At 44.4% G+C, this 53,004-nt stretch overlaps 1 protein-coding gene across 11 annotated transcripts; it reads right to left on the reverse strand.

The window, feature by feature from the left end:
* Positions 1-30,874: 30,874 nt before the first annotated feature.
* On the reverse strand, positions 30,875-51,502 carry CCDC127 (coiled-coil domain containing 127). 11 transcript variants are annotated; one of them, XM_088442319.1, is made up of 6 exons: positions 51,189-51,255; positions 48,260-48,488; positions 45,522-45,722; positions 45,290-45,374; positions 39,333-39,457; positions 30,875-32,335 (listed from the first exon to the last, which is right to left on the reverse strand). In XM_088442319.1, the coding sequence occupies exons 5-6, from the start codon at positions 39,445-39,447 to the stop codon at positions 31,665-31,667; spliced, it is 786 nt and encodes a 261-aa protein (XP_088298445.1). In that variant the 5' UTR covers positions 39,448-39,457; positions 45,290-45,374; positions 45,522-45,722; positions 48,260-48,488; positions 51,189-51,255; the 3' UTR covers positions 30,875-31,664. The 11 variants fall into 11 exon arrangements, with proteins under 11 accessions (XP_088298445.1, XP_088298453.1, XP_088298451.1 ...); XM_088442327.1 differs by lacking the exon at positions 51,189-51,255 and adding an exon at positions 51,430-51,502 and having other exon boundaries at positions 45,290-45,722; XM_088442325.1 differs by lacking the exon at positions 51,189-51,255 and adding an exon at positions 51,406-51,493 and having other exon boundaries at positions 45,290-45,722.
* Positions 51,503-53,004: the final 1,502 nt, after the last annotated feature.

The raw sequence follows: 53,004 nt of genomic DNA on the forward strand, positions 1-53,004 counted from the left end.
AGACACAAACCTAAGATAACACTCTAGTCTTTGAAGTTATTTCATTGCAGGAAGCTTGCTAATGTAAGGTGTTTATTCTAGCCGGGCCACCTGGAGTGAGAGCAGACGTTATCCAGGAAGCTTATCTACACAAGCTAGTTGTCACTTGGCCATTTGCTCTGTTCAACTAATGCAATCCAATTTTGGCATACTGTAAAGCCATTTCTGAAATATATATCCTTTATAATACGTAAAGTAATGAAATGGGCTTTTGGTGAATCGCCGTAACCTATGGCAATGGTCACGGATGCATTCGCATGAAGCTAATAGTATTATCGCCACATGTACTAAAGTGTGAGTTTATCTAAAATGGCGCTTAGGCGGCCATTTCGCAAAATGGCGTCTTGCGGCCAGTCGCAAGATGGTGTTGCTGCGATTCAATTTTAAACTGATCTTGTCTCAGCCAATAATCCAGTTTCGAAAGTCCACCGTTTGATAGCGAACAACATGCTATCATAATCTGCTATTAGGATTTTATTTAGGCTTACAGTTACATATTATTTAGTGTTATTATGGATGGCACAAGGTGGTTCTTAATCCATCAATAATGTGTCTCTGAGTGGGGACATAAAACTACTATTATACGCACACCGTGGATCTTGGAAGATCATGTGAAAGGTGTGGGGATGCACCAGTCTTATAAAAGCAGTCTTGAAGGGGAATTTAGACTTTACATTATCTGAGGTGTTTTAAAAATAACATTTCAATAATACATTCTATGCATGTCTAAATATAATACATTAAATGATGGTATTTCCTAGCTCAGGGTTGTAATGCAGTTCTATATTTACCTCGGTATTCATATTGACCACCATCATAATTTCGTTCTTTCGTTTTACTCTATTTTTTTCATTTTCCACACTTCAACACAATAGGAACACACTGGACGCATATGCCAATTATTATGATGACAATTAGTATAAGGATCAAGAATTTGCCTATGCTGGCGATCACTTCCTGGACCCATTCCCCTAGACCAGAGAACCATTTCACTGGGTTCAGCCATAAAACCCATCCTTCTATCTTTTCCCCTACTTCAGCCACTGAAGCATTATGGTTCTTACGAAACTCCCATTTTAGCTGCAGAATTTCATCCATCCTCCAGTCTATCACCTCCTTAGGGTTGCTGGTATCATTGGTGACATAGGTGCAACATTTTACTCCAAATTGGGTGGCTAACGTTACGCAATACCCTCCAGTAACAGCAGTTAAATAATTTAACACTAGCCTGTGTTGCACCAGTTCTTTCTTGTACGCTTGCAATTCTCTCCCTGTATATCGTACATCTCGGTGATATTATCTATCAATTTAGCAAGTTCCTGAATATATCTAAAATTTAATGTACCCCGAGCAATTCTGGTGGGATCCAGTGCGACTAAAACTTGAAAGCCAGTTGTCTCACTAATTAACTGAGTGGCTTTATGCACGTCACCAGGTATCATATTTCTTTTGCCTCTATGTTCATATTGCGTGTGAAGATATGGTGATGGTATGTTTTTATGTATACTAAGCATTTCAACATGTGTGAGGGTCAAAACTTCTGGAAGTATTCTTCCCAAATAACATAACAATTACAATTCTAAGATTGGTCAGACACTCCCCTGATTGGCATTGCACTCCTCCTGACTCCACTCCATCAGCACTGCCATCAGCTCCCATTTCCTCAATCGGTCCTCCATCACAGACACTCAGTATCCCCAAACAGATCATCACGACAAAAACTCTGGAAAGAAAAGGAACTAGGATGACCACAGCAGACCACTCCATTGCTGGAAGCACTGATCTACACATTTCTTTAGCTCAGATATCTCACCGTCACCTTTTTAATCCTTCCGGCACAAGCTCGCAATCGACAGGTCCACGTTATCGGCCTTGTCTCCACCTTGGATCTCCACCGGTTGGTTAACCTCCCTATAGTGAGTGGGATGGACCCACGTACCTTCCTCGGCCACCCTTTGAGGATGTGGTATCATCAGATACGGACCTTTCCACTGATCAGTCAAACAACCTGAGCTAAAAAATTTTTGGATCATAACAAATTCTCCAGGTTTGACATTATGACAGTTTGCATTAGACATGTTAGTTAATAATGCTTTCAATTTCGGTTATTCTCATTCATCTTCGTGAGACCCTGCACAGTAACCTCATTATCATATTTTCACATGAGGCTGCCTGTTTGAACAGTATCTCAAAGGGGGGCAAATAAAGGAAAAGACCGTCTGGGATAATCTTAGTGTTGTTACCCATCACCTTACACATGTTCTTGGAAACGTCACCTGTAAAATAAGTCCCCCTATCATTTTTAATAATTCTAGGGATATAGTATTTGCATTCAGGGTCATGCAATTAAATCTTGTTATTAATAGCTACTGCTCTAAATAATGCCTGGGCCACTGGGTTGGATAGTATTCCGAGTAGTTGACCTCAGCCTGGCATGGCTGCCGTTTATCCTTAGCAACCTTGTGTCCTATGAGTGGGAGATAAAGCACAACAGTTTAATATCATTTAAACATGACCTAAAATACAACAATAAATCGTCCACATTTTACATTAGAACAGATACATTGGCAGATTGAAAAGATTGTAAACAGTCATATAAGGCCTGGGAGAAGATACTGGGGTTGCCTATGAAACCAATGGAAACCCGTGTTCATGTGTGATATTCTTCACTTTGCAGTACTTACTTATGTGTCCCGCTTGGTTGCAGTTAAAACATGTTTTTGAGCGGGGTGGATGAAAAGATTGTTGTGGGATTTGAGCAAGAGGGAAAGGTGGTGGGTATGGGTAAGGATATGGAGGATAAGGGTATGGTGGGAGGTATGAAGTTTGTGGGTAGTATGAGGCCTGTGGTTCTGTATGATATGTGGGGTAAGGATGTGTTTGCTGTGGTGTGGGATTGGTGAGGACGTGTAATTGTTCAGGTGTAAGTGTGTGTATAGGTGCAGGTGTGTCGGTTGGCTGTGATGTTATTGTCATTCCTTCCAGAGCTTGGATACTGACAGCCATTAGTTTTTCGCTCTGGGTCTCTCTCTTCTTTGTGATATTTTTATCATGTTCTATGGCAGACTCTGAGGTTATCTATTGTGACTCCCCTCCAGCCAGGTTGTGAGGTCTGAACCCGAGTCTTTAAGTCGTTTTTCAGACCGTCCATGAGTAACATGACTATCATTCCCCTGTGGTGAGTGCTATATTTAATATCTTCTATCCCAGTGTACTGGGTGATAGCCTGCAGAGCCCGATCACAATAATCCTCTGCAGATTCACTCTCCTTTTGCTTAATGGTGAAAATTTTGTTCAAGTTGACTACTACTGGAAAATATATACCCAATTGAGTTACAATGCGGGAAATGTTACCTTGGTTTATTGGTCTGTTAAGGGAACGTCGCCATCCAATACACAATCCATGATAAATTTTGCCACGTCGGTATTGCGTGGCAGACAGGCCCTTAACACCACACTCCAATCTTTATTAGTTGGCTCATGAGAACTACCCAAATTTCTCAAAAATCTTTGACATTTGGCTAGTTCCTTTTTTGGATCGGGGAAATCATTTATGATGGAATTTAGTTCTGCTCTTGTCCAGGGACAATGCATTACTACTTCCCTCGTGGGCACTACACCGTTTGCGTCTCCATTTCCATTCGGAACAGTTATCGTCCGAATGGGATGCAGACCGGCAGCGCTGCTACCTTTGACCTGGTTACCCGGCTGGTGGTTTAATCTGCTGCTGCTACGTATGGTATGAACAACTTCCTCTACGGGTGCAGAGGGTGTTAACACTTCCCTTGCTGTTACCGATGGAGATGGCGGCACCACCCGTGATTGTGGTGATGCAGCATCTATCATTTGCACAGCATGGGAAATGGCAGACATTACAATAGGCTCATCATCCACATCATAAACATTTTCTTTATGGTTGCTTAAGAGAGGGTACAAATTGCTTGTTACATTTTTATGGGTATTTTTGGTAACTGTACTTGCACCTCCATCCACATAAGGTGGGGGAGGTGAGCGTGAACTGCTGGCAATACTTTCCACAATGCTACCTTGCCGCACGTGCGCGCCAATTTGTGGATCGCCCGTATTGCAATTTAGCGTCGCGGATGTATTTTCTGGCAATGCGCTCGCGACGCTAGTTTGTGTCGCTTGCACATTTTTAAGCCACGCATCCCCTTCATGCTGCCACAATTTTAAACATTCACAATATTTGACCTTTTTCTCTTGGGAGCGCATCAAACTGATGTGATCCCGGATATTATCTAATACATCCTTATCAAAACTACCAATTCTGGGAAATGGTCTAACACTCTTCATCGTCATTTTAAACCATACATCACAATACCTTATTGCATAAGTACCGTACTTAGTATGCATAATACGACGGGCCGATCCAATCGGAGTTTTCATTAGCAGCACATCATTATCTAACATCTCTACTGTTTGCGCAGCTCCCATTCTGAGACAAAATCCTATGCTTTTCAATAAAGATTTAAACTGGTGAAAGACAATCTAGATACTCTCACCTACGGAAGAAATTTCTAGATGCCCCCGCTCACCTATGGAAGAATTTCTAGATGCCCCCGCTCACCTACAGAAGAAATTTCTAGATACCCCCGCTCCCCTACGGAAGAAATTTCTAGATGCCCCCGCTCACCTATGGAAGAATTTCTAGATGCCCCCGCTCACCTACAGAAGAAATTTCTAGATACCCCCGCTCCCCTACGGAAGAAATTTCTAGATGCCCCCGCTCACCTATTATCTCTCAGCTCACAATCACACCTAGTGCGGCTCAACTACAATGCTCAAATAACCCAACCTTATTATTGAACACTGCAGTCACACTGAGAGCCAGTCCCTAACAAAAATAACAAACCATACACCTGCTCTGTGTACTGAATGGTAAGCTGCTTACCGAGCGGCTAGACTAACCCTTGCACCTAGCCTTTAAGGATCATACGATACCCTTAACTGTCCAACACATACTCACTGTTACACACTTTTTCCTGCGCAGATAAATAAACGTTAACCCAGATATTGCTAACAATTGAAAAATGTAAACCTCAACGGCTTTGTTTAAACACCATGGCAGCACAGCCGGAAGTACGTATAAGCTGTTGTGCGACCAGACACATACAAAATAATGCGACTACCACACAACCGTATAATGACTTTTTAGCGGTGTACGCAAAAGTGCATCTTTTACTGTGCGCAAAACTGTGACTCAGCCGCGTACTCAATACTGCGGCACCCCTTTAAACGTTAGGTTCTATCAACAAAGGAAAACAAACTTTTTCCTCTCTTGTCCCTGGATTCTAGTCAGCTTCCTTTGCTCACACAAAAACGGATAACGATTTTTCAGCACAAAGCAGTTGCAGGAAAACCCTGCATGTGGCCACTCCACCCTTTGCTGAGATATCGATAGCCATATGTGCCGTGTGAGTAGGTAAGTGACTTCACTCGATGAGCCCCCATCTGATGATACTGGATCAGAACCTCTATATACCCCTACCTGTACCTTCTAAAATCCTACCTATAAACCTCTAAGGATGACGCCAATTTGCGTACGCACTCATACAGTAAATAAAAGACTCCAGACTTGGAACGTGTGGTTCCGAAGCACAAAGTATTATTCAAGTAAAAAGTACAGTCAGTTACACGCTATTGATCCAGACACAATTAGACGCAAAGGAATTATACAGACCCCAAGTACAGTATACATATTCCGCGCTTTCTGGTCCAGATGTTAGGCATCAGCAAGAAACCCCGTCGTCATTCAGCATTCAGCAAGAAGACTAAGAACCCAGTGTTTGAGCACACATATTTATACCCCCCCCAGAATAGACAGGACAATAGAGAAGTTTCTTGCTTTTGCCATTGGTTCCCAGGGGGGAAGCATCTGTTACAGAGCGTTTAACAGGCTGGTTCAAATAGACTCATCCCAGCCTCTAACAACTGGGGGTCTCTGCCCTCCCACCCCATGCAATCATCCTAACAGTTGTTCATATAATATACATTTTGTTGCTTGAAGTCTCTGCGGTCCATAAGTTGAGAATGCATGATGCGATCTCCACACCAATAATACCGGAATTCTGTTGAAAGAGTACGCATCAATACGAAACCAAACACGGCTTTCTTAGCATGTATAAAACCTTAGTTATCAAATATCTTTATATCACAGCATTTATACTAACTGAACAAACTTAAATCTTATACCTTAAAGCTTATTAAACCTTTTATGTGGATATGTAATGTGTGAGTATGCGGGGTTTGATATAAAGATGCTAGTTAACTTGGGACAGATGCGTGCGTATTAATGTGTGTATGAGAAATGGTGCACTTAACACTTACTAAGTGAACACCTAGCAGTGTGGATTGCTGAGCATGATAGTTCCACATGCCCCCTGTCTCAGCAGCCCCCACCTTTCCCGTGTTCAAAGGAAAATCTCTATTATTCTCCCAGACTCTTGTGTGGATGCAAATTAAGCCAGCTACAAGACACAAACCTAAGATAACACTCTAGTCTTTGAAGTTATTTCATTGCAGGAAGCTTGCTAATGTAAGGTGTTTATTCTAGCCGGGCCACCTGGCGTGAGAGCAGATGTTATCCAGGAAGCTTATCTACAAAAGCTAGTTGTCACTTGGCCATTTGCTCTGTTCAACTAATGCAATCCAATTTTGGCATACTGTAAAGCCATTTCTGAAATATATATCCTTTATAATACGTAAAGTAATGAAATGGGCTTTTGGTGAATCGCCGTAACCTATGGCGATGGTCACGGATGCATTTGCGTGATGCTAATAGTATTATCGCCACATGTACTAAAGTGTGAGTTTATCTAAAATGGCGCTTAGGCGGCCATTTAGCAAAATGGCGTCTTGCGGCCAGTCGCAAGATGGTGTTGCTGCGATTCAATTTTAAACTGATCTTGTCTCAGACAATAATCCAGTTTCGACATTGTATTCAGGTCAGTGGTAATGACATACAAACGTTGTTGTACACAAAACCCACTGACCAAAATACATTGTTGAGGCATGACAGCTTTCATCCCAGACCGACAGTAAAGGGAATGCCTTACTCCCAATTCCTTAGGCTGTGTAGAGTTAATAGCAACATGGGGGCAAGGGTGTCTTTAGAGAGGAGAACTGTGTGCATCCCCTGACATGGGCCCCCTCCTCTCACTCCGGTGGCTGGCCACCACAGAATCAATAAACTCTGAGCACTAGAGTGTGCCCAGGGTCTATTGTGAGTGCGTAGATCGCTCGGGAAATGGTGCGGCCGCAATTTCCCCAGCAATTTCCTCACAGCACATGCACAAAACGCTGGAAAAATGGCCACGGCGGGCATTTTCCTGCGTTTGAACAGCACTGGGAGACCCGACGCGGGACTTCGGAGAGGTAAGTAATACAAAGTATGGGAGCAGGGTGTGAAGTGCGTGCCCCCCTGGACCCGGGGACCCTTGTGCACCACACACCCTGCACCCATTATAGATACAACCCTGCATGGAGGATACAGAAAAACAGTTAAATACCATGATGGAGAAATTCATCCAGAGAGGATATCCTTTAAAGGAGCTCAAATTAGCAAGAGCCAAGGCTTTGGCTCACAATAGGGATGAAATTTTACAACCCGTTAAGAAAAAGGACAGGGAGAAGGTGAGACCCTTAGTAAATCAATATAATACAATAAGCAGTCATATCAACAAAAAAACAAACAATTGTGGCCTCTTATTTCCACCGACCCTGAGCTACCATTGCTGCTGAATTCGAGACTAATGACGAGTTATACTCGCAGTCGTAGCATAAGGGATTGGTTGGTTAAAACCGACATTACATGTTTTAAGTCTAGCAGTACTAATCCTTTTTTTTGTCCTACATTGTAAGAAAGGGTGCTTTCAGTGCCTAGAGTCTACCACCTGTAATTACCGTATATACTCGAGTATAAGCCGAGTTTTTCAGCACATTTTTTGTGCTGAAAAAGCCCCCCCTCGGCATACTCGAGTGATGCTCCAGGACCAGGGCCGGTTCTCCCGTTACGCTGCTGAGTAGGGCGCCACATATTGGAGGGCGCCTCACTCAGCTGCGTACCATGCGGGCCGCGGTGCAGACTGTGTCTCTGTGACACAGCTGCACCGCGTGTGTAGCGCTGACCGGACGGAGTTCGGTCAGCAGTACATAGTTCCAAACACACAGCCGCCGGCAATGGCAGCTGTGTGTTTGTTGTAATTAGCAGCCGATGAGAGTCTGTCAGACTCTCATCGGCTGCTGCTGCTCCCACCGCGGGAGCCATCTTCCGGCTCCCGCAGTGGGTAATGGGAGAGACGTCATGACATCCATGATGTCATGATGTATCTCCCATAATGCAAAGCGGCCGGAGGAGCCGGTAGCAGTGTCGGGACCAGGAGTGGGGTTTCAGGTAAGTATTTTTTTATTTTTTTATTACCGGTACGTGTCTCTCTACTGGGGGGGGCTACCACTGGGGGCAGTACCAGGGGGGGATTACTACTGGGGGCACTACCAGGGGGAGAGATTACTACTGGGGGCACTACTAGGGGGGATATTACTACTGGGGGCACTACCAGGGGGAGGTTACTACTGGGGGCACTACCAGGGGGGGATATTACTACTGGGGGCACTACCAGGGGGGGTTACTACTTGGGGCACTACCAGGGGGGGATTACTACTGGGGGCACTACCAGGGGGATTACTACTGGGGGCACTACCAGGGGGAGGTTACTACTGGGGGCACTACCAGGGGGGGATATTACAACAGGGGGCACTATCAGGGGGGGTTACTACTTGGGGCACTACCAGGGGGGGATTACTACTGGGGGCACTACCAGGGGGATTACTACTGGGGGCAGTACCAGGGGGGGATTACTACCAGTAGCTGCTGCATTTCCCACCCTAGGCTTAAACTCGAGTCAATAAGTTTTCCCAGTTTTTTGTGGTAAAATTAGGTACCTCGGCTTATATTCGGGTCGACTTATACTCGAGTATATATGGTATATGGTGTGTCGAAGCTGAATAATTGGCTGAGACAAGTTCAGGTTAAAATGTAATCACAGCGACGCCATCTTGCGACTGGCCGCAAGACGCCATCTTGAAAATGAGATCGCAAGACACCATTTTGCGAAAGGCCGCATAAGCGCCATTTTAGATAAAATCACATTTTAGTACATGTGGCGATAATACTAATAGCACCATGCATTTGCATCTTTCACCATTTCTCATACACACAATAATACACACAATTGCGCTGTTAACTAGTCGCATATTAGCGAATGCATAGGACTTTGTATGAAACCGCTGTTTTATTAGCTTTATGCGCACGCATCTGCCCCAAGTTAACTAGCGTCCTCATTTCAAACCCTGAATACCCACACATTACATATTCACACATAAGGTTCAATAAGATCTAAAGTATATGATTTAAGTTGGTTCAGTTAGTTTAAATGCTGAGAAATAAAGATATTTGATAACTAAGGTATTATACATGCTAAACAAGTCATGTTTGGAGTTGTACTGATGCGTATCCTTTTTACAGTATTCCGGTGTTATCGGTGGGGAGATCGCATCGTGCATTCCCGAGTTATGGATCGTAGAGCCTACAAGCAACAAAATGTATATTTTAGAAACAACTGTTAGGATGCTATGAGAGGCGTGAAGAGGAAGACCCCCAGCTGTTAGAGGCAGGGAGAGTCTGTTTGAACCAGCCTGTTAAATGTGCTGTAACAGATGCTTCACCCCTGAGAACCAATGATATCAGCAACAGACTTCCCTATTGTCCTTTACATTCTGGGGGTGGTATAAATATGAGTGCACGAATGCTGGTTCTGAGTCTTCATGCTGAATGCTGAATGATGAGGGGTCTCTTGCTGATGCCTATCTCTGGGTCTGGAAGCGCCTGCGTATGTATACTGTACTTGCGGTCTGTATAATTTCCTTTTGCGCCTAAATTGTGTCTTGATCAATTGTGTGTAACTGTCTGAACTTTTACCTGAATATCACTTGTGCTTTGGAACCACAGATTCCACATCTAAGTCTTTATTTATGGTATGACTGCGTACGCAAATTAGCATCATCCTTAGAAGGTATAGGTAGGACATTAGAAGGTATAGGAAGGTGTGTATAGAGGTTCTGATCCAGTATCGTTAGTTGGGGGCTCGTAGTGAAGTCACTTACCTGCTCACACGGTACATACGGTCATCGATATTTCAGCAAAGGGTGGAGTGGCCACATGCAGGGTTTGCCTGCAACTGCTTTGTGCTGAAAGGTTTTCATTTTTTTTCTATTACCAATATCTGGGTTAACGTGTATTTTTCTGCGCAGGAAAAAAGTGTGTAACAGTGAATACTTGTTGAACAAAGTTGAGGGTATCGTATGATCCTTAAGGGCTAGGTGCAAGGGTTAGCCTAGCCGCTCGGTAAGCAGCTTTACCGTTCTATACACAGTAGCAGGTGTACATGTTGTCTTCATTGTAGAGAGGTGCGTGAGAGTAGCCGACATATAAACTCTCATAGGTGTGGAAGTTGCCTTACTAAATCTTATCCGGGTGTGGAAGTTGCCTTTTCAAATCTTATCCAGGTGTGGAAGTTGCCTTACTAAATCTTATCCAGGTGTGTGGGCGCCGCCGACTTAAATCGTCCACAGGTAAGTGAAAGTGTCTTGATTGTATTTCACCGGCTTAAATCTTTATTGAAAAGCGTAGGAGTTGTCTCAGAATAGGAGCCACGCAAACAGTAGAGATGTTAGGCAATGATGTGCTGCTAATGGAAGTGCCAATCGGAGCGGCACGTCGTATCATGCATACCAAGTACGGTACTTATGCAATAAGGTATTGTGATTTATGGTTTAATATGACGAGGAAGAGTGTTAGACCGTTTCCCAGAATTGGTAGATAAAAATGTGTTAGACAATGCCCGGGATCACATCAGTTTGATGCGCTCCCGAGAGAAAAAGGTTAAATATTTTGAATGTTTGAAACTGTGGCAGCATGAAGGGGATGCATGGCTTAACAATGTGCAAACGACGCAAACTAGCGTCGTGAGCACATTGTCAGAAAATACATCCGCGACACTAAATTGCAATACGGGCGAGCTGCAAAATGGTGCGCACGTGCAACAAGGTAGTGTCATGGAGAGTATTGCCAGCAGTTCACACTCACCTCCCCCACCTTATGTGGATGGAGGTGCAAGTACAGTTACCAAAAATACCCATAAAAATGTAACAAGCAATTTGTACCCTCTCTTAAGCAATTATAAAGAAAATGTTCATGATGCGGATGATGAGCCTATTGTAATGTCTGCCATTTCCCATGCTGTGTAGATGATAGATGCTGCATCACCACAATCACGAGTGGTGCCGCCATCTCCATCGGTAACAGCAAGGGAAGTGTTAATGCCCTCTGCACCCGTAGAGGAAGTTGTTCATACCACACATAGCAGCAGCAGACTAAACCCCCAGCCAGGTAATCAGGTCAAAGGTAGCAGCGCTACCGGTCTGCATCCCATTCGGACAATGACTGTTCCAAATGGAAATGCAGACGTGAACGGTATAGTGCCCACGAGGGAAGTAGTAATGCATTGTCCTTGGACAAGAGCAGAACTAAATTCCATCATAAATGATTTCCCCGATCCCAAAAAGGAATTAGCCAAATGTCAAAAATATTTGAGGAATTTGGGTAGTTCACATGAACCCACTAATAAAGATTGGCGTGTGGTGTTAAGGGCCTGTCTGCCATGCAATACCGACGTGACAAAATTTATCACGGATTGTGTATTGGATGGTGACGTTCCCCTAACAGACCAAGTAAACCAAGGTAACATTTCCCGCATTGTAACTCAATTGGGTATATATTTTCCAGTAGTAGTTAAGTGGAACAAAATTTTCACCATTAAACAAAAAGAGAGTGAGACTGCAGAAGATTACTGTGATCGGGCTCTGCAGGCTATCACCCAGTACACTGGGATAGAAGATATTAAAGATAGCACTCATCACAGGGGAATGATAGTCATGGTACTTGTGGACGGTCTGAAAGAGAGTTTAAAGACTCGGGTTCAGACCTCACAGCCTGGCTGGTGGGGACTTACAATAGATACCCTCATAGAAACCGCTATTGAACTTGATAAAAACATCTCCAAAAAGAGAGAAGCCGAGAGTGAAAAACTAATGGCTGTCAGTATACAAGCTCTGGAGGGAATGACGGTAACACCACAGGCAACAGACACACTTGCACTTGCACACACACTCACTTCTGAACAAGTATGTGCTCTCACTAACCCCACTCAACAACAAACACAACTCTATCCCACTAGCCCGATGCAACCACAGGTCCCAGGCTATCCACCAACCTCTTATCCCCCACAATACCCTTACCCTCCCTATCCTTACCCATATCCACCACCTCTACCCTCTGCTCAAACCTCACAACACCACATGTCTTCACCCGAAACACGAACCTGTTTTAACTGTAAACAAACAGGACACTTAAGTAGAAACTGTACAGTAAAAGGAGTAGGGATCCCACATCAGGGAAGACCTAGATATCCCCATAAGGGATATGCACAGAGGCCAGCAAATGTTCAGCAGGCACCAGCTCCAATTGTAGCCGTAAATGCTTTATTGGAGAATGGTAGCCAACGCTAGGGGTCAGGTCATACCTGTAGTCTACAGATGGTCAGGTTAACAGGGAGTACTAGGGAAGAACCGGTCATGATGGTTGATGTAGCTGGTACTGAATATCCTTTTCTTGAAGACACAGGGGTGACCAGGTCGGTGATAAAATCTCCCGTTAATTTGCAGGTGACCTACAAGACAGTACCAACAATGGGTGTAACAGGTAAAGTGGAACATTATCCTTTAACAAAGTCCACAGAGGTTACTATTGGGCCGTTGCATACCAGGCATTCTTTTCTCCTGGCTGCTGCGGCTCCTACTAACCTACTGGGCAGAGACTTGTTATGTAAGATGGGATGTGTTATATATTGCACCCCTGATGGTGTATTTTTAGATATCCCAGAGAGAATGGTATACGAGGTGCAGGATATGCTAGACACTCCACAAAGGATAATGTATCACTCTACCGTTTAAAATGAAACTCCATCACAGGTAGATGAAATGTTGTCCCTAATTCCAGATTCCCTTTGGACTAAAGATGGACAGGACACTGGATTAATGGCAAATGTAAGCCTTGTAATGGTAAATTTAAAAAGCGGAAGGCAAGCTCCAAAAATTCCCCAGTACCCACTAAAACAGGAATTAAAATTAGGGGTTTTTCTAATAATTGAGCAATTATTGCAACAGGGAATTTTAGTTCGTACAGCTAGTGTAGCCAACAGTCCCATCTTTCCAGTGAAGAAGAGTGGTGGGAGGGGTTATAGGCTGGTACAAGACCTTAGAGGTGTCAATAAGGTAGTAGAGAGCCAATTCCCCATAGTGCCGAATCCAGCTGTCATTTTGATGCAAATCTCACCAAATGCAACCCATTTCACTGTCATTGACCTCTGTTCAGCTTTCTTCTCTGTGCCTCTCCATCCTGACTATCAGTATCTATTCGCATTTACATACAGAGGTTTACAATACACATGGACACGATTACCCCAGGGTTTCATAGACAGCCCCAGTATCTTCTCCCAGGCATTGCATGACTGTTTACAATCTTTTCAACCTGCCAATGGATCTGTTCTAATTCAATATGTGGACGATTTATTGCTATGTTCTGACTCGTTTATGTCATGTTTGAATGATTCTAAACTTTTGTTACTTCATCTCTCACAAACAGGACACAAGGTGGCTAAGGACAAACTACAGCCGTGCCAATCCAGAGTAAAATATTTGAGACACTGCCTTACCCAGGGGTTACGACACCTTACAACAGATAGAATCCAGGCCATACAAAACATGACACTGCCGCAGAATCAACAGCAAATTCATACCTTCTTGGGAATGTGTGGATACTGTAGAATGTGGATACCAGGTTTTTCTATTTTGGCCTTACCTTTACAGGAATTAGTCTCTTCCTCAAAACCCGATCGTGTCATACACACAGATGAATCAGAACAGGCTTTCCTTAATCTTAAGGATAGTCTGACAAGAGCTCCTGCATTGGGAAATACCTGATTATGAAAAATCTTTTGATTTGTATTGTACGGAAGCCGATGGTTGTGCTGCAGGTGTCCTTACACAAAAACATTGTGATGCCAGTAGGCTCGTAGCATACTACAGTGCCCAATTGGACACGGTAGCAAGATCACTCCCCACCTGTTTGAGAAGTGTAGCAGCTACCACTTTATTGGTGAGTAAAAGTGAGGACGTAGTATTGCGCCATGATATGATTGTCTACACTCCCCATGCTGTATCTGCTCTGTTGAACTCAGCTCAAACCAGACACGTCACCTCGGCTAGGTTCACCAAATGGGAACTAGCTCTAATCGCTCCTGCAAATATTACTGATAAACGTTGCAGTACGCTGAATCCAGCAACATACCTACCATATGTACAACATGATGTACAAAGGGTGGAAGGAGAGGAGTTGCTGGCGGGAGGTGAGTTCGGCAGACATAATGACACGCACGATTGTATGACACATCTGAATCAGACCTTTACTGCTAGACCTGACATACATGACACACCTTTAGAGAATGTGGATGTAACTTTTTATACGGATGGGAGTTGTCATAGACAAACAGACACAGGTGAATTATGTACAGGTTATGCTGTCGTAAATGACACAGACATCATAGAAGCTAAACCTCTCGGTCCTCCTCACTCAGCCCAGTTGGCAGAGTTAGTAGCACTGACTAGAGCATGTGAAATGGCAGCAGGCAAATCTGCTAACATTTACACTGACTCGAGGTACGCGTTCGGGGTGGTGCACGATTTTGGGGCTCTATGGCGTCTGAGAAATTTTATGACAGCAGCAGGCACACCAGTTGCACATTCCCGACACATAAAACATCTTCTAGAAGCAATCCAACTGCCCAAAGCAGTGGCAGTAATTAAATGCAAAGCCCACACATGTGAGGATGACCCGGTGTCACTGGGCAACAACAGAGCTGATGAAGCTGCAAAATGGGTAGCAGGGTTAAAAATGTTTCCTCCAACTGAAACAATTATGTCATTTCAAACTATTGACATGCTGAAATTAATTGAGATGCAAAATTTGTGTTCAATTCAGGAAAAATCCATTTGGAAGTCCAAGGGGTGTGGGCAAGAGTCCTCTGGGCTCTGGAGGGACGGACATGGTAAGCCAGTAGCCCCCAAGGCATATTACCCCATCCTGGCTGACTCATCTGGGTAAGCAGGGTATGTGCAAGTTGGTGAGGGCATACTGGTGCGCACCAGGTTTTTCTTCACAAGCAGAGAAGTTAGCAATGTCCTGTCTGACCTGCTTGAGAAAGAACATAGGGAAAGCGATCCCTACCGAACCGTCCCACATTCCACCGACTGATGGACCTTTCCAGGTGATACAAATTGATTTTATCCAATTACCACCCTGCAGGAACCTTAAGTATGTATTAGTATGCACAGACGTATTTTCTAACTGGGTTGAGGCTTACCTAGCGGCCACTAATACTGCTGCGTTTACTGCTAAGAAAATAGTTCAGGAATTTGTATGCAGGTACGGTATCCCTAAAATCATCGAGAGTGATAGGAGTACCCATTTCACAGGTGATGTTTTTCAAAATATGTGTAAGCTGATGGGTATTAATAGCCAACTTCACACCCCCTACCGACCGCAAGCCAGTGCCAAGGTAGAGAGGATGAATGGGACTATTAAAAATAAGCTAAGTAAAATCATGGCAGAGACTGGACTAGGATGGCCAGAAGCTTTACCTTTGGTCCTACATAGCATAGGGACCACTCCTAGACCTCCTCTGAATCTGTCCCCATTTGAAATATTGTTTGGTAGACAACCTCATTTGATTATAAGTCCACAGGAAGATCTAAAGTGTAACAACGAGGTAACTGTGAAGTATCTTATATCAATGAGTCAGCAGCTAAAGCAACAGCAGCAGAAACAGAAATTGTTGTCTAATGATATGCCTGAAACAAACTGTCATGATGTTGAACCAGGAGAATATGTAATGATCAGAAATTTCTTGCGTTCAGGTTGTTTGACTGATCGGTGGGAAGGTCCGTACCAGGTGCTGCTGACGAGTACTACATCTTTGAAGGTGGCTGAGAGAGATACCTGGATCCATTCCACTCACTGCAAAAAGGTCAATCAATCGGTGGAGAAACAAGTCAGAGACAAAGCTGATAGCGTGGATCTGTCGCTCGCGAGCTTGTTCCGGGAGGATTTAAAAGGTCGTAGTAAGATACCTGAACTGAGAGAAATTTGCAGGTCTTGTTGTGACAATGGACGGGCCTGCTGTGTTCATTTTCATATTCTCTTTTAGAGTGTTCACCATCCTGGTCAGTCTGGGGATATCCAGTGTCTGTGATGGGGGACCGATTGAGGAAACGGGAGCTGATGGCAGTGCTGATGGAGTGGAATCAGGAGGAGTGCAATGCCAATCAGGGGAGTGTCTTTCCAATCTTAGTACTGTTATTGTTAAAAGAGCTGTCATTCTGGATACTCGGGGAAGGTGTGGAGGGTTATCGTCTGAAGATTCCTGTATTTGTGAGCTTTGTGGGTCCCTAGTTGATGAGAACTGTATCCTACGGTGCCAACCTAAATATAATCTGTACTGGGGTGGGTATCCTCTAGAGGATTATCATAGCATGGTAGGCAAAGTGTTAAATCAAACTGATTGCTGGGTGTGTTCACATGTGCCCCAGGGACAGCATAACGTAGGGTTGGTGCCATTTCCGCTGAATATCACGGAAATTTTAGAATTACAAAAAGGGAAAACATTGGATGGAAAATTCCTCTCCTCCAAACCACCTCATTTCAAACTCTATCAATTCCAAGTAGATAGATCACTTTTGTGTTTAAACATAACCAATCCCAATAAACCCAGGAGTTGGGAAGTGACGGGGAATAATCAGACGATGACCTTCTCACAAAGAGCTGATAATGAGTCCATAAACCATGATTTATTGCGCTCCATTAAGTCTGGTGGGAAACATTTTAGGTATCGGTATACATTGAGTTCCACCAAAGAAATTATTGGTAAGGTGCCAAATGGTTATTGTGCTAAAATAATACAGCCAGAAACTTGCATGTACCAGATGGAAGAACCAGAAATAGGATTGTTTGCTAGGGAAATGTGCTTAATGATAATGATGCATACCATTCCTTATGTTCTCCCTGATAATGTATATTTCATCTATGGAAGAAAAGCGTATAAATGGCTCTCCCGGAGTTCCGAAGGTTTGTGTTACCTGGGAAGAGTAGTCCCAGAAGTTATGACCCTCACACATGTTGAAATGCTGGGTATACATAAAAACACACTGTCACCATATCTTCACACACAATATGAAAACAGAGGCAAAAGAAATATGGTACCTGGTGATATACATAAAGCCACTCAGTTAATCAGTGAGACAACTGGCTTTCAAGTTCTGGTCGCATTAGACCCCACCAGGATCGCTCGGGGTACATTAAATTTTAGATATATCCAGGAACTTGCTAAATTAATAGATAATATCACCGAGATGTACGATAACACATTTAGGTATACAGGGAAAGAATTGCAAGCGTACAAGAACTGGTGCAACACAGGCTAGTGTTGAATTATTTAACTGCTGTTACTGGAGGGTATTGCGTAACATTGGCCACCCAATTTGAAGTAAAATGTTGCACCTATGTCACCAATGATACCAGCGACCCTAAGGAGGTGATAGACCGGAAGATGGATGAAATTCTGCAGCTAAAGTGGGAATTTCGCAAGAACCATATTGCTTCAGTGGCTGAAGTAGGGGAACAGATAGAAGGATGGGTGTCATGGCTGAACCCAGTAAAATGGTTCTCAGGTCTAGGGGAATGGGTCCAGGAAGTGATCGCCAGCATAGGCAAATTCTTAATCCTTATACTGATTGTCATCATAATAATTGGCATATGCGTCCGGTGTGTTCCTATTGTGTTGAAGTGTGGAAAATGTAGAAACAGAGTGAAATGAAAGAATGAAACTATGATGGTGGTCAGTAATGACAATATGTATACTGAGGTAAATATAGAACTGCATTACAACCCAGAACTAGGAAATACAATCGTTTGATGTATTATATTTAGACATGCATAGAATGTATTATTGAAATGTTATTCATAGAACACCTCAGATAATGTAAAGTCTCAATTCCCCTTCAAGACTGCTATTATAAGACTGGTGCATTCCCACACCTTTCACATGATCTCCCAAGATCCGCGGTGTGCGTATAATAGTAGTTTTATGTCCCCACCCAGAGACACATTATTGATGGATAAAGAACCACCTTGTGCCATCCCATAATAACACCAAATAATATGTATATGTAAGCCTAAATTAAATTCTAATAGCAGATTGTGATAGCATGTTGTTTGCTATCAAAGGGTGGACTGTCGAAGCTGAATAATTGGCTGAGACAAGTTCAGGTTAAAATTTAATCACGGCGATGCCATCTTGCAACTGGCCGCAAGACGCCATCTTGAAAATGAGATCGCAAGACGCCATTTTGCGAATGGCCGCCTAAGCGCCATTTTAGATAAACTCATATTTTAGTACATGTGGATATAATACTAATAGCACCATGCGTTTGCATCTTTCACCATTTTTCATACACACATTAATACACACAATTGCGCTGTTAACTAGTCGCATATTAGCGAATGCATAGGACTTTGTATGAAACCGCTGTTTTATTAGCTTTATGCGCACGCATCTGCCCCAAGTTAACTAGCGTCCTCATTTCAAACCCTGAATACCCACACATTACATATTCACACATAAGGTTCAATAAGCTCTAAAGTATATGATTTAAGTTGGTTCAGTTAGTTTAAATGCTGAGAAATAAAGATATTTGATAACTAAGGTATTATACATGCTAAACAAGTCATGTTTGGAGTTGTACTGATGTGTATCCTTTTTACAGTATTCCGATGTTATCGGTGGGGAGATCGCATCATGCATTCCCGAGTTATGGATCGCAGAGCCTACAAGCAACAAAATGTATATTTTAGAAACAACTGTTAGGATGCTACGAGAGGCGTGAAGAGGAAGACCCCCAGCTGTTAGAGGCAGGGAGAGTCTGTGTGACCTAGCCTGTTAAATGAGCTGTAACAGATGCTTCACCCCTGAGAACCAATGATCTCAGCAACAGACTTCCCTATTGTCCTGTATTTTCTGGGGGGGTATAAATATGAGTGCACTAACGCTGGTTCTGAGTCTTCGTGCTGAATGCTGAATGACGAGGGGTCTCTTGCTGATGCCTATCTCTGGGTCCGGAAGCGCCTGCGTATGTATACTTTTACCTGAATATCACTTGTGCTTTGGAACCACAGATTCCATGTCTAAGTCTTTATTTATGGTATGACTGCGTACGCAAATTAGCGTCATCCTTAGAAGGTATAGGCAGGACATTAGAAGGTATAGGAATGTGTGTATAGAGGTTCTGATCCAGTATCGTTAGGTGACAGGACATGTAATTATGCAAGTATAAGATCCAGTGGGGCTTAACATGTAGCTCTAAGTTTGTCATCTATGTCCTGTCTTGCCCATGTGGGTTATACTACGTTGGCAAGACAGAGAGGCAATTCAAAGAGCACTTGGCCGAACATTGGGCCCGATTCAGACCCGCTCGCTAGATGCATTCACACGCAGCCGTCAGCTGAGTAAATATGCAAATCCTGCAATCGCACGGTAAGACATTAGCATGCCCACTATGTCTTTATGTCTTAGCATGCGATCGCAGTGTGTATTTAGACGCCCATCATCCTGTCATAAGACGCCCGCTTTCCCTTAGTAACACATGTTATCGGCAGGAAGTGTGTTCAACAATCGGCAGGGCCGTAGCTAGGGTAGTGCGGCCGGTGCCATCGTATAGGGCACCACAGGTCAGGGGGCGCTGTTTGGGCCTGTCAAATTTTTGTTTATTATCATTCCTGCTTGTAGCTTCCTCTTATTTAATCCCCAGCATCTTCTGGCCTCTCCCATATCTTCCCTGGCCCTTCCCCATGAAGCCATGGCCCATTTTTGGGTGCATTATGTCCCTTTGAAAAATGAGGGGGGCGCCAATGGTCTTTCTGGCACAGGGTACCAAAAATTCTAGTTACGACTCTGACAATCGGTAACATTGAGTAACATTGGACCCATATGCAGCACTTGTGGCTGATCATACCCTACCGCAAGCACTGCGAGTGCTTCAGTGTGTAATTCAGCCATGTGACGTGTATTATGACGCTGCATCTTAATTATACACGCCCCTGAAACGGTGTTAAGATGCACAGACACCCCTGTGTTCACACCACCACACCCCCGTTTCCATCGACCAACCCTGTCACCACCCACAAATTGCTCGACCTGTCACTCATTCTAGCGAGGCGTCTATGTACAGGGTGCGAATGCTTCCCGATTGCAAGGACAAGTTTGCGAACTGCGTCTCCCTTGTTGTGGCAGCCCTCCCTCTTGTGTGTGGCAGCCCTCCCCTTGTGTGTGGCAGTCCTCCCCTCTGTGTGTGGCAGCTTCCCCCCCTGTGTGTGGCAGCCTGTCTCCCTCTGCCCTGTGTGTGTGGAAGCCCTCCCCCCTGTTTATGGAAGACCTCCCCCTGTGTGTGGCAGCCCGTCTCCCTCCCCCCTGTGTGTGGCATCCCTCCCCTGTGTGTGGTAGCCCTCCCCCCTGTGTGTGGCAGCCCGTTTCCCCCCCGTGTGTGGCAGCCCGTTTACCCCCCCACCCGTGTGTGGCAGCCCGTCTCCCACACCACTGTTTGTGGCAGCCCGTCTCCTTCCCCACTGTGTGTGGCAGCCCATCTCCCTCCCCACTGTACGTGGCAGCCCGTCTCCCTACCCACCGTGTGGCAACCCATCTCGCTCCCCGCTGTGTGTGGCAGCCTGTCTCCCTGCCCCCTGTGTGTGGCAGCCGTCTCCTTCCTACCTGTGTGTGGCAGCCTGTCTCCCTCCCCCCTGTGTGTGGCAGCCCTCCCCCCTGTGTCCTGTGTGTGGCAGCCCTCCCCCTGTGTGTGGCAGCCCATCTCCCTCCCCACTGTGTGTGGCAGCCCGTCTCCCTCCCCACTGTGTATGGCAGCCCATCTCCCTGTGTGTGGCAGCCGGTCTCCCTCCCCACTGTGTGTTTCTGCCTGTCTCCCTCCCCCCTGTGTGTGTGGCAGCCCGTCTCCCTACCCCCTGTGTGTGTGGCAGCCCTGTCTCCCTCCCCCGTGTGTGTGTGACAGCCCGTCTCCCCCCTGCCTGTGTGTGTGACAGCCCATCTCCCTCCCACCTGTGTGTGGCAGCCCGTCTCCCTGTGTGTGGCAGCCCTTCTCCCTGTGTGTGGCAGCCCTTCCCCCTGTGTGTGGAAGCCCTCCCCCCTGTGTGTGGAAACCCTCCCCCCTATGTGTGGAAACCCATCTCCCTCCCCACTGTGTGCATGGAAGCCTGTCTCCCTCCCGCCATGTGTGCGTGACAGCCATCTCCCTCCCCCCTGTGTGTGGCAGCCCTCCCCCTGTGTGTGGCAGCTCTCCCCCGTGTGTGGCAGCCTGTCTCTCTCCCCCGTGTGTGTGTGTGACAGCCCGATTCCCTCCCCCCTGTGTGTGTGTGACAGCCCATCTCCCTCCCGCCTGAGTGTGTGGCAGCCCATCTCCCTCCCACCTGTGTGTGGCAGCCCTTCCCCCTGTGTGTGGCAGCCCTTCCCCCTGTGTGTGGAAGCCCTCCCCCCTGTGTGTGGAAGCCCTCCCCCCGGTGTGTGGCAGCCCGTCTCCCTCCCCACTGTGTGTGGCAGCCTGTCTGCCTCCCCACTGTGTGTGGCAGCCCGTCTCCCTACCCACTGTGTGCATGGAAGCCTGTCTCCCTCCCCCGTGTGCGTGACAGCCGTCTCCCTCCCCCCTGTGTGTGGCAGCTCTCCCCCCTGTGTGTGGCAGCCCGTCTCCCTCCTCACTGTGTGTGGCAGCCCTCCCCCCTGTGTGTGGCAGCTCTCTCCCCTGTGTGTGGCAGCCCGTCTCCCTCCCCACTGTGTGTGGCAGCCCATCTCCCTCCCCACTGTGTGTGGCAGCCCGTCACCCTCCCCCCTGTGTGCGTGGAAGCCCATCTCCGTCCCCCCTGTGTGCGTGACAGCCCGTCTCCCTCCCCCCTGTGTGCGTGACAGCCCATCTCCCTCCCCCCTGTGTGCGTGACAGCCCGTCTCCCTCCCCCTTGTGTGTGTCAGCCCATCTCCCTCCCCCTTGTGTGTGCCAGCCCATCTCCCTCCCCCCTGTGTGTGGAAGCCCTCCCCTCTGTGTGTGACTGCCCGTCTCCCTCCCTCTTGTGTCTTTTAAGGTTACTTAAGTGGTTCCTACCATTGACCTCAGTGGTTAGAACCGTACATTGGCTGAGAGGCAGAAGGCTCGCCTCCCTCTGCCAATGAGCGCTCAGTATCGGGATTTCTAAAATGTAATCCCGCCACTGAGCCATCAGTCAAGTAGTACTGTCCTTAGAGAACAGTACTAATGTCTGTGGCTCCACGTAACTTTGTTTTTTTAAATTTTTTGGCAGAGCTCGGGGATGCCTACATGGAACGAAGATGACGTGATCTACGAATAGGTGAGTATGGATATTTTTTTACAGGTACAGTACCCAGTGGCGTCACAAGGTGGGTGCAGGGGGTGCGGCCCGCACCCGGGTGTCACCCGCCGAGGGGTGACACCAAGATGCAGGCTCCCCCCTCAGTGACAGGAGCCGGGTGCTGCACTATAGCATTAAGTGCAGCACTCGGCTCCTGTCAGTGAGGGAGCCGGCATTGCCCATGCCCGCACCTCCTGCACCCCCCACCGGAACCACCCCATTGATACAGAATGCATACATTTTGTTTACTGCGACCACGGGCCGGGTTCGCGCCGCGAGGCCAAGCCCCTCCCGAAGGTCCGACCTGCAAGGCCACGCCTCGACACACACCCTCCCGAAGGCCACGCCCCCATTTCGACGGGTGCCGTGCACATGGCGTCCTTCCCCGCACCGGGTGTCACCGCGGGGAGGGACGCCACTGACAGTACCCTGTGTATTACTACTGGAGAAGAGCACGCAATGGGATTCAGGGATACATAGGTGAGTGTGAGTGACTGAGGGCCTGATTCAGACCCGGACTAAGTAATAGCGAGCGGCCACACTATGCGCTCGCACCTGTATAAAGACGCCCCTTTGCCACTCGCAACACACGTCATCTCCGGCAGTTGTAGGATTAATCAGGAACATCGAGAGCCATCGGAGCTGCTCGCAGTGCTTGTGGTTGCCTTTTTCCACTAGCGGTTCTAGCTAAAATACAACCCAGTCACGTGTGTAATGACGCTACTTTGCTAATTATGCAAACCCATTAAACGAAATGGTCGGGCTCGTCTGCGTTCGCACATCCACACCCCCGTTTTCAAGCAACGTCCCCTGTTACCACCCACATATGGCACTATCTGTCACTCAAAATAGCGGCCCGTCAGTGGGCTATGGACGAGCACTTTCCCATCGCAATAACTGGTTCGCGCATGCGCATTGCAACTCATACACATGCGCAGATTGCTAAAAATTGCTCAATGCGAGCGAGCGCAGCATAGCATCCAGGTCTGAATCAGGCCCTGAGTGCGAGTGTACATTTGTGTGGTGTATGCATGTATGTTTTAATAAACTTTTTCTTTCAACGGTGTGTGTGTCTTGTGTTTGTTTTAATATTTATTTTGCTGTGGATATACAGGTACCAGCAAGCCCTTAATGCCCCGCATGCTGGTACTTGTAGATCTCCAAGTACCAGCATGCTGGGGAGGCTTGCTGGGACCTTTAATTCCATAGCAAAAGACAATATTTTTAACTCTCATTTGCACCCCACACTATACAATCTCCCCGGCACTCACCGCTCCAGTGGTCCCGGGGATTGCACGGGCTATCAGCCTAGGCCTGGGGTGCCCTGGAGAGGGGGCCCCTTCATTAGGGGGGGTCCCCATCTCCCCAGGGATCCCCCGGCTTGGGCTGACTAGCAGTCAGGGGTGATGCTTCAGCTGGGGGGCCTGGTGAAAGGGCTCCCCTGGCTGTGGCATGACCCCCCCCTGCTAGAAATGGTCCGAAGCTGGTTGTGTTAAATACAGGGGGACCATACCCATTTCCCTCCCCCTGTATTTCTAAAACCAGGAACGACTCAGAGCCCACTGCTGGTTGTGCTAAATATGGGGGACCCCTAAGTCATTTCTCCTCATTGTTTTGGCAACCAGGACTGTTTCTGACTAGCTCGGTGCTGGTTGTGCTAGATACGGGGGACCCCTACGCTTTTTGTCCCCTGTATTTTCACAAACAGGACTAGCTGTGAAATGCCTGGGGCTGGTTGTACTCTAAGGGGGGCACCTTTTTTATTTTACACATTCAATTTTTAACATAGATGCATAGATGGATCTCACTGATGCGTCTGTCTATCTGTCACTTGTTGATTTTATTTTCTCAAATGCATGCCCAGTACAGGTGAGCCCGCTGATGCCCGTGAACTGCACCACTGCTGTCACTGCTCTGCACCCCCGCTACTCTGCATGCCTACAGCCCGCCACTGTAGCCATCTCTCACTCTGCACCTCCCAAACCACCTCCTGTGTGCTGGCCCCTCTTCTACCTGTGCTAGTGTACCATTTTGTTGCACATCTCCCCTGCAGGTGGCTTGGTTTGCTCCTCCAAACCCTGATCGTTAATACATTTTAAAAAAGCAATGAAATTCCATAGACAAAAAAAACCTTACAGTTTCACATGTCCCATTAAGGCTTCTTAGACATGATCTGAAATTTCACAAAACCTATGGAATTTCTGCCACTCAAACCTCAAAAAGCAATGAAATTATGATCAATAAGGCTGACGCAAAACTTCTAATGCAGGCTGAAGGACTAACAGCACCATGCCAGGGGACAGGTGGAGAGCCAACCCCTCAACCTTTGGAGTTTATCCCAGTTAAAGAGCTTGCTGTGGGGTGTATAGAAGAGCAGGGTATGATAGGTGCCTCAGAATCAATAAACTTGTCACCTATCATAATCCATCTGGATGAAGTGTCAGGTAATTAGTACCATTGTATTTTTGGTATGTATTGAGTTCAGTGAACATTTTTTTTATTATTTTTTCATTCACGTTAGATGAGGAGCCTGTCCTCCCAGGGATCATTCAGAGGAGGTTGCGACTCATTCTCCACTATCAACAGAGTCACACCTCTATGCCAATAACACCTGCCTCTGAAAGATGAAGGAAGATGCCCAGCACAGTTACCAGAAGCTCTCCGAGATTGAGGTGTCATTGGCAAAACTGAAAGATATCCTGGAGAGATTGACAGAAGCCATGAACACCTGCATCTGTGAGTCTTCTATCCCAAAGATTGAGGGAGATTAAGACCAGGATGCCAGACCTTCAGCTGCAATCAACAAGACCATCTGCTACTGTCCACCTCTGGTCAGCAGTCCCCAAGTTCTGCCTAAACTGACCCTAGCCCTGGCCAGGCAACTAGGTGTTCAAGGTGGCAGTTGGTCCTTCATCCTCCTCAGCCTGCCATGAAGTGTGCCCGATGTAAGTGACTTCAGTAGTGATCTCTTCCTAGATCCGGAGTTTAACTGAAGTTCATAATTGACTGTTTGTACTATGTGTTGTAGTCTCACAAGTTTGTTCACCTTCTTGATGCTGAAATGTGGAGTTAACCTTTTGATATGGGCCCTACTTGGTCGAGGAGTTCCCAGGCAGGTTGGTCCTGAAGTCTCCTGTTTTTTTCTGTATACAATATGGTTTTGATGCATTTGGAGTAGGTTGCTTGATGAGCATTGCAAGCCCCATTTGTTTTTGTTTATTGTACAAAATAAAGTGTAAGTTAGAAGAAACTGTTGTTCATGCATACAGAAATTAGAAACGGTTGTTCATGCATACAGAGATTAGAAACTGTTGTTCATGCATACAGAAATTAGAAACTGTTGTTCATACCAAATGTATTAGCAAAAGTTTTTTTTTCTTTCATTAAAAACAAATATCACAATGGTCGTATGACATGTATCTAAATTATATTATTTTACTAATATAGTATAATGGTTCTGTTATGTAGGAGTTAAGTAAAGCATGATGGTTCCCACCTATTCATATAATGAAAAGTGTGTATGTGCTGTAAAGTTTCAAAACCTTTAAAAAAATATTTATATATTTCAAAGTAAATCTAGTTTACATTTTTTAGGTGCATGTTTTCTTTTAATTTGCATAAAGGCCATAATTAAAAAAATAAATATTTTTTCTAAACAAAAAGCAGCTGTCCATGTAGATGTCCCGTCGCTGGGTACACACATCATGTAGTGTGTACCCAGCATCAGTTGATATGAGTAATACAGACAAAAGGATGTAATAAATGTAACATATGCTGTGAAACTTGTTACATATTACATATATTTAATTGAGAATTGAGGCCTGTTAGAAATGCATTCTGGAAACCTAACATCTAATTGAGCTAATAATAGTATTAGGAATAATCTCACCTCACGCAAATGGTGTTCGCTGAGTTCCGATTATCAAAGGATTTTACAATTGTACGATCAGTCATCTATAGTATCATGCTCTGGGAATCGGTATGAAAGAATAGCCGCTGGTTTTCATACCGACGCCGGAAGCCCAAAGGGAGGACATCGAGACTGCGGCTGGTGAGTAGTTTAACTCTCCCTTAGAGGTGCCTAACCCTAAACCTAACCCCCCCTGCTCGCACCCTAAACCTAACCCTCCATGGGGGGGTGCCTAACCCTAAGTCCCACCAGGGGGTGTCTAAACCTAACTCCCAACCCCACGGCTACAACCTATCTCCGGCTTACCTCGTTCGGGATGCCGGGCATCGGGATTTTGGCGTGGGGCTAAAGATAGGCATCGACATTTCAACGCTTATCGTCCTGGGTCGGAATTCTGATGGCCGGCATTTTGGGCGGCGGTAATTTAACCGCATCCCATACTCTGCACCAGCTCTCAGCTAGGCGCAGTGAATTGCCGCAGATGCAGCTTCACCTTACATTTGCTCTATTTGTCCAATGTAGCAATGCTTCCATGGGTGCATAAAGATTTAATAAGGTCATTCTGAAACAGAATGTCTGTGTGCCAAGACATTACACATTTAGCTGCAGTAAGCATGACAGAAGGCACAGCATGTCACCTGCCACAATAACCAGAGCTGTTAAGCCATGGCCCCCTCCTTCACCAGACTTTACTGTGTGATGTTGAAATAGCGTTCCTTAGAGCTAAGGGGTTTGTTTCTGTCAGTGTGGTTCAGACAATGCTCAGAAGATGGTTTTGGCCAATAATGATCACAGTGTTTGGAAGATCTAATTTTCCTGGTGCAGTAAAAGTATTTCCTTTCCCTATTGGAAGGGGGTTTAAAACGCTCTTGAAAGATTCATGTCGCCACCCTCTGTTTTCTTTAAAAAAAAATCAGGCACTTTTATCTACAGTGCAGAACTTTTTACAGGGAAGGATGCAGCCTCCATACATCCCCTCATAGCTCCCCTCCTTTCAAACGTTTGGATTTGGAGAAGTTGAAGTTCTTTAATGGAAAGACTGTTTTCCTGTTGTCCCGCCACAGTGTAAACTGCTTAATGTTGGCTTCAATTATGCTATGGCATAAGGTAACATTGGTCGCGATGGTTCCGATCCCAGTCTGCGACGTTGATTACAGTGCTGTGATCGCAAATGCAGCAAGATCGTGTCTGACACCTCCTTCTGCATTTGCATCGGAGATGGACGGATTTGCGCAGCTGCTTGTGTGTAAATCCATCACTGAGTTACTACGCTAGCCAGACGGCTCATCGGGCTCTATAAAGGAAAAAATCAAAAGGTCCTTGAAGAGAGACACAGGGGAGTACCATGAATGCCTATAGCTTTCTGGTAAACCTTGATTCCTGTCTTCACCTATAACAGTTTAAAGAGCAGATTCTCTCTCTGCTACACAGTTATAAAAAAGGTCTTATGTGCGTGGTAGTACAGGTTTACATAAAAGCTGGTTCAAACAATTATATATTTTAAATTGTCACATCCAGGTGTTATCCAAGACTATTGTGACACTTGTGGAAGCCGTCAGTCCTGGTCACAAAACTACAATTAGAAGTCACTATCAGTTATCATTACCCAATTAAAAACCTGTATCACATCTATGTAGCATTAATTTGCTGCATGCACAGGCAAATTAGTTCTATAAGAATCAAAGACAAAGCTTATTACAAAGATATTCTTAGGCACTAGATTCTTAGAAAACAAAATTAATAAAAACTTGAATATTTCACTCACATGATAACTATTTGTGGAAAGTTGCAAGAATTACGTAAATGTTCCAATACCAGATTAGCTAATAAAAAATGAAACCCTTCTATACATTCTCATGACATGGTTTCCCTACTTTGGATAGCCAGAGTCCCCCTTCCTGTGACTCATCCATAGCTGGATTGGTGTGCCTGTGTACATGTAAAGAAGATTTTATGGCCCTTTGTTCAAAATACCTTAATGACTCAGGGATACTTCAACTATATTATAGCTCTGCACATGTACATCAGAGAAGGATATTAGGTTCAAATAATAGAGCATCTCTTTATTAGTAAAATATACAAGACATGGATAAAACATCTTCCAAATGTAAATTCCCTTTAGGAAAAATAATAAATAGGGTAAATATAACTAGACAGGAAGGGGCTGTGACGTTTCACAGATCCACATGAAATTTTGGGGATGGCTGGTCTTTGGTATAATGTGTCGTGTGAAAATTGATATATAAGTAAGCGGAGTTATAGGCCAAGTATTTACGACATCAGCCATAAACCGTTAACTGTCCCTTGATCTAAACAGCTGTAACATGAAAAATCGGGAGCGCAAAAAGAGTTTACTATAATTTTAATAATGAAAGAGGCAATAAATGACATACTTGTCACAAAAAAATCCTCATATAAATTTCAACCAACAAATATACACTTATCTGTGTGTTACCACATATACGTCTAGAAAACGTATACCATCTAATGAGACGTTGTATACTCTGGATGCCTAGATGATCAGATTTAATGGCATAGAGATTATAAAAGCAGGAGCAATCAGTTCAGTCTTATAAAAAGAAAAATATTAAAAGTACTCATTAAAAAATTCTTGTTGGAATAATGAGTGCTGTTCGTGATGGAATCTCCATTTTTATACTGAGGAGGTGATTGACAGACTTGTCCCAAATATATGAAGTCTTTAGGTCCAAGTAAATTATGTATATAAAGGTACAGACAGTATGGCAGATCTCGTATATGAATGGATGCTTAAATCCATTGCCTCCACATGTTGCGTACAGGACATCCACTGCACTGGGCACTTTGTTATGACTTATTAAGAAGGGAAACATATTAATCACTCTCCCACCTTCAGCAGGGCTGAAAAGGTAAGGACAACAGCAGTTGCAAAGCCCACCAAGATGTGGAGTGGCAAAAGACAAGCCAGAGAATGGTAGGAGAACACTGAAAACAGAGCACCCCAATACACCTAACCACTACTTCCGTGCCGTGGAGGGGCAAAAAGGGAGGCGAAAGAACTGCTGCCGATAGCTTTGTCAAAGCATTGCTGCCAGGACTGTTCTGGCGGGCTTGTCTAACTGGGAAGCAACACCAGCAAAAAGTTCTGGGTGTGATGGTGTCTCACAACTGAGCTTTTCCGTCTCCCTGCTCTGAGAATTCCGTTACCAATTTCCCTGAGCAGTATATATAATATATGTGTGTATGTATGTGTGTGTGTGTGTATATATATATATATATATATATATATATATATATATATATATATATATATATATATATTAGTTAGCAAAGAAGGCACTCAAAAGGGACTTTGAAATAAAACTTGTCCTGGGCCAAAATGTATTTTCCATCAGATATTATATCATAGTTAATGAGAGGTTCAGGAATTGAGTTCCTGCTATACCGTGATTAGTGTTAGTCATCACATGGATACATTTACTAGCGATGATTAGGACAATAACTGAATGATCATAACCAAATAAACACAAGTCATAAGAATCAGAACACATAGGAACCGATTCAATTACCCGCAGGACTTACCACGTGACTGCAGCTCTGCCCGGAGCTATTAAATTACTGCCCGCTACCATGCACGGTAAGCCCTAAGGGCGCACTTAAGGAGGATTTTCCTCGCAGCCTCCAGAGCTATTTTCTTTTTGGTTCCTCAGACTCAATATTTTGATTCTTAAGGGTACTTCATTTACCAAAAACCCATTAAGAAATGACAACATCACGTTTAATTGCAGATGCTTTTTTAATTATGCAGCATCAACTTTAAAATACATCACAAACTATAAAAACTTGAAAAAGATTATTTTTCAAATGTTTAAAGAGGTTGTCGGATATTAACTACAAGAAAAACAGCTTCTGTATCTGTGGCAAATATAGCTAGTACCATAACCTCTATACCCAACAAAAATAACTGATGTACCTGTAGGGTTATTGCAAAAACAAATATAACAAAAGTCATCGGGCCAAACGATATAAAGTATAGCCTGTGGTAAGTGCCAAGATTTCAGCGATTTAACCACAAGATATTTTAAAGCAGCAATTTTGTGAAAGGCAAATCTAACCTGCTTCAATTGTAGCTTTTTTCTTATTGATGAAGACACAGAAGATGATAAGAACAATGTACCTTCTGCTGTAAAATAACATAACAGGACATCACACAGGGCTCCCAGAAACATATAAAGAATGAGGCCGAGCATTTTTATATAGGTCACAGAATTCTGTCAAGAGTTCTAATAGGATTTTTATTTTACAGAAGAGGATAAATAGTATCTTAACACAAGTTTCAGGAACACAACAAGTTGCAAGTATGGATCATTTATGGAATAGCTATATCTTATCTTGCTTCCAGTGTGTGTGCTTAACCTACAACCTCATTCTATCATTCATCATTAGTTGTTTGTTTCAGTTTAATTAGGAATACTGCTTTGAGAGCCAGGCAAGCCCAAAAGGTCGCTTTTACCTTTAATAAAACACACAAAAAAAAGATTTAGTACATAATGAAACTGAAGTTTCCATATGGTTTTCATTTCAGTCTTTCTACTCATTTCCTGATGACGTTTAAAAAAATATATATTTTACTCCTTTATTTCAAAAATTTTAAACATACACAGAATGAAACTCCATTTTTTGAAAAAATATTTCAGGGGTAGAGAAAGTCCATGTGAACTATCCAATACCGAGTGATTCTACATTCTGCAGTCCCACCACACAATATGCTATGATCAAAATATCTACAAAGTTGTAGGTAAAGCACTTATATTTCCATTTTTAGGTCCCTACATTTTTATTTACATACCCTTAGGAAAGAAAACTGATTATACTGTTAGCCTTGTAATGGGAATCTGGTTTACAACAAGGTACCACAAAATACCATGTCTTAGTTTAAACCCAGAATTTGCTCTTGAGAGAAATACTAATTCTCAGCACAACTTCCAAAGCAATCACTTTGTGCTAATAATTAAAATAACATGATTACAATGTAAGTTCTTTGTAAATAAGTGTGCAAAATTTGTTCTACTTTCCTATCAGAGCTTCTTCCACCTTTCTGAATTTCTTTAGGTCTACACTGAGTTCCCAGTATTTAAGATACAGCCACATTAGCCTGCCATTTTCTTGCTTATTGGTGTTCATCAATACAGCGCAGTGAGTGTCATGCTTAAAGATGTCCACCAGGCCATCCGACATATCTAATTCTACTGCTACTGGGTTGATGGCAGCTTTGATGAGCAAATTTTTTTCTATTTCTAACCTTTTTTTCCTAGGCGCTACCAAGCTACAATAAATGTTTTGTCTCTCTTTAAGAGCATCTTCAAATTCTTTTAACATAGATTTGGCTTTTGTCTGCCATTCTTCTTCTTTTTCTATGTAACTTGCATACAAGGCACCTGCTGCTCCACTCTTCTGGACTACGTTTGTTTGCTCTATTAGTAGGTCTCTCTCCTGTTCTAATTGCTTCCTCTCTTCCACCAGCTTCTGACTTTGAGAGATGAGGGCTCGGCGATAGCTAAGAGTTCTGTTTTGTTCCTTCTCAAGCTCAATTTCCAAATGAGCAACTGCACGTCTGTTTTCAACAATAATATCTCGATATTTTGTTTCAAGATCTTTCTGAACGTTGGTCACTTTCTGATGACACTCCAATTTTGCTTTTATAATTTCTTTCTCTGATTCTTTTGACCAGATCCACCCTGCAGAGCAAAATAATAATTTCAGGTATTATCTGGAAGAACCATGAAAGTGTGAGCAGCTGTGAGGACCATTTGTTTCTTACATATACAATAATAACAGGTGTTCTACATACTGTATAGGGAAACATACTGCCTTATAAACATAGAAGCACATGTAGAAACCATGTCACTCAGGAACATTTCGATTTTTACATACATTTGAGCAGTGATTGGCTTAGTTACTCAGCGTTAAGCTGGCCTATAGGCATAATTATATCTCAGTAGTACTACCTTCTGATGTTGAATAAGTAACAGAAACCCCATTTTAGGTCTTGACTATCGAAAGCTTCAGGCATTAGGAGAATGTCAATAACACCCATTAATGTAAAAATACTAATGTTCATTTCTACTTTTCAGACCTAATTTGAGAAGTTGAATAGTCTGAGAAGGAAAATATACAAGTTTACAAGGAAATGTGGTGAAAACTACTTTACTGAAAACAGTGTATGCACTTATGTTGTATAATTATTGCATGAGATTAATATATTATAAAAAATAGTCTTTACAATAAAAAAAAAAAAAAAAAAGAGTTATGGTAGACTTACCTTTGTTAACTCTCTTTCTTCAAAGTCCATAGCATACCAAAGGGGAAATATGGTTGGAGTGATCCAGGCACCAAACAGTTAAAGCTTTCAGCTCCCAGGATGTCTCAGGTCCCCCAAAACATATATCCCGCACCTAGCCACAGGCATTCAAACGTAAGTCTGCCATAACTCTTATTTTCTTCTTCAGTGTCCACAGGGATACCATGGGGGTGTCCTAAAGCAAGGATGGGGACGCTCCTGTGCAGAAAGGAGAATCCACCGCCCAAAGGATGCATCCTGAGAGGCAAAAGTGTCAAAGGTATAGTACCTAAGAAATTTGTGGACAGAAGACCATGTGGACGCCTTGCACAATTGTTCAGCAGAGGCACCACATCGAAACGCCCACGATGGTCCCACAGACCCAGTAGAATGTGCTATTGCCATCTTTGGGAGATCAGCCTGCGTATAAGCCTGAGAATTAGTCATGCACAGCCATTGAGCCAGCATTTGTTTGTTAGCTGGCCAGCCTCGTTTGTGAAAACCATACAACACAAAAAGAGTGTCTGATTTTCTAAAAGAGTTTGCACGTTCCACATAGATAGGGAAAGCATGAACCACATCCAGGGAGTCTTCACCTACAGAAAGGTCTGAAGACTGGAAGGCTTGAATCACAATCTCTTGATTCACATGAAAACGGGATACTACCTTAGGAAGGTAACCTGCCCATGTATGGAGGACAGCTCTATCCTGGTGAAAAATCAAAAAGGAAGAGCGACAAGAGAGCGCTGCCAAATCTGAGACTTTGCGGGCAGAGGAGATAGCGAAGACAGAGAAGCGATCCTTCACTGGAACCAAATTGACAGCGCAGAAACCTGTACTCTCAGGGTGGCCAGGCGGAGACTGAGGTCTAACCCAGCCTGGAGAAAAGCAAGTACCCGGGAAACCCTAAAATCCTTAGGGTCATACTTTCTGTGGGAACACCATCGACCAAAGGAGTGCCAAAGTATGTAATAGATGCGTGCAGAGGAAGGCTTTCGTGCACAGAGCTAGAGAAACCTTTGGCTCTTAGGATGGAAGACTCAAGAGCCACGCTGTCAAAGACAGGTGAGGTAGGTCTGGAAGCAAGCAGGGACCCTGCGCTAACAGATCCGGCCATAGAGGAAAAGGAAACGGAGTGTCTATGGATAGATTCCGTATGTCGGTCAAGCAATGGTGCCTGAGCCAAGCAGGAGCTACCAGTACTACTGTGCCGCCTTCCTGCTTGAATTTCCTGAGGACCATTGGGACGAGGGAAATTGGAGGATAGAGGTACGCCAGCTTGAAGTCCCACCACACCGCCAGCACATCCACGAAGGCGGCTGAGGGATCTCCTGCCCTGGGCCCGTACCTGGGGACCTTGTGGTTGTGACGTGAGGCCATGATGTCTACATCTAGTAGGCCCCATTTGTTTACCAGGAGTTGAAAGACTCCTGGGTGGAGAGTCCACTCTCCAGCGCGTATGTCCTGACGACTTAGGAAGTCGGCTTCCCAGTTGAGGACTCCCAGGATGAATATTGCCGAGACAGCCGAAAGATGATGTTCTGCCCAGATCAGAATGTTTGCCACTTCCCTCGTGGCTGTCTGACTTTGCGTGCCTCCTTGATGATTGAGATAGGCTACTGTGGTCGCATTGTCGGGTTGGATCTGGACCGGCATGCCTTGGAGGAGGTCCTGTGCCAGGATGATCGCGTTGTATACTAAACCAAGCAAGCTCCAGTATGTTTATGGGCAGGTGACTTTCCTGATTTGGCCACCTTCCTGAAATGTATGATGACTTGTCACCGCCCCTCATCCGCGAACACTGGCATCCGTGGTGAAGAGCACCCAATTTGGAATCCAAAATGGGAGCCTTGTTCAGATGAGACTTTGGTAGCCACCACGAGAGACACCACGAGAGAGAGCCGAACCTACGGAGTGAGAAAGATCCTCTGTGACCGCATTAGATGTTACTGTCCGTTCCACCGGAGGAGAATCAATTGTTGCAGAAGCCTGGAGTGGAACTGAGCATATTCCACCATGTCGAAGGTGGATACCATTGACCCCAGGTCCTGCATCGCTGTTAGAACGAATACCCTTCGATTGCGGAGCAATTTGCGCACTCGCAATAATAGGGCCGAAATCTTGTCCCCTGGCAGAAACACCCTTTATGCCTGAGAATCCAGAAGTGCCCCCAGATGTAGCATCTGCTGTATTGGAGAAAGGGAGGACTTCTTCCAACTGAAGATCCAGCCGTGTGTCTGTAGGCAGGAAATGGTCAGCTGGAGATGGTGTTGTAAAACAGCTAGAGACTGTGCCGATATCAGGAGTGTTCTGACTATCTGACGCCTGAGGTGTGCCGTCACAACTGCCATTATTTTGGTGAAGACTTGAGGGGTTGTTCATAGGCCAAAGGGCAGTGCGTCGAATTGGTAATGTTGTTGCAGGACAGCAACCCGTAGAAATTGTTGGTGGGATGGCGTAAAAAGGCACGTGCAGATACGCATCCTGAATGTCCAGAGAAGCCATAAAATCCCCAGGTTCCATTGCCAGAATGATTGACCGAAGAGTCTCCATACGGAACTTGGGTACACGGATAAACTTGTTGAGGGTTTTCAGATTCAGAATAGGGCGATGAGACCCATTTGATTTCTGAACCAAAAACAGATTGGAATAATAATCCTTTCCTTGCTGAACCTCAGGAACCGGGTTTGTCGTCTGGCTTGGAAGCTGGACATCTGACCGAACAAGACCTCTTACGGCTTGGTGGTCCTGCGAGAACTAGACGGTCTGGAGAAAGGCTGTCCTTTTGCTCTTCCCTGAGGGCGAAAGGACCGAAAAGAGGATTGCCTAGGTTTTGATGTAGCTGTTGATGGCAGACCTGCAGATCTTCAGGCTGCCAGAGTAGCTTACTATCTGATCCAATTCTGCTCCAAAAAGTATTTCCATAAAAAGGCAGGGATTCCAGAGCCTTCTTGGATCCCGCATCTGCTTCCCAGGACCAAAGCGCTCTACGCAGGGCCGGCTCCAGGGTTCGAGGCACCTTGTGCAGGGGTGTGACCTAAATACAATAGGCCACGCCCCCTGTAATGTTTTTGGGGCGTGCAGTGACGGGAGAGGGCTTCCCCCAGCCCTCTCCCGTCACTGAATGGATGCGCGCCCTCTATGGGTGGCGCCCCTGTGCGACTGCACTGGTCGAACACCCCTAGAGCCGGCCCTGGCTCTACAAGCAACAACCGAAGCTGCCGATGCTTTCGAAGACAGCAGTCCAGCATCTAGTGCAGCTTCTCCCAAATAGGAGGCCACTTCCCGTATGTGGGAGATATATGTCAGCTGTTTTCTGGTAGAGTATCTTCCAGTGCCCCCCGTCCATTCTTCCACAGAAAGGCCGCAACCTTAGCCAGCCAGTTAACAGCTCCAGACAATAAAAATACTGATTTAAGACATGTTTCAAGTCTTCTATCTGTAGGATCTTTAAGGGAAGATGCGGATGGTATAGGCAACGTAGCGTTCCTGACTAAATGCGTCACATGAGGAGGGACTTCCCTCTTAGTATATTCGGTAGGTGGGAAAGGATACAAAGATGCTAATCTTTTTTTAACATGGAACCCGTTAAGCCGGAGTACTCCATGCTTCTCCCATAAGTTCAGTGAGCCTCTCATCCTCCTCTATATTTAGGACTGATTTGACCGCCCTCACCAAAGAAGGGACATCCACTGTAGGAGGATGGTCCTCCCTGGAGAAGAACCCGGCGCATCTTCTGACTCCTCTGATGATGTGTCAGAATCTACAAGCTGGGCGGACTGACAAGATGATAGTGTCCGCTTGGGTGCTTTAATGGCTACCGGTCCGTTTGCCTGCAACATTTGTTGAAACGCAGCAGCTGACTGAGCTATACTCTGACTGGAGTGGGCATAAACATCCATCCAGGAAGGATGTATAGGGGGGGGGGGGAACATAGCAGTGGGTATCCCATTGAGAGGCAGCGTGGGAGCAGCCAAACGGTCCACTAGCTGCGTCATAAGCTGAGACAAGGTGGCTCCTGTACAGGGGCTGATAGACTGGATTGGTGAGGTGGCTGTTTATAACAAATAGCACACAAACTATCCTGTATAAAATCCTGACGGGACAAGCCCGCCAAACAGTTTTTAAATGATACCAGCAGCCTCCTGTCTACCCTTATTTTTAGACATAATTAGTATAAATGTGACTGCCATCACAAGTAACAATAAATGTGAAGTACAACTTGACAAACCAGAAAAAAAAAAAAAATTCCCCACACTCCTGTAGCAAAGGGTTGAAGAGAAATAGCAGTGATAGTTATACCTGACAGTACAGAAAATAAAGGCAGTAACAACACAGCAGAGCTACAATATACAATATACTTGCAATGGACTCAGAATTCAACTACTCAAAACACAAGGATTTGAGCACTAGATAACCTAGTCCTTGAGGAGAGGATTACAGGAAGATTAGTCCTAAAACCTCCTGAGACCAGCAGCTTCAGCAGAGCACTGACAAGTGGTCGCTGGGCGTCTCATATACAGAGGAGGGTAGGAGGAGCAACCCAGACACGTTAAAACCTTAGATGGATAAACTATCTGGGCTGGAGGAGGGGCTGCCGGGGAGAGCCTACCTCCCCTATGCTGTATTAACACGCGGGTGCGCTGGCCCGTAGCTACTACGCTTCCCCGAAGCCAGACCATTATGCCGCTGGTGGTCTTAGTGGGGCAACGGACACACCGGTCGCCCCACTATAACAATCTCAGACGGGTCTCCACCGCCGGAATTATGGACTGCCACATGCGGTCTCCCGCAAGTTCCTTACCTGCATCTCCATGTATCTGGCCACAGTCCTGGGCCCCAGCATCACCGCTAGCCAGACTCTGCTGTTGCCTGCCGAGATCACCAGTCTGGTTACTGGTGTTGCGGCACCGGCGGAGGTAGATGGAGCAGCAGCATTGGCATCCATAAGGACGCCTAATGCTGCTTGCTCTGAAGAAAAAAATAAAAGCTTGGGACTGCTAAGCAGTCCTCCTGTTAGAAGGTGCAACTGATCCTGCCGTACCAAACAAACAACTGAATGCCTGTGGCCAGGGGCGGGGTATATGTGGAGGAAGACCTGAGGCATCCTGGGAGCTGAATGCTTAACTGTTTGGTGCCTGGATCACTCCAACCACATTTCCCCCATGGTATTCCTGTGGACCCCCTATGGACCCTGAAGAAGAAAAAGCACGAATGCCCGAAAACCAACAAATATTCAAAATTAATTTGTCTGTATGTTTATAAATAGGATATGTTGATACCATTATGATTAACCAACTAAATTATTATTTTTTTCATCTGGTTTATGTTTTCACGGAAACTGAGTTTACAAAAACAAACTCCAGAAAGCCTCAGCAGCATTAGCAATGTCCAATAATATCTAAAGCAGGTGTGGTATATTAGGTCATCATTCAGAATGTCGATATGATCTGAATGTTGACATTCATAATGTAGACACTGACAGTGTATGTCGACATGAACACTGTATATTTTACATTCGCTTTGAATGTAAGGCTAATCCTAACCGCAGCTTAACCCTAATGCTGGGCATACACTACACAATCTACCCTTACCCCCTCTCTACCTCCAGCACTGCCTCCCCCCTCCTTGCCCCCCAGTACTGCCCCAGCTGCTATCTACCCTTGCCCCCTCCCTACCCTCATTACTGCCTGCCCATAGCCCCCTCCATGCTCCTCAACAGTGTCGCAACTGCTGTCTGCACTTACCGCCGCCCTACCCCCAAGCACTGCCTGCCCTTACTCCCCTCTACCTCAACTTCTCCCTACCTTTGACCCTCAGCTCTACCTCAATTGATGCTTGCCATTAACCCCCTCTACCACTACTGCTACCTGCCCCCAGCCCTGTCTTAACTGCTGCCTGCCCTCACCCACCATAAAATGTGATGGGACTTTAAAGAAATTGAGGTCATACCCACTGTTTTTAAGTGAGGGGTCCCTGGGACCCACAAATTTCAGCGCGATCACTGTATTTATATACTAGTAATAGGGAACAGTCATTAGCCCAGACTGAGCCCAGTGTTGGCAGGCTTTTTTTCTCTCCCTCAATTTCCCCCATCTCTATCCTCCCTCTTCCCACCCTTCTCTTGTCATATCACTTCTGTCTTTATTCCCTCTCCCCCCATATATCTCTTTCTAATCCCCCTCAACATGGCTCCGTGGGGTCGGGGCAGAGTCGGCTCCTCTGGGCGCTGACAGGAGGGGACAGTTTGGTGCTACAGCCAGTGAGAGCTGTGAGGAGAGGATGGGGTCTTCCTCCGGCTCTAACTTCCTTACTGCAAGACAGACACATTAACTATATATTTGAACACAAACATATCATGGTTTCATGTATATAAAGATACAAATTAAACTTACGAAAAGCGGCAAGGCCGAGCATTGGTACCAGTAAAGCATAATTCCATTTACTCCCATCTCCACCATCTCCATTTGGACGTATGTTCCAATGTTGTGGATCATTTAAATTATTCATTGGTATGCACCTTCGGGTAAACAGCAAAACATGAATTAGATATAAAATAACAATATTGCATATAATGAATTAGATAATTGCTGCGCAGTTGTTGGGCAGGTACATCTGTGTACACAAAAAAGTGCACTAGACTTTTATACAATACCACAGAAATAGTAACAAGAGGACATTTACTGTAAATGGTAATAATTAAATTCTATTCCTGTATGAAACACCAAATCTGACACTGCACGCATAATAGTAAAATATAAAATTACACTGTGCAAATGTCCATATATAGAGTATAAAAACATCTACTTAAAATAATATCCATTATATAGAAAAAGAGTTGCAATGTAACATTATATAATAAATGGCTTATAAAGAAAGCATTGCAGGGGCAAGTTGTCGTAAACTAGTTATGTGCACATTGCAATTGTCCTAGGCCAACTAATTTCCATTCAGATGTACACCAGCCCCCAGCTCCAATTATGCTACACTAAACCTTTTACTAGTGTCTGATTACTTCTTATTCTCCTTTGTCCACAGTGATTGCAAATATAATATTTATATACTGTCTTGTCCATTTATTCTCCATAGTTTCTTCCACTAGGCGTTATTAAGGACTGGAACCAGGAATACATCTGACCTGGAGGATACTACAAAGAGTAAACATTTATAAAGCCCAACCTGTTGATCGGCAACTGATATCGTGGAACAAAGAAAGAAAAAGGGGCGATGACTATATTAATACTAAGAAATTGTATATGAATAAACTGCACCACAGAATGCAGCTGTCATAATCCTTATGCAATTAAGCAGTCATAGAAGAAAAAGGGAAAGGCAACGCAGTCCAGTTATCTCATATAACCATAATGATAGAAAAAAAGATGCACTACCTAGGGGTATATCCAATTACCCTATGGCTAACTTTTGGCACTGACCAAATCAATTAGCGCCCAAAACACCGCATGTTAATTACCAGAGGGTGAATTTTTCCTCGCAGCCTCAGGAGCTGCAAAGAAATGCCAGCGTAAAAATGCACCCCTGGTAATTAATACGTGTGGAAAGGAAACCCATTGGGTTATGCGTTTTACAGCGTGGGAAAAGGCTAAATAATGGAACAGCTCCAGGCATTAAACCCAGAGCTTTCCCTGCGCCTAGTTGGATATGCCCCATAGTATCTCAATATCTAATTGTAACAAAATTGATTGATAGATATATATCTATCAATCAGTCTCTACAATATGTGATCGACTCAATAATACATAATACTACATAATGACTGGTCCTTTAAGCAAATCACTTAAGGAGTGACACAGTCAAGTTGCTAACAACCTGAAGAGATCAAAAAGGCAAAGCATAAAAGCACAGAAAACACCCACTTACTTTATGCTGGCCAAACACGGCACGATACACGTGCCGATCCGACGTATATATCGTATGCTATATCGTGCCGCGTATGGGCACAATATCGTACCTGATATCGTGCCGCGCGCTCCCGCGGGATCGTCCATCACATCCCCAGATCTTCTCGCAGGTTCATCTGATCTGGGATGCGATGTACGATCCAATTCAGATGGAGGGGGAGCCGGCATATCGTGCGGTCAGCGGGGATCACGCGATCAGAGGGGACAGCACAATACGTCTACCAACAGATCGGCAGTCACCCTACACGGTGCATCGCACTGTGTATGGGCACAATTAGTCTATGAGGTCTATATGCTGCACATAAAGTACTTCTGGACACTCTGATTTTTATTTGCATACAAAAATCTGTGACTCCGAGGTGAGGTCTGGTCTAGAGGGGGAGAGTTGCGATACCGTTTCCTGACATTTCAACCATGTTGCATCAACTCACTCCCCTCTCACTTAAATCATTACTGTCTTTCAGGAAAATACAAAGCTTTATACTTGTATTTATAAATATATCATTTTAAAAACCTAAGTTTGGATCTACTCTGTGCCTCTTTTGACAGAAAATACAGATTAAGAGGTATATTTATCAAAGTTCGATTTTGGTTGATTTTGTGTTTTGGGTGATTTTGCATTGGATTTGCATTGGATTTTGAGCACCAGAGATTTACTAAAGTTGAAATTGAATGTGAAATTCAAAATCGGTACTTTTACATAGACCAACATAGGATCCCTTGATTTACTAATGTTCAATTTGGCATCAAACACCAAACTGAACACAACATCCCCAAAATAACAGGCTTGCTTCATGCTGGCGATATTAGCATAAGCAGGTGTGAGTTACACAGAAACATGCAGAGATCAGTGAGATCTGTGTAGGCTTCTGTGTGAACAAACCTATTAAAAGTGTAAATTAAAAAATACAAAATACGACGCGAGGTTTCCCCCTAAAAGCACAGCCAGCACTGGGCTTTTCCGAGTCGGTCCTGGCTGTGAAAATATTGTGGAAAAAAGAAGTAGGGTTTCCCGTATTTTCATCAACCAGCACCAGGCTCAGTGAGCCAGTCCTAGTTTTGGAAATACAGGGAACAAAATGAATAGGGGTCCCACGTATTTTCCAAAACCAGCACCTGACACTTTCTACCAGGGGTGTAATGCCGCAGTCGTGGAACCCTATCACCTTGTCCCCCGGCCAAAACATTAATCACCTGACCGCTAGTCATCTCAGGCGGAGATCCCTGGGAAGGTGGGGAATCTCCAATAAAGGGGTTCCACCTCTCCAGGTCACCCAAGACCTGGACTGACAGCTCGGGGCTATCCCCAGCACCCCTGGGCAGTGGGTGCCGGTTAGATTTTGTGGTTGATTGTGTCAAAACATAGATGAATTAATATTGTCTTTTACAGTAGAACTAGAGATCCCAGCAAGCCTCCCACGCATGCTGGTACTTAGAGAACCACAAGTACCAGCATACAGGGCATTAAGGCCCCGCTGGTACCTCTAGTTCACCTGCAAAATAAATATTAAAATAAAGACTTACACACAGTACAACTTTATTACACTCACACATACTCACCTACAATCCCTGCAGCCATTCACATCCTCTTCTCCATGTAGCCTCCATATAACCTGTAAAAAAAAAAAAAAAACATACTCACCTACCCTTGGTTCCAGTCCTCTTCAGTCCATTTAGGTATTCACATCTTCAGAAAAAAGGAGAGTTATGGTAAAACTTACCTTCATTAACACTCTTTCTTCGAAGTCCAGTTTAGTGGAGTAGTGGGCAAGCCAGTGTCCACATCAGTGTCTCCGGTCTGTCTCCTGAAACTGGAGGCAAGACTGCACTAAACCGCGGGTCCCCGCGAATGGAGTACCGCCTTACCTGTTCCCTAAATTGCGGGCTGCAGTCTGGGGAGCCTGCTAGCTAGTCCTCCTCGGAGCCCCGCTGGGAGTACCTAGCACAGGCTTGGTGTCACGGCGCCGTGGAGGGGTGATGGGGCGGCAGCACAGATGTCCGGAGGACAGTCTGCTGCTGCGCGCCCCTTATGGTAAAAGTAGAAAATAAAATAAATCATAAAATAATGATCTTAGCTCCTGTCGGACACCAACAAAACTGAAGTGCGCTCGGGCTGTGGGTGGGGTATAGGGGGAAGGACCGAAGCACCCTGGGATTGAAAAGCTTTGCTGTTGGTGTCCGGTCCTCCAGGTCCCACCTACACCCCAATGTCTCCCTGTGGAGCCTTATGGACCCTGAAGAAGAAAAACGACAATACCTGAGCCTCCTAGGACGGTACTTCCCGAATGACGGCTCAACGCTGCATTTCACATAGATTTCTTTGTGAAATGCAGCGGTTGAGTCATCATTGAAATTTAAGCAATTCAGTTGAGTGTATAACCTGAAATTTTACACAGATAAGCGGAAAATGCTAGAGGTTAAAAAAAAAGTTGAGGTTCGCAAAAACTGAAAAAAAATATAGATTTCGGAGTTATTAAAAAAAATAATAATTTAGTTTTGGTATTTGAATGCCGCTGCGTAGGAATAAAGATGGTTCTTCAATGTGTGGGGTTTATTTACCAAGTTCTGCTATTAAAAGCATTGCTCTCTTAAATTTCAGGCTTAAACAAGCCAGTAAGCGGCGGCTTGTAAAATAAACTCGGTGTCACCAACTGTCAAACATGTAGGAGGAAGCGTGACGGTCTAGGGTCCTTTTGCTGGATGCTGTGTTGGGGACTTGCAGAGAAGGGCTATAGCATTTTGTAGCGCCATGCTATAACCCATTTGGTACATTGAGACATTAAACTGCATAAATTTCAATAAATAGTGGTATTGTATCTAAACAGGTAAGTAACATATTGATAGGTATCAAGATCCTGAAAGTTAGTAAATCAGTAGATCTCGGTAGTAGAAGTGAATAATACTAATTTTTACTAATAACATCAGCAAACAAACAAATGTATATACATCAAAACACAGCATGAAACTGAAATATAATGCAGGATAGTCAGTGATCCAGAATGTCTGTGAAAAACTTCATATATATGCACAACACCTCTCATATGTCGGCATTAGTCTCTGAAAGAAATGTCAGACAAACGAGATTGAGTGATAGAAAGTCTGTTCCATGCCACACGAGAGCTCAGGGCCTGATTCAGAGCCGGACGCTCTTTAAGAGCGCTCGCTCTGAAGCAGGGCGTCTTTTTTTTGTTTTTGTTGCGGCCTCCTGGCCGCTCGCTAAACTGTGAGTGACCACCCACAGCTTTTGCGGGCGGCCAGGTGATGGTCGCGACCATCGGAGCTTTCAACGAGACCCTTGTGGTGGGGTCTCGTCCGTCACAAGCCCCAGAGAGCTTCCTGCTCTAACAGAGCAGGAAGCTCTCCACTGACATCACTGGTGATGTCAGTGGTGCCTCCCACAAACGGCAGGCGTTCCTTCGGGAATGCCTCCGTTTGTGTAGCCACCCCCACGCCCGCCTACAAAACGGTGCGAGCTGTCGATCAACCGACAGCCGGCCCTTTTGTAGTGAGTCCCGGAGCGAGAGAATTTCTCTCTTGCTCCAGGGCTTGCACATTCGCGCATGCGCAGTACCTCACCATCGACCCGCTTGCGAGCGCTATGCGCTCGCAAGCGGGTCTGATCAGGCCCTCAGTGTGCAGGTCAACTCTGATATAACTAGAAATTTCAATAAGGGTGTTCTAAAACGTTTGATCAGTAGTGTGTGTCCCAAAGTTCAACCAGGAATGGGATTAATGATATTCTTGATAACCCATTAACACAAAATACTTTACAGTGTCAGCTACACAATTTTGTCATGGCTTTAATTTTCATATAAAAGCATGATGATTTCCATCCTAGTCCAGGTTTTCAGAATTTCCAATCCAAATTAGGATACATGGCAGAACATTGATAATATGATGAAGAGCAGATTACAGTGACTACAATAGGTGGTATAATACTGCATAAGTAAATCCATTAACAGAAGGAAACATGACTGACAAAGTTACAGCAGGCATGATTACTGATTACTAGATGGGATATATTATTTCATGAATCTTTTTAGAAAAGTGTAAGAAACAAAACACATAAACCCAATATAATATCCTAGTTTTGCCATAAAAATACTTTTGTAAGTCTAGCTGCTATATCGCCCAAATTGCGCCGGTGCCTGCAAATCACAGACTACTACATTAAGCTGCTATTACATAGAACTACATTTTGCATTGTTTTCTATGCCGTTAAGGTGGATTTTAGGCACAGGGCAATATATTTTTGTTTGTCCATCTACAGCAGTTTTTTTTTTTTAATACCTTGATAAATGTGAGAAAAGCACATCTAGCTAATACATTATTTTTTTTTACAGAACCATTATCCCTTGCTATCAATACATAATACAACAAGCAGCCATATGTCTTTATTTCAACAGAGAACATACAGCAAATATATATCTTACCAAAAAAACAGAGTACCCTGAATAGTTCAGTATCCCTTGACGTGAATGTTGGCTGATCCTTATAAAACATCTGCATCTGGGATTACTGTAGGTTAAGAAAAAAAGGTGCTGTAACTGCTGTAAGCACACAATTTGTAAACCATAGCAAATAATGAACATGAATTATTATCATCCAGCATTTATTATGCTGCAATGTCCTATTTGCAAAAGCAAAACTTTGATGTGGTGTTACCATGTTCAATGGCTTCTGTGTTAGAGGCAATCAGCACAATAGGAATATAAAGGACTGACTGGACATCAGCGTAGAAGCATGTAATTGCTAGCTGCAGCTTGTGCCCAATCACATGACATGCCTCCCTTCTATTCAGAATTCTTCACAGTTGATCTCTGTCAAAAGTCATGATTGCCTTTAGGGAAAGAATGTTGAAAAACCCTTATAAAGTAAAAAAAAAAATGTTAAGCATGTACCTAGGTTACCTGCATTTTTACATTAAAGCACATAGCCACCAAAACCTTTATTTCTTTAACCAATTTTCAGTACTTGATATAAGCTTAATAAAATAATCATATAGCAACTACTAAGTGTTATTTCATGCTTTAACTCCTTCGCTATGGACGACAAATGGGGCTCGTCATTATGTATGTCTATATATCTATATCTATATATATCTATATATATAAACTGCGGATGAAGAGTCCCACTTGTCATACACAGCAAAGTGCCCCCTGTGAACTTACTTTCTCCTCATCAACACTAATCACAGGTAGGGAATCCAAGGGTCAGGGGGACTGTCCAGTCACTTAAGAAAAAAAAATTAATTAAAAACTCTTAAAATATATTGCCAGAAATGGGGGGCGTGGGACTTTAAGTCCCTTTATATCTCCAACCCTGGCACCTGGAGAGATGGGCACCCTCTTTCAAATGACGTGCCCACACGGGATTTATTGCCTGGTGATCAGTGTGATCACCAGGCAAAACCCCTGCACTACAGAAGAATCATGGATTCCAGGGATGGGGAAAGGTCTCCCCCCCAATCTGGCATCCATGAAATCAGGGGCACCCATTTTAGAAAGAGGGTGTCCTCTCTTTCATATGATGGCTCTCCTTAGTACTTATTGGGCTCTATTTACTACAATGCGTTAGAGCAGAGTGGGAGCCCGGTAACCGGGGGAGACCCTGGATAACGCCACCTCCAGGTGGCGTTATTATCACAGGGCTTCCCCCGGTATTTTTTTACAATTTATTTTTAGTAACTTGCACACAGATCACATTTCCCATTACAATTATGGGAAATGCGATCTGCTTTACTAAAAATAAGTGATACTGGGGGTTGGAGTAGAATTTTACTAATTCTACTCCAATTGCCCTGTAATAAATACAGGTGAAACTAAAATAATGTGAAAAGGGTGTGAAAACACCCTTTTTCACTTTATTTTAGTAAAAATAATGTTAATAAATAGAGCCCATTGTCTGCTGATAACCAAAAATGTATGCTACCCGTGTATATGGGGAGAGGGCACTTTGTGCCCTCTCAATCCCATAATGACACCGGCAACTTTGTGGACACTCATATTTGAAAGAGGGAAGTCTGTTATTTCATGTGGCGCATTAGTAGCTATTGTTTGGTGTTCACTTCGGAAAATAGGACATTTTCTGTATATGGCTGGGAGAACTTTGTGCCCTATCACGCCCATAAATACACATGTAAATATGGGGCAACTCACATATGAAAGACAGGAGTCCCGTTTATTAAGTGATATGGCCCTCTTAGTGGCCATTGTCTGGTTAACACCAGACAATATCGCCTAATGCAGTGGTTCTCAAACTCGGTCCTCAGGACCCCACACAGTTCATGTTTTCCAGGTCACCCAGAAGGTGCACAGGTATGTTCATTACTCACAGATACATTTGAAAAGATCCACAGGAGGAGTTAATTATTTCACTTATGTTTCTGTGAGGAGACCTGGAAAGCACGCACTGTTTGTGGTCCTGAGGACCGAGTTTGAGAACCTGTGGCCTAGTGCAACATAAAAAGTTTTTCATAGATGGGGGAGAGGCACATTGTGTCCTATCTGCCCATATTGGCCCACACACACACGGGGCACCCTGTCATAATAAAGGGGAGTCTCCTCTTTCAAACAATGTGCCCTTTTAGTAATTGTTGGGAATCCAATTAGCCCCATTAATTGAATGGGTGCTAATTGATCGCCAACCCGTATTCAATTAGCCCCGCTGATCGGGGATTTCTTTTCGGGTATCCTGAGACCCGAAAAAAATCCCCGTTAACTGTGCAGTTATCCGGTGATAACTACAAGTTAACACACAGATCTGAACTTGACATCGTTTGTTTTCGACCGATAATCATTGTTAACGCATGTGGTTAACGTGTGTTTACAAGGTTATCGGGGGCGAATTCGGAAGGCTAATTGAATAGCTCCGGGCGTTAAAGTCCAAGGCTACCTCCCATTATTACCCGCAGTAATTTACCGCGGGTAACTGAATTCCCTCCTATTCTCTGCTGATCCCCAGACAATAACTGAAACAGTACACAAATGTCAAATAACAAAAAAAGGTGTCCCTCATTAAATGCAGTATGTTCTCTAGTTTTTAAATGACAGGCCTTGTTGGACTACAATATTCTTCCTACAAATAGGACACATTTCAACCTAGACAACGAAAATTTTAAAAAAACAAATGCATTTTCAATTAAAGTTTTGACATTTTGGAAATTTGAATTAAAAAAAGCAACAGTTTTTCTTTGTGGTGTTTAATACAAAACAAAAAAAAATTTCTTTGGCCATTTCAGTAAAAAAAAATAAAAAATTCAAGAGTAAACATTTTTGCAGTAGTATGTCCCACGGACCTTCAATTAACATTTCCTACTTGACATACAATAATTTAAAATAGTAGATTAAAGTGTTTAATATATAATTGTCATTGAACTAAATATACCCAAAGTGCCACCTTACTGTGAAAGATGGTTAAAGGAACGCTGAATTAGCAAGCCGTGAAGAAAAGTCTTGATTGTATATCAGTCTCACATTGAGGGAATAAACTAGGATGTTTATTAGTTTTGAAACTGGGAGATTCCTGCACAGGATAGAAACAATGTAGGCAAGCAGGTACAGCAGAATGATCAGATCAACAATATTTATCCAAACGCCTCAGGGATCAATACACAGGGTCTGTGGGTGCTTCCTATAGTAAACACACAAAAATAAGAAAAAGCAGAGTATATATCACGGTGCACTCTTTGGGTCAACGTTGCATTTATCAATTGTTATCTGTCAACTAATATGTAAAATTTAATACATCTTTATTAATGAAGTTATTAAAAATAATGTGTCTGAAAAAAAAGGTGAAATAATTAAAAACACAGATAATATAGATAATACAAAAAAGGTGAAATATTAATTAAAAACACAGATAATATAGATAATACAATTGTGAAAAAGAATTAGCAGAAAAATGCTGTTTAAAAACCTTTAAATATATTTTAAATGCCAATTTGTCACTCTATATATCAGACTTCATTCCCTCTTATAGGATTAGGGTGTCTATTTATCAAGCAGTGAAAAGCTTGGAGAAGTTGCCCATAGCAACCAATCAGCTCCTACCTATAAATGCTACTTCAAAGCTGATTGGTTGCTATGGGCAACTGCTCCACTGGTTCTATTCTCCACTGCTTGATAAATAGACCCCTCTGTGGCTATGTATTTTAAAACATTTTAATATATTCCACCAATGAATTCTGTATTGTTATTATATCATACATTTATACAGCTAGAATAGTGTGTGAACAATGATATCGTTGTAAGTCAATGGGCATTTATAGTATTTAATATCAGTGTTCTGTTTCAATTAAAGTCTGCTAACTTTGGGTCCAAATCCTGAAATGTTACGTATTCAATTGTGCAGACATGTTTCCTTCTCTGTTTCCTATCTCTTACATTAGGTAACTGTATCCTTTTATGCATCTACTTGGTTTGATCCCCTCATGTAGTTGCGTTTTAAGCCTACATGTAACTCGGAGGTTTCTATTCAATTATGCCAGTCACACACTCTCTAGTCCTCTTAAGTCAGATCGGTACATGTAATTATTACATTTATAACATTTTAATACTGCAGTGACCCATATGAGGAGCTAAAAGTAAAACGTTTAAAATTAGCAGGAGACCCTGGAAAAATAATGGAACACTAGATGGACAAATAAAGCATCTGTCCAAATAATGGGACTGTTGGGGTCGCTAGTAGACAGGGGCGTATCTTCCTATTGGCCAGGATGGCACTCGCCAAGGGCACCGGCTGGTAAGGGGGGTGCCGACACCACCCGGCAGTGCCACTCGCAGCCAGTTCAGTCTGTCAAAAGTTAGTGCAGCTGCTGATCTTTCACTCAGAAGCATCAGCGCCGGACGATGATGGAGGGGATGGGCGGCGTGCGATCACTGCCGTACTGCCAACACGGTGTCTGCTTACTAAATGCCAATGGAGCGCCAGGACCACTAGATGCACCCCAGTTGGTAGAAGTGTTTATATAGAATTGTTGCCACATAGATTAAACACACGATGCACTGAGATACATAAAGGCACAATAACAAAATAATAAACCAATCAAAAAGGTTTCCTGTTATATTGACAGCTCATGTGAGCTGAGAAAGTTCCGTGCACACCTAGGTGCATGACTCTACTTGTTCAGCACTGCAGGACTGTGTGTACCTATATGCTGACGGTGCACCATGGACAAGACTGTGTGTACCTATGTGCTTCTCCATGTACCTATATGCTGTCGGTGCACCATGGACAGGACTGTGTGTACCTATGTGCTTCTCCATGTAGCTATATGCTGTCGGTGCACCATGGACAGGACTGTGTGTACCTATGTGCTTCTCCATGTAGCTATATGCTGTCGGTGCACCATGGCCAAGACTGTGTGTACCTATGTGCTCTCCGTGCAGGACTGTGTGTACCTATGTGCTTCTCCATGTACCTATATGCTGTCGGTGCACCATGGACAAGACTGTGTGTACCTATATGCTGTCGGTGCACCATGGACAGGACTGTGTGTACCTATGTGCTCTCCGTGCAGGACTGTGTGTACCTATGTGCTTCTCCATGTACCTATATGCTGTCGGTGCACCATGGACAGGACTGTGTGTACCTATGTGCTTCTCCATGTAGCTATATGCTCTCGGTGCACCATGGACAGGACTGTGTATACCTATGTGCTCTCCGTGCAGGACTGTGTGTACCTATGTGCTCTCCATGTAGCTATATGCTGTCGGTGCAGGACTGTGTGTACCTATGTGCTCTCCATGTAGCTATATGCTGTCGGTGCAGGACTGTGTGTACCTATGTGCTTCTCCATGTAGCTATATGCTGTCGGTGCAGGACTGTGTGTACCTATGTGCTTCTCCATGTAGCTATATGCTGTCGGTGCAGGACTGTGTGTACCTATGTGCTTCTCCATGTAGCTATGTGCTGTCTGTGCTCTCCGTGCAGGACTGTGTGTACCTATGTGCTCTCCGTGCAGGACTGTGTGTACCTATGTGCTTCTCCATGTAGCTATGTGCTGTCGGTGCTCTCCGTGCAGGACTGTGTGTACATGTAGCTATATGCTGTCGGTGCACCATGGACAGGACAGTGTGTACCTATGTGCTCTCCGTGCAGGACTGTGTGCACTCGGTGGAGCTGCTCTCTGTCTGACCTGCTTACAGGTGACCCGTGGGCCGCACTGCACCTAGGTCCGTGCCCTGTATGGGACATCCGGATAAGGATGCGCTTCCCTGCGTACATTCTCCAATACCCTATAATTAATCTGCCCGTACTGTCTGGTACCGGGATCCGGTTCTCCTGTTCCCCGTCATGTATGGAGGTACCCCCCCCTTCCCCGGCACTTACAGATTTGGAGAAAAGGTCCCCGCCAAGTACCTGTCTATGGAGACCACGCCCCATAGGCCTCATTGCCCCGCCCAACCAGAATGGAAGTCATAGGAACAAACCATTCAAGCATGAGACGGGAGATATTAGCTCAACCCGGGAGACGTGTAAATATCTAACTGCTACCGGATCACAGTATAATCACATCGCTACTCATAGCAAACAGCGCGCTTATTACAGGGAACTACAGGAGCAGCGCCACCTCTCTCGGCTGATTGTTGAACTTATTTCCCCTTCATCCTAAGGACCTGGAAGTGACGTGTTGAGGGCGGAAGTGCGGTTTCATGCCCATAAAGACCACAAAAACAAGTAATTTGTTCTAGGGATGGCCATCGGTATGGTTACCATCGATGGCTAAATATTAAGTGGCCATCGATGGTAATCAACAATGCACTGGATCACCATTGATTGCTTCACCAACCGATGGTCATTCCTGTTCTATGACTGACTGGCTCGTGGGCCAATCAAAACCGGGGGTTGGGGGGGCATGGCTTTGCTCCGTGTCCCGTCACCTTGAAAATGATTTTTTAAAAATGTATTCGGTTATGTTCTTCATTGATGGAGGGAGACAATCGGGTTCTCCCCCATCGATGGGAAAAACATTAAACATCGACCATAAACCATCGATTATTATGAATCGATGGTCGATGGCCATCCCTAATTTGTTCGCTTGCCAAGCTTTGTGCACGGCGGCATGCTTCGCTCGCCACAGGTTTATATTCCCCATATCCACGTGGATAGTAAGGAATGCCGTTGGACAGTAACTGATGACGTCAGGGTCCACTTGGTGAGGGACATCTAGATACTACCCTCAGGCTATTGGCGGAGGAGAGGTCACATGACGTGCCTGTCTTAACAAGAGTTTTTTTGTTTTGTTTTTTAGGGCTGGATGGCCATCGGTGGTTTTACTATCAATGATCATCATTGATGGTTAGCCTCAATGGCATTAAACCATAGACAGTGAACCATCAATGGTTTTGGCCACCTATACACTGGGCCAATGAGAGTTGGAGTCGGGGCATCGCAGGTCGCAGGGGGGGGCAGGGCTAGGGCTTGGCTCTGAGTCTCGTCACCAAGAAATACGGAAAGCAAAACATTGAGGTGCTCTGTGCCATTGATGGTGGAAAGCCATTGATAGCAAAACCATAATCCATCGATGGTTAACCAATTAGATGGAAAAAGTACTTTGCAAGTAACTTTACACCTTGGTATAACCAAATTGCACTGCTGGCGGGGCAGATTTAAAATGTGCAGATATTTAAGGGCCCCATACATCTAGATCCTCCAATCAGGCTGGATCCGCCGATCGGAAATGCCGACCAGTGGTATCGAAACTGGATTATTGGCTGAGACAAGATCAGTTTAAAATTGAATCGCAGCGACACCATCTTGCGACTTGCCGCAAGACGCCATTTTGCGAAATGGCCGCCTAAGCGCCATTTTAGATAAACTCACACTTTAGTACATGTGGCGATAATACTATTAGCATCATGCGAATGCATCTGTGACCATCGCCATAGATTTTGGCGATTCACCAAAAGCCCATTTCATTACTTTACGTATTGCTGATATTAAAATTGAACCTCTATACACACCTTCCTATACCTTCTAATATCCTGCCTATACCTTCTAAGGATGACGCTAATTTGCGTACGCAGTCATACAGTAAATAAAGACTTAGACCTGGAATCTGTGGTTCCAAAGCACAAGTATTATTCAAGTAAAAGTACAGTCAGTTACACGCAATTGATCCAGACACAATTTAGGTGCAAAGGAA

The sequence above is a fragment of the Taudactylus pleione genome, unplaced genomic scaffold, assembly GCF_031769625.1.
Source record: "Taudactylus pleione unplaced genomic scaffold, aTauple2 ptg000309l, whole genome shotgun sequence".
Lineage (NCBI taxonomy): Eukaryota > Metazoa > Chordata > Amphibia > Anura > Myobatrachidae > Taudactylus > Taudactylus pleione.

What these genes read in the sequence shown, in the direction of transcription:
- CCDC127 (XM_088442327.1), bottom strand. Translation starts at nt 39,447, where the DNA reads ATGAATAATTTAAATGATCCACAACATTGGAACATACGTCCAAATGGA. An exon ending in GCTCGGCCTTGCCGCTTTTC is followed by an intron (nt 32,336 to 39,332) that starts GTAAGTTTAATT and finishes TTTGCTCTGCAG; the next exon opens with GGTGGATCTGGTCAAAAGAA.